This window comes from Protopterus annectens, chromosome 9.part0, assembly GCF_019279795.1.
Source record: "Protopterus annectens isolate FY-2018-M chromosome 9.part0, PAN1.0, whole genome shotgun sequence".
NCBI classification, from domain to species: Eukaryota; Metazoa; Chordata; order Ceratodontiformes; family Protopteridae; genus Protopterus; species Protopterus annectens.
Window position 1 is genome coordinate 655,255,613 of NC_056743.1, and position 72,089 is coordinate 655,327,701.

At 42.7% G+C, this 72,089-nt stretch overlaps 1 long non-coding RNA gene across 1 annotated transcript; it reads left to right on the top strand.

The window, feature by feature from the left end:
• Nucleotides 1-20,124: 20,124 nt before the first annotated feature.
• Nucleotides 20,125-38,493, top strand: LOC122811411. The gene is made up of 2 exons (XR_006366250.1): nucleotides 20,125-20,321; nucleotides 37,953-38,493. It is a non-coding gene; the product is annotated as an uncharacterized LOC122811411 (long non-coding RNA).
• The last annotated feature ends 33,596 nt before the right edge of the window (nucleotides 38,494-72,089 follow it).

Sequence of the window (72,089 nt, forward strand, 5' to 3'; positions counted from 1 at the left end):
ACTGTCAAGTTGTCTGTAATGCCCAAGTTATCATCTGCAATGTCTGTGTGAGTAACCCAAGCAGTTTGCATGACACACCTCTGAGCTGTGCACCAGGTTTGTTAGGCATGACATTTCTCAAAGGCATCTAGTGGAGGATGCAGGTTAGGCACAGGAACCCTGCCTCACAATACCCATGAGAAATTCACACAGCCCGACTGAGCAAGGATACAATGAGGTCCATGCTCAAACTAGGAATATCATAGAACATTTGTTTTGTTTGCTTAAATCAATTCTGCTGTCTATAAATATGAGGAGGTGCACTGCAGTACCTGGGCATCTGTGCCAAAATACTTTATCTGTGCCATGTTGCTAGGGGGGAGGGGGTGGCTTCAACAAGTTGAGCAAGGAGCAAGACCACAACTTCAAGAACCACAGGCAGGGCCAGCAGCAGGTACAGATGAATCTGAAGGAGAACCATCCTCTGCAGATAGTGCTGGCAGACGTAGGTGTGTGCAGTATGCCCTGGCTCTGGCTAAGAGGAAAGAATAGCACACGCAATCACTACCTAGGTCAAAGCCTAAACTCGCAACACACATACACGAGGAAATCTGATACCTGTCTGACTCCACAACCTTTACTTAATCATAACATGGCTGTGTTCTGATAGTACCAAACAGGGACTACCCCAAAGACACAATTGTTACCTGTAATAATGACAATGTAAGTGTGGAACCTGTAAAGAAAAAAACGTTGTATAACTGATTACTGATATGGAAATATTTATATGGTCTTAAGCAGAGCATTTTGTCTGAGGTGTACAGTAATGTCAGTAATATCTCCTCTGTAAGATGTTTGCAACTTACAGTTAATTTTTAGAACCAGCAGATTCCATCAAGCATTTCAATTGCACTATACCAAGAAACAAGACCAAAGTACATAATGCTTCCAATTCTGTAATGACCAGAATAACTGAAATATGTTGCAGTTCAATAATTATAGATGTAATCCATTCACAAATGAGTAGAACAATAAAAATCAACAACTTTAGCTGTGCAGTACATATTGATGAATCTTGTCTTGGGAATAAACAAGCATCAGCTGTCTGCAGACTTGTATGTAACCCTAAGTCACAAAGACGTGTGCAAAGGGCAGGTCACAATCACCATTTGCACATGGTTAGGGGAGGACAAGGCTGACACCAAAGAAGTGTGTGCAAGAAACATTTGCATCTCTGAAGAGTATAGTGTTCAGGGCTAGCAACAGATGTATAGTGGTCAACAGTTCTCTTTAGATTGCATGTGTATAAAGTGGTATGGGCAAGTGAATTATTTTTATCAGTGTGTGTTCACGCAAATGCATACAAGCACTGTGCTAGCACTATACTACTTCCTGACATCTCTGACAGAAGTGAGCCGTGCATGGTAGATACTGAGTTCAGTGTTGTTGCCCCAACCTTTGGAACCACCTCTCCCATGAGTTGCTACTTCCATGACTCTGGCTAGATGTCAGGGTGCTACCTGAATGTGAGCTATGTCTGCTGGACAAGCTGTCATCAAGACTGTGTCCAGAACCATGACTCCATGACATACCACATCTGGGTGTGGACACTGTAGGAGCAGAATTTTGCATGGCCACACCAAAAGATAAAGTGGTTTTGGGTCACATGGATCCTCAGCCTCCCTCAACCGAAACTGCTCAATCCAGTGTGTCATTCATTCTAAGGAGTTGCCCACACAGTTTGAGGAGTCACATCAGAATGCATGACCTTATGTAGTTGTACTATCTCTTTGGAGGCCTGCATGGAACATGCCTGTGCCTCCACTATGACCCTACACACGTCTGGTGGCACCTAATAACACACTAGCTTCAAGATGAGAATGGACAGAGTGCCACCTCTGAGCATCTCTACCAACCCTTCTGTGTGGCACAATGTCCTCACAATGGCTATTGGGAGAGGCAACTACAATAACCATACTAGCCAGATCAAATGTCAACCTCATACTGTCCTATATCTAGGGTCTGTGCCCTTGGTATGCATAGGCATACGGACTGTGTCAAAAACGTGGGCAGGGGATGTGGGAGTCACAACCTCTGTGTCAGACTGACCCCTTGCACTCTATATAAAATATATTCATTTGCAATAAGTGTGCAGGCATGACATACAAAAATAAAATAATTTTCTCGTAGAGAAGCTTTTAATGTTAAACTAAAAGAATTCATTAAGAAATGTCAGCTTGCCTTGACAATACAGCACTGTAGAAAATAAATCTCCCAAAGTCTTGCATTACTAACAGTATCGAGCTTTGTGTTTCAAAATAGTCTCCCAGTATGACACTAGAATATTGGCTACATGATTAACTAATATATAGTGTAGAGTCAGCCATGTAAGTATGCAAATGAGGTGTGAAATCATTAGCATCCCTGAATACTAAAATGTACAGTGTGTAGGGAATGCAAACATGGTAGAAGGACTACATATCACATGCACACTGCCCTAGCAGTGCAAGGATGAGCCTTCTCTGTTAATGGTTTTCAGGTGTTTTATTACCCTGACTGCAGGAAAAATCTGCTTTCTGTTTTGCTCCCTTTGATATGCACCTACTTATGGTGTCTCGGGGAGAAAACATAAAGTCTGAAAGTACATTTGACTGATTCAGGATCTTGTGAGTCCTGATGTTCAAAATACTGGTTTTCATAACCACAGCCCTTAGTAGGAAATTATGCTGATATTAAATACTTCTTAGAGATACCATATGGCAAGAAGACTTACTGTTGTGAAAGTATAATTATGAAAGGATGCACCAGACAGAAAGGGTTATACCTGCAGTGTTTGCCGTCTTTGTTTAATATCTTGAGTGTGCCTATGCTAACTGTTTCAGTATCTCAATCATCCAGACATTCACTGTCAAATGTGAGTGGACAGCTTTCATAATGTTTTCCTTTTACACTTTCAATGTGACTTGATACAATGTACAATTAAACTATTCATCACCTTTCTAATATGTCTTTGTGACAACTCTGGGAAATGGAGTGAAATGATTTTCAATACCCTTGTTTGAGGGGTCAAATCCATACATGTCCCTGTTGCAACATCATAAATTTGCTTAAACGTTTACTAAATACAATAATTAATTAGCTATTCTCTCTCCACTCTCCAAAATACTAGAGAGATGCATACACTCTTAGGTCTCACACTACCTCCTTACTAACAACCTCCTTTCCAGTACTCAGCATGGTTTCCGACCAAACCATAGCACCACCACTGCCTTACTCTCCTTTACTAACACTATCCTTCAGCATAAAAACAACGGCTGTCTCTCCTCTGCTACTTTCCTAGAAATATCTAAAGCATTTGACATGGTCCCACACAAACAACTTATCTCTGTCCTCAATAACCTATCCTTCTCACAATCAGTCGCCAACTGGTTTCAGAGTTACCTGTCTGACCGCCAACAATCTGTTGTATGGCAGAATGACATATCTCCCCAACTACCTGTCTCCATAGGGGTTCCCCAAGGATCCATCCTTGGACCCCTACTTTTCTCTGTTTAAACCAATAATCTAGCCTCTGCCACCAAACATGGCACACTCATCCAATACGCAGATGACTCAACCATCATCTGCTCAGACCAGTCCCTACCCAAACTGCAAAAAGTCACACAGGAAGCCTTTTCCTCTGTTGAAACATGGTTATCCGATGCCCAATTAATACTCAACCCAAACAAAACTAAACTACTCATCTTCCAACCCACCAAACATACTCAAAACAACTCTCACTTTAACATCACAGCAAAAGACAACACCACTATATACCCAACTGAACACACCAAATTGCTAGGAGTGGAAATAGACAATAAACTAAAATTTGACATTCACATATCCATGACCATAAAAGTCCACAAAAACTAGGAGCATTATACAGAAATAAACAATTTCTCACCAAAGCAGCAAAGATTTCAATAGCAAATTCCCACCTTATCTCCACCCTACTTTATGCCTCTCCAGTATATACCAACCTAAGGCAATGTGATCTAAACAAGCTAGAGACCTGCTACAACAAAATCACCAAATTAAGCCACAGGGCATCCTACCGTAGTCACCACTGTCTCTCACTTGCTGAACTGGGCTGGCTTGAACTCCCTCACCTCCTTCAGTGGTATCAACTCTCACTCGTCCACAAACTAGTAAACCATCCACTAAATGTCCCATCCCTCCAGAATCTACTCCAACCCTATCGCACCACCAGACCACTAAGATCCAGCAACAAAAATCACTTGCAGATCACTAAAGCCAATAACTCTGCTGGTGAAGCACTATTCTCTTGCGCCATAGCCAAATTATGGAACTCACTCCCACCCACAATTACCTCCGTACCATCATGCACCAACTTCAAAACTTTATTAAAAGCGCACCTAAAAACATGCTGGCTATGCCCTTGCAATTCCCACTCGAATATCATCCACCCCATCCAACTACTACCTTTCTTTCACCTCCACTAACTACCTTGATGATAGCAAGCTCAGATGCTCATAAGCCTAGTACTTATTATACAGCAGGAACTTCTCATTGTTACATTTGTTAATGCCTGTTATGTACTTCACAGATAAAGATTCTAGTTGTCTACTGATGTACTATGTTCTTCATCTGTAAATATGTTGTAAGTAATTTCTATGTTAAATTGTTAATCGCTATGTAATCCAATGTAACTACTGTCTGTTTATTTTACTGTGGAGCTTTTCTCCCCTGGCCTCCGCTGAAAATGGACCCACATCCAGTCGGACACTCCCGGTCAACAAACTTAAATAAATTAAATAAATAATAAATAAATAAATAAATTGTCCGTGCATCATTTGCAGTGTTAAAGGCACTTTCATGGCTTAAGGTAAACTTGAAAAAATTACTTTAGGCTATAGGTAGTGCAAACCAGCCAGGTAGCACCGAGCATCCAGCAGCACTCTGGATAATACTTAGATGAAAATACAGACTACATATAACTTTCTCTATGGCACAAGGTCTAAATGCAATGAGCTTCTAGATTAAAGGATTTCTAATGCATGGTTCATAGCACTGTTACTGTTACCAACAACATGTGATTATTAGCCTGTCCACTTTCACATTATTTAACAAATCTGATGGGGTTGGGCGTGTGGCCTAATGATTAAGGTGTTTGTCTTGCAAACATAAAGTGCAGGGTTTGAGTCTCACAAGGGACAATTGGCTAGGCTTAAAATGGCTCGCAAGGGCAGTTAGCTTAGTACTAATCTATGAACCTATAATGTGTTCTACAGAGTACATGCCTGATATTGCAAAGAGATGAGAGGAAATAATTTCTCATTTGACTGCACTTCTTGATCTGGTCATTGGTACATATACCCATGCATTGCATTTCTTTTTTTTTTTCTGTAACTTGTCCCTCTTCTAATGTCTCTTCCATTGCTTCTCCCCTTGAAAGCACTCAAACAGGGTTTACTAAGGAAGAAAGCGAAAATTTTAGTTTAGGCTGCCTTGGGTAGCTTAAACACACCTAGCAATGGTGTGCTTTTCTCAGCACTCTGGACACTACTCAGGAGAAATTCCACCCAACGATCTAAGGTACAAGGTGTAAGGAGAGTGACTTCAGATAAATAATACAACTTATTAAGGCTTCAAATCCTGCTACAAGTTACTCAAAACAATTTCTCAGTTCTTTATGAATAGGACTGTAACACTAAAGAAAATTAATCAGGTTTAATATTGCTTTCAAGAAGCTGGTCTGACCAGTTTCTTGCAAGCAATGTATCTGTAAGCCTTGCATAATGAAACATTGGTGTTTAGCATATATGATTAGGTCGCATTCCTCAGACATTGTAGGTCCAGTTTCCTAGACATGACAACAAATATATTTCATTTCAAATTAATTTGTTCATATATGATGGAAACAATACTTTTGTTATAATCATGACTTGTGACATATCCCGATTATGTGTTTAGGACATGTGTCTTGTGAAGTATGTATGTAACATAAACTGATCTGTATTCAGCACATCCATGTGAACTATATTTACTTACAGAATTCCTTTTTCATAAGAATTCACTTCAGAGAGACCTGTATGTGTGTTGTATTTCCATTCATTCAAAAATTACTATATATCAAATCTCCATGCTAGAAAGGTAGTTCTCCTGTGGCAATGTCAGTTAATACATTAAGCTGTAATTTTCTCAGCTGTTACAGTAGTAACACTGGGTAAGCCCTAGCATGACTGTGTCAGAACTTGACACCTTTCACCAAACAAAGTGAAACCCTAAGGGCCATGCCATTCAACAGTGCATCGTTGAACACTGGAACCTGTGATAATGGGTGGAGCATCACACATGGCACAGCTGAATGCTATGTTTCACGTCTTTACTGCTATGAGCTGTAAGTAGTGCCAGTGTCAGCCAGGGGGGGTCCATCTGCTTCCAATTGCACAAATGCAGGTGGCAATGCTGTGCATCCATTTATAGTATCAATAACATGCAAGATCTGAAATAAGCACCATTTCAGAGATATTTTGTTAGCTTGATTTTTGCAGACATGGCTGGAGAAAGGAGAGAATGGTGCTAAATTATTGCACAAAGGTGGGCTGTTGGTGTCCAGGATAGCAGTCCTTGGGAAGCATACAGCTGTATTCTGCTGTGTGTGTGTGTGTGTGTGTGTGGGGGGGGGGGGGGGGGGGTTTAAACCAGGTCTCAGTATAAGGCTGAGGCTTGGAATAACTTAGCCAAGACTGTCTCCACTGCAACTGGCATTCCAAGCATGGGGACTGTCACCACTATAGTAACCTTAAAAAGCACAACCAGGGCCTCCATAAGCCAATGACAGGCTGAAAATAGGACTAGGAGCACCCTCCAGTTAAGTATACTGATCCATAACTGGTCTGTGATATGGCAGTAATTATCTAGCCACCCGCTGCAGTTGCTCATTATGCTTTGTTGTATATTTCTTTTGTACTGTACAGCTGCAGAGGAGATGGCTGCAGACTGTTGAGTGCACCAGGGGAAAGCTAACTCACCTCAAAGAGACACACGGTAAGTATGCTTCATGTAAGACTTCAAGCCATAAATGTTTTAATTCCCTCAAGCACTAGCATCTCAACCAGGCATACCTCACCCTTTATCTTAGGCATGCATGCTTTCCCCGATAACTCATGATGTCTTGCATTAGGCAATTAGAATACCAGCTTTACCATGTGTGGGTTCAGTAAACAGAAGTGGCAATTCTTAATTGAGATCTTAACAGCAGTCTGTCAGGAAGAATCCAATTATGGTAATTGGAATTGTACATTCCAAATTAAAAATTAGTCAGTCTTGGTGAAACAAAGGCAGCTCTTGTATCAGAGCAGGGAATTTTTTTAATGACTCACATTTCCATCATGTGTGAATGTTGCAAAAGTGTGCAATAGTAAGTTACAGTAATTGGTTATGTATGGCAGGGTTAAAAAGGTCCTGCAGTGCATTGTGAAGACTGCCTCTTTCAGCACTGACCCAGGGAGCTGTTGCAGGAGACAGTGATGACAGCTCTGAGGGTGAGAACTAGATTCTCACTGCTCAAGCTGGTTGTGGGTGTGCCTCCGATGTACCCTACCTATCTGTAATCATGGTGTCCCCCAACCTTTTGTCTCTCACCATCTTGTTTATCTCATATGTTTGCAGATGCTTCCTATCCTACCTCACCCTCTCATTCCTAAGCACCCTTACCAACAAAAATTCTGCTTCGTACATAGCTTTCCACTTCAGCTGTGTGTCATCCTGACAATTGATTTGGCCCAACTAACCATACATTATTCTGTCACCCATCACGAGTGTGGTGACTGTGCAAAGTCATGAAATTGTGTACAATTGTACATTGATATTGTGAAGAAGGTAATAGCCACAATGCTGTCCAGGGATCCTCCTGCAAATTCCTGTTCCCCTGTGTGCTACCCTCTGCTTGTGAAGAAGGTAATAGCCACAATGCTGTCCAGGGATCCTCCTGCAAATTCCTGTTCCCCTGTGTGCTACCCTCTGCTTGTGAAGAAGGTAATAGCCACAATGCTGTCCAGGGATCCTCCTGCAAATTCCTGTTCCCCTGTGTGCTACCCTCTGCTTGTGAAGAAGGTAATAGCCACAATGCTGTCCAGGGATCCTCCTGCAAATTCCTGTTCCCCTGTGTGCTACCCTCTGCTTGTGAAGAAGGTAATAGCCACAATGCTGTCCAGGGATCCTCCTGCAAATTCCTGTTCCCCTGTGTGCTACCCTCTGCTTGTGAAGAAGGTAATAGCCACAATGCTGTCCAGGGATCCGCCTGCAAATTCCTGTTTCCCCTGTGTGCTACCCTCTGCTTGTGAAGAAGGTAATAGCCACAATGCTGTCCAGTGACCCGCCTGCAAATTCCTGTTCCCCTGTGTGCTACCCTCTGCTTGTGAAGAAGGTAATAGCCACAATGCTGTCCAGTGACCCGCCTGCAAATTCCTGTTTCCCCTGTGTGCTACCCTCTGCTTGTGAAGAAGGTAATAGCCACAATGCTGTCCAGGGATCCTCCTGCAAATTCCTGTTCCCCTGTGTGCTACCCTCTGCTTGTGAAGAAGGTAATAGCCACAATGCTGTCCAGGGATCCTCCTGCAAATTCCTGTTCCTGTGTGCTACCCTCTGCTTGTGAAGAAGGTAATAGACACAATGCTGTCCAGTGACCCGCCTGCAAATTCCTGTTTCCCCTGTGTGCTACCCTCTGCTTGTGAAGAAGGTAATAGCCACAATGCTGTCCAGTGACCCGCCTGCAAATTCCTGTTCCCCTGTGTGCTACCCCCTGCTTGTGAAGAAGGTAATAGCCACAATGCTGTCCAGTGACCCGCCTGCAAATTCCTGTTTCCCCTGTGTGCTACCCTCTGCTTGTGAAGAAGGTAATAGCCACAATGCTGTCCAGGGATCCTCCTGCAAATTGCTGTTCCCCTGTGTGCTACCCTCTGCTTGTGAAGAAGGTAATAGCCACAATGCTGTCCAGTGACCCGCCTGCAAATTCCTGTTCCCCTGTGTGCTACCCTCTGCTTGTGAAGAAGGTAATAGCCACAATGCTGTCCAGGATCCTCCTGCAAATTCCTGTTTCCCTGTGTGCTACCCTCTGCTTGTGAAGAAGGTAATAGCCACAATGCTGTCAGTGACCCGCCTGCAAATTCCTGTTTCCCCTGTGTGCTACCCTCTGCTTGTGAAGAAGGTAATAGCCACAATGCTGTCCAGTGACCCGCCTGCAAATTCCTGTTCCCCCTGTGTGCTACCCTCTGCTTGTGAAGAAGGTAATAGCCACAATGATGTCCAGTGACCCGCCTGCAAATTCCTGTTCCCCTGTGTGCTACCCTCTGCTTGTGAAGAAGGTAATAGCCACAATGCTGTCCAGTGACCCGCCTGCAAATTCCTGTTTCCCCTGTGTGCTACCCTCTGCTTGTGAAGAAGGTAATAGCCACAATGCTGTCCAGGGATCCTCCTGCAAATTCCTGTTCCCCTGTGTGCTACCCTCTGCTTGTGAAGAAGGTAATAGCCACAATGCTGTCCAGTGACCCGCCTGCAAATTCCTGTTCCCCCTGTGTGCTACCCTCTGCTTGTGAAGAAGGTAATAGCCACAATGATGTCCAGTGACCCGCCTGCAAATTCCTGTTCCCCCTGTGTGCTACCCTCTGCTTGTGAAGAAGGTAATAGCCACAATGATGTCCAGTGACCCGCCTGCAAATTCCTGTTCCCCTGTGTGCTACCCTCTGCTTGTGAAGAAGGTAATAGCCACAATGCTGTCCAGGGATCCTCCTGCAAATTCCTGTTCCCCTGTGTGCTACCCTCTGCTTGTGAAGAAGGTAATAGCCACAATGCTGTCCAGGGATCCGCCTGCAAATTCCTGTTTCCCCTGTGTGCTACCCTCTGCTTGTGAAGAAGGTAATAGCCACAATGCTGTCCAGGATCCTCCTGCAAATTCCTGTTCCTGTGTGCTACCCTCTGCTTGTGAAGAAGGTAATAGCCACAATGCTGTCCAGTGACCCGCCTGCAAATTCCTGTTCCCCTGTGTGCTACCCTCTGCTTGTGAAGAAGGTAATAGCCACAATGCTGTCCAGGGATCCTCCTGCAAATTGCTGTTGCCTGTGTGCTAGCCTCTGCTTGTGAAGAAGGTAATAGCCACAATGCTGTCCAGGGATCCGCCTGCAAATTCCTGTTCCCCCTGTGTGCTACCCTCTGCTTGTGAAGAAGGTAATAGCCACAATGCTGTCCATTGACCGCCTGCAAATTCCTGTTCCCCCTGTGTGCTACCCTCTGCTTGTGAAGAAGGTAATAGCCACAATGCTGTCCAGGGATCCTCCTGCAAATTCCTGTTTCCCCTGTGTGCTACCCTCTGCTTGTGAAGAAGGTAATAGCCACAATGATGTCCAGTGACCCGCCTGCAAATTCCTGTTCCCCTGTGTGCTACCCTCTGCTTGTGAAGAAGGTAATAGCCACAATGCTGTCCAGGGATCCGCCTGCAAATTCCTGTTCCCCCTGTGTGCTACCCTCTGCTTGTGAAGAAGGTAATAGCCACAATGCTGTCCAGGGATCCTCCTGCAAATTCCTGTTTCCCCTGTGTGCTACCCTCTGCTTGTGAAGAAGGTAATAGCCACAATGCTGTCCAGTGACCCGCCTGCAAATTCCTGTTCCCCTGTGTGCTACCCTCTGCTTGTGAAGAAGGTAATAGCCACAATGATGTCCAGTGACCCGCCTGCAAATTCCTGTTTCCCCTGTGTGCTACCCCCTGCTTGTGAAGAAGGTAATAGCCACAATGCTGTCCAGGGATCCTCCTGCAAATTCCTGTTCCCCTGTGTGCTACCCTCTGCTTGTGAAGAAGGTAATAGCCACAATGCTGTCCAGTGACCCGCCTGCAAATTCCTGTTCCCCTGTGTGCTACCCTCTGCTTGTGAAGAAGGTAATAGCCACAATGCTGTCCAGGGATCCTCCTGCAAATTCCTGTTCCCCTGTGTGCTACCCTCTGCTTGTGAAGAAGGTAATAGCCACAATGCTGTCCAGGGATCCGCCTGCAAATTCCTGTTTCCCCTGTGTGCTACCCTCTGCTTGTGAAGAAGGTAATAGCCACAATGCTGTCCAGGGATCCTCCTGCAAATTCCTGTTCCCCTGTGTGCTACCCTCTGCTTGTGAAGAAGGTAATAGCCACAATGCTGTCCAGTGACCCGCCTGCAAATTCCTGTTCCCCTGTGTGCTACCCTCTGCTTGTGAAGAAGGTAATAGCCACAATGCTGTCCAGGGATCCTCCTGCAAATTCCTGTTCCCCTGTGTGCTACCCTCTGCTTGTGAAGAAGGTAATAGCCACAATGCTGTCCAGGGATCCGCCTGCAAATTCCTGTTCCCCCTGTGTGCTACCCTCTGCTTGTGAAGAAGGTAATAGCCACAATGCTGTCCATTGACCCGCCTGCAAATTCCTGTTCCCCCTGTGTGCTACCCTCTGCTTGTGAAGAAGGTAATAGCCACAATGCTGTCCAGGGATCCTCCTGCAAATTCCTGTTTCCCCTGTGTGCTACCCTCTGCTTGTGAAGAAGGTAATAGCCACAATGATGTCCAGTGACCCGCCTGCAAATTCCTGTTCCCCTGTGTGCTACCCTCTGCTTGTGAAGAAGGTAATAGCCACAATGCTGTCCAGGGATCCTCCTGCAAATTCCTGTTCCCCTGTGTGCTACCCTCTGCTTGTGAAGAAGGTAATAGCCACAATGCTGTCCAGGGATCCGCCTGCAAATTCCTGTTTCCCCTGTGTGCTACCCTCTGCTTGTGAAGAAGGTAATAGCCACAATGCTGTCCAGTGACCCGCCTGCAAATTCCTGTTCCCCCTGTGTGCTACCCTCTGCTTGTGAAGAAGGTAATAGCCACAATGATGTCCAGTGACCCGCCTGCAAATTCCTGTTCCCCTGTGTGCTACCCTCTGCTTGTGAAGAAGGTAATAGCCACAATGCTGTCCAGGGATCCTCCTGCAAATTCCTGTTCCCCTGTGTGCTACCCTCTGCTTGTGAAGAAGGTAATAGCCACAATGCTGTCCAGGGATCCGCCTGCAAATTCCTGTTCCCCCTGTGTGCTACCCTCTGCTTGTGAAGAAGGTAATAGCCACAATGCTGTCCAGTGACCCGCCTGCAAATTCCTGTTTCCCCTGTGTGCTACCCCCTGCTTGTGAAGAAGGTAATAGCCACAATGCTGTCCAGGGATCCTCCTGCAAATTCCTGTTCCCCTGTGTGCTACCCTCTGCTTGTGAAGAAGGTAATAGCCACAATGCTGTCCAGGGATCCTCCTGCAAATTCCTGTTCCCCTGTGTGCTACCCTCTGCTTGTGAAGAAGGTAATAGCCACAATGCTGTCCAGTGACCCGCCTGCAAATTCCTGTTCCCCTGTGTGCTACCCTCTGCTTGCCAACCCCATTTTCATCATTGTCCTATCTACCCCCTTTTTTACACTTTTTTTTTAATCTGGTCAAAAAATTAACACACACAGCCAGAAATGGCCTATGGAAAGGCTTTTATTTTATGTCCTCAGCATTTTCATGGAGTCTGGCATAGCACAGTAATACTGAATGACAGTGAATGCTGTTTAACTTTGTAAAAGCTGAAGCTTCCCATTCCATCTTCAGTGGTCTGGTTACTGTAGTCCAAAGGTGCTTAAATCAGCTGTGCTATGGAAATGTAGTAAAGCCATTACACTGATACAGTTACAGTTATTGGGCTGCTGGATGTATTAAATTAGGAGTTTCTATGTGACATGTTTATAGAATTACCCTGTTTGTAGCCTGATGGTTTGGCATAGGGTTTGATTACAGCTGCATGTCAGTGTATTACTTCTATGTAAGACATGTACTTATCCCCAACAGGGAAACCTAGTAAGCCAGCCTTTTTCCTAGTTAGTTATTCATGTTTATTGCACACTCCAGCCCCTTGTTTGTACCTATAGCAATCTGTTTATTGCACAAAGCATGACAGATTAATGAAGATTTCATAAGCGATACTAAAAGCCATACAGATGTTCCTACATGTCCCATAAAACATTATTGCTATTTCTGTCTGCATCTGTCTCTAACTCTGTTCACCTCTCCTTTGCTAAGTTGTCTGTGTGCTTCAGTACTGTTGTGTATTAATATTGTGACCCCTACACAGCATTAATACAACACTAAAGTAGTGATTCCTTTGTGGAGCGATGAGCTAATGCTCAAATGTGTAAAACCCCCCTTGAATAATTTCAAGGGTTCTAATACAGCCATTAGCTGTGTTAGTGTTTTGTGGTGCACCCACCTTTTAGCTACATATTGCTGTCAGCTCCCATTATCCTTCTGTGATAATTTACTTTGTCCCTGCATCCATGTCACCCTGCTGATGTATGTTCCTTCTGTATAATTATTTTTCCTTACCACCGCATTTGCACAATGTCTGAAGTTGGGCAAAAAGGATAAATGAAAGTACACTGCTCATGGCAGTGTATTTGGATTTGATTGCCTTTGTCCGTATTAGTCTCATTTTGTGCTGTTGTGCCAAGCTGCATTTATTCAGTTTAATGTAATATGGAAGAGTTAGATGTACGGATTACAGTGGTCAGTAGGGTAATAAAGATGAATACGTACATTGATGTTTGCTGAAATCTGCCATCAGATATTAACTATTACAACTGACTTTCTACATGCTGTGTTTAAATACTCTGGTATACATGTTTTTCTGGACATGCTGGAAATGTTCGGCATCGTATGGATGACATGTTTCATGATTTATCTGACTACTATAGCTGTAAATGTTGGCTAAACCTGTACTTGATACATAATTATCCTGCTGCTACTCTAACCTACCTGTTAAGTACTGTAAAGCCTGTCTAGTAAAGATCTTTGTGCACAAGGTGGCACAGAGCAACACAGAGTATTGCTATTTACCAGTGTCAGTTCAACAACTGCAAGATATGATGACACATGTGCTAACACTTTGAACACAAAAAAACTAATGTGCACTGCTGATGGCAGAGTGCAAGGACAAAACAAAATCAATAATTATATTTTCTGTTGCACAAGTTTTGTCTGTATTACATTTGATAAAAAGATAATGACTGAATTCATAAGTAGTTGTCTGATGTACAGTGTTTACACTTGAACTATTACCAGCTTGGTTAACCCATTCTCACAGAATCCATACATCACTTTCATTCTGCAGCGCACTGTCCTGTGTACAACTTGCATGTTTGTCTTGCCAATGCACATAGTGCAAGTATAGCATGCAGTCATCACAGCAATGTTTGACTGTTGCTCACCAGTGGATTACCCATTCCCTTAGAGTAACGGTGTGAAGCAAGGACAGTGCCAACATTTCATTATAGAAATCTGTCCTTACATTTGACAATTGTAGTGGTGTTACATTTTCCGTTGCACAACCTGTGATGCACAGTAACATTTCTTCCAAGCACCATACAACCTGTGATGCATAACATCTGTTCCAAGCATTGCTTTTTACAAATATTCCAATGTTCAATTTCACATAGGTATTTTCTGTCTATTCCTATGGCACTTGTGACTAATACAGTGCTTTCTAGATTGTGTAACCTAGGAAATTTTTGAAGCTCAACATGGAAGATGTGTAACAGTGCACTTCTGCTGAAAATAATAATTAGCTCCATTATCCCAGTATGACTAATAGAGTGCTTTCTAGATTGTGTAACCTAGGAGATTTGATGCTCAACATGGAAGGTGTGTAACAGTGTACTTCTGCCGAAAATAATAATTTAGTTATTCTCACAGCTCCCTTATCCCAGTGTTTTATAGAAACATCATGTATGACACACACTGAAGTCATGCTGACAATCTCCTCTTTATAGACAGACCTCTGCTGTGGTGCGTGCAACTAGTACAGCCCTCTGTCTAGATTGTGTAACTAGGTAGGAGGGTCATTACTCACCATGGAAGACATGTGAGGATGTTTACAGTTTGAATATACACTCGAACTGTAGTCCTTAATGCTTTAAGATGATGGATGACTACCACCTCCTAAGCCCACCTTTTACATCCACAACTTTGCAATACAATGGTATAGCTATGCATACTTTGTACTGTAATGATTACAGTTTTTATATGTGTTACTTGAAGAAAACTTAGTCTTGCCTAAAAATGCAATGTCTACAAATTTGTAAACTAATGCCTCAGATAAGTGTTATGGGTTGAAAAAAAAATAGCTGTGTAATGTTTTTAGAAGGAAAATGGATTTAAGCATTTGTTTAGAGGGGTGGGGGAAGAACATTACCATTCTTCAAATGGCTAGTGTTTTGTGGCATCAGTAAGAGCACACAGTTACATTATATTGTCTGCCGCACCTCTGGCTCAACACACTGAGGTCTTACTTTTGCAAGTGAACTGAATCAGTTTGAATGTCTGACCTCTCTCGTGGTGCTTGCATGTCTTGCACAATTCTCTATAATTTGTAACTAGATGGGTAGGATGTTCAGATGCAACAGTGCTTAACTTCAAGAATGACTGCCAATGGAGTCCTGATTTGTTTTACACGTACTTGTAGCACCAACTTTTACAAGCCCTGATTGGCTGTAAAAATGATGAATCTCCTTGGCAATGCACTGCTGATGTCATCCCTTTGTAGATGCTGTATGTCTCAATTGCAGTCATGCTGGCTGCTGATAATGTGCTGTATAGATGGTAAGTGGATAGTTAGGTGGTTAGATTCCATCACTGCTTCAGTAGCGACAATTACTGTTGATACTGTTAGCCACCTTATGACCTAAGTGTGTGCTTCTAATTATGAGATTGAATTCCAGTGGCACTGTGACTCAAGTCCTAGCATTACCAGGGAAATTAACTTTTTTGTCCACACAAGGAATATATCCTGCTAACATACCTGTAGTATGTCACATTTGGAGTGTGCATTCTGTTGTGTTGCATGACATTGATAGTGTGCTTGATGCATAAGTAACTACATCTGTAGGATGATGAATTCTAGCTGTGAGGGTCTTTCACCCTACTGTGTGTACTTGTCTGCAAAGACATATGATGTGTAGCTGTACAGTTATTGTGCACTTTGGACACTTTTTAGCATAAACGTCCAGCTAATACAGTGATGATGTCATCAATTAACTCTGCACTGTCTCAGTTGTACCACAACATGGTTGTGTGGTGCTTGCTATTCAGGCAGGGATGTTTGGGTTGTGATCTTGGGTAGTTAGTCCGAGTGGTAATGGATGTATTTCAAATAAGTTATGTCAGTGTTATGACTGTACATGTCACTGACATAGTTGAACACATTTGCATTGTACACAGATGTGGATTCTCTTTTTAAAAGCTAGGACAATTTGTCACATAGCAATGCTTTTAGTCAGAGTAATGACATTTGATCATATGTACCTTACGTAACATGTAGGAAGTGTTTTCCTCAGGCACAAGGGAATGGGACAACATGCTGTCTGTACTACAGCAGTTACAGGTTCACGTTTCTATTGCAGAAATAACATGTGATGGCTTCACATAACCACATGTCACAGTTGTACTGACATTTGTACTTTGATGCACTCATCCTGTCAAGCTTCTGTTCAGCTTCGGCATCCACATTCAGTGCCTGTTAGCATTGTGCCTTGTACTGTAATCCATGAAAGACATTTACCACAGTTACATTTTGTGTTCAGTTGGTGAGTCCTCCCCAGTCCCTTTCATCTGTGATCATATATCTGATGTAATATGTTAAATAGGTGGAGCCTTACTAGTTGTAAGACTTCCACTGTGATGCTTGTAGTTCATCCAGATGTCACAGCTGCATCTCTTGCTGTTCTGCCAACTTTATATGAACGTACTCATAGTGGTGTTCTATGTAAAGCATCTAGTGATTCATATCCATTTTTGTGTTGACAGTATACCATCACTGGTTGTGATTGCACGGCAGTGAAATGTTTATTCAGGGCATGTCATGCTTTGAGTGCTCCTGTGGAACATAATAGTATTGGCTTTTATAGCATACCTACTGTGTGTTCACTCCTGGACTGTGTGCGTCCTACATGATGGAAACTGCTTCCTTGTCAAAGAAGGATGCATGTTATAATGCTCAGTGTTGTGTGGACAGGAAGTGTGGTTCCTTTCTGGTATTGTGAATAAATCAGATTGTTCATATTCTACTCCTTGCTAACATTGTTGCTCAGAGTCTGAGTTTGCCTGTAAAGGGTAGGGGAATGGAATTCAAAACTGAAGGCTCATGGGATTAAATGGAGTACAGATAAGAAAGCTGTAATGGCAGCAAATGGAGTTCAGAAGCTCCGCACTGAGATGGAAAGATAATGGAAGAGGTTAACAGCTTCAAGTATCTTGAGAGGGATGGTTGAGGAGAAGGGAAATCTGAATGAGGAGGTGAAAGCTAGAATCAGAGGGGATACAGTCACCTGGCTCAGTGTGTCAGATGTAATATGACAGAAGAATGCCAAAGAAGCTGAACCATAAGGTGTACAAAGCAGTGGTGTGACCAGTACTGCTGTATAGTACAGAAACCTGGGCAGTAAAGGCAGTGCAGTTGAGGAAGCAGGAAGTGATAAAGTACCTGAGATGAGTGGTAGGATGCACACTAGGACAGATGAAGAAATGAGAACATAAGAACAGAAATTAAAGTAGCTCTAACTGCACAAAAGGTCAAAGAACAGGTTACAATAGTTCAGGCACATGTGCAGAAAGTAGAGGACAATCTGGTGAAGAGGTAGGTCATACATACCTTGTATGGTATGATACTGCTGTACACCCTTTTAGGGTGTTCTTCCTTACATGACAGATAAGGGTTATCTGTTCAGGCATGTGTTCAAAAATGACATGATGCAAATCTGTCTTGGAACATTCCTTGCCCATATGCAGTAACTATTGCTCATATGCAGTAACTATTCATAAGACTTTGCCCATATGCAGTAACTATTCACAAGACCTTGCTCATATGCAGTAACTATTCACAAGATAATTGTGCCTGTAATGCATGTTTACTTCCAGACGTGTTTAATATAATTGTTTCAGTCACACTGTACAGCTTAATGGCAGATGTGTGATTCCATAAATGTTTCTTACTGTATGGCATGCTGTGAGGCCATCTGAAAACGTGGTTGGTCTTCTTCTATTACAACACTTTTTATTGTTACTGCAGCTGAATTGCTGTTTCCTGTAATTGCATGTGAGCATGCTATTCCCTTTAATGGCATGTCAGCATGCCCGATATTACTGTCAGACATGTTTACAAATCTGTTATGGTGAAACTGGACTCCTGACATGTCATCCTCTGTCTTATCTTTGGTCACTTGTATGTTTTAGCTTGTAGCATTTACATAACCATACAGCACTTGCTTGTCTAACATGCTCATAGGTGATTTCTTATTGGTGCTGCTTTTATTTCTTTGCATAAATTTGGTTTACCTGACATTACAGCTTGCTCTTGTATATACATGGTGAGATGGATAATACAGTTGTGCTCTCAGCTTGCATACATAAATTCCTTGTATATAAATCATTGTATGCGGTAACTGCATTCTATGCGTTTATTTCTTGAAGTATTTTCTGCCTTTGTTAACATGTATATCGCATTTTCACTCCCCTTTGTTCACAGTAGACTAGGCTAACGACTTAAAGGCTGTTACAAGCCTAGCCAATATAACCCAGTTTTACCCAATATATGGCCTCTAGGGGCTAGAGGATGTTGTGGATTTGTGCCTGTGCTTGGAGTATCTTACAGATTGTCCCTGAAGGGTGAGAGTGGATGTATGTAATGGGTAGGTAGGGAAGAAGGGGTGGTTGTGAAGGTGGGGGTGGGTGAGTGTATGTGAAGGGTGGGGGTGTCAATATATTATAGAGAGAGGTGCCCGCTTTGAAAACTGCATCAGAGCAGTAACTGGAAAAGCTACTTTTAGTGTATAACCCGGAAAGATTTCGTCATTGCCTAAAACTAGTTAAATCATGCTGGTTTCCCTCCTATTCCAAAACCAGAGTCTTGGAAAATGCGAATTTCCTTTAAGGGTAAAGTGTGGTGCTTCCTTACTTTGCTCATTTCCAGTTAAATACTATAGTCAAATTTTACAATGAAGTCTGACCTATAAAACTCTGGGGCCTATGTATCATTTTCTGTTAACTCTGCAAATGCGATTAGTAAACACCATACATAATATCTCGGCCTTCTGTATGCTACATAGAGAAATGTTGATGCGTGACCTCTAGCATTTATACCAAATAAAATGCTAAATATGTTGGAGTAAAATGGTCACTAAAAGCAGTTGTCCGACTTTTTTTTCATGTCGGATAAGTATCGATGTTAAGTAAGTAACGCAAAGCTCAGAGAACTGACAAAACAACTACAGTAAATTCATATATGTATAGAATCTATTCAAAATGAAATTACCATAATCTGACATCCAGTTTGCATATCAAAGTTATACGGGTTATTGGCACTTCATGTTCATATTTGCAACAGTATGTAACAAATGTGTTTTCCATCTTTTACAACAGTAATGGTGAGAATATACATGTAATACACTATGATTCACATTTTACAACCATTTTATTAGAATGGTAATGCAGCTGCTTTATATGCATTTTATGCACACCCAAGATTTCATTTTCTATTTGAATTTTGAGTATGAAAATGGTGACAAAGTTCAGGTACCTCTGCAATGTTCTCAACATTTCTAAACATCCGCAGACTTTATGTGATCACATGTTCTGTAATCCATGGCTTTTCTTCTAAATACATCTTCAGCATACTCAGCAATGGTGAATGTAGCTTAGACAACATGTTTAATTTGGTATTCAGCTGCACATTTGGAAATGAGAGAAGCGTGCAGTTTTCTACAGTAAACTCCGTTAACCGTTACCCATGGGGATTGGTAGATGCCGGATAACTGTTTCTGATTGCTTGAGAGTTACTGTTAAAAACAGGACTAATTCTGTGCCCTATACTATTTGTTTGGTTTGACTTGTTCTCAGGTTGGCTAGAGAGGGAATTTATTCCCATCTTCCTGTTATAAAACTCTAAAAACGTCAGGTATGTTTCTGCAGGGGGGAAACGGAAAAGTTTTTCTAACACACGAAAATTGTACTGTATTTCTTAGATTAATTTTTTTTTTTTTTTTTTTTTTTGCCGGTTGCTTGAGTTCGGTTAACTGAGGGTTTACTGAGTTTACTGTACAAGTTTTGAGTATTCAAAGATGGCGACTGTTTTGCCGCTTTGATTGTAAAGCTTTTCATTCTTCATGCAGGCAGTGATGGAGTGGAATGCTATAGCTGTGGAGCGACATCAGTTGGCCTGTGCTTTACAAAAACTACCTGTAACTTTCTGGAGGTGTGCTATACAGCAAACTCTGGTAAGTTCCTTGTTTATGCGTTTGACTTGACTGAAATAATTGAGCAAAGGAAATTAAGTACAATCCATACTTAATGCTACATTTTTATAAGGATATAAGCTTAACTAAAACTAAATGTTGCTTGCTCATTACATTTGAAAGTTATCTTTTCTTGTAGTTTGTAATTGCCATGTTAAACTGCCATACTTGCCTAGGTTACAAATAAAATGTGCATTCAAACAATAAATGGCATAATAGCTTAATACAGAGTAAAGTCCCTTTGAGAATGCAAGCACCAGATAAGCTTCAATGCAATGCTCTTCTGAACTAAAGGAGCCCTAAGGGTCTTGAGCATTGTATCAGTGGTGCATATGCTGCTCTGATGGGCTACAAGAGCATTGCAGGATGAAGCAGTGTCTGGCAGAAAATAGCACAGCACATTGGAGCACTTAAGGCTACATAATGGCACAACATAGCAGTGTGAGAGAACATAGAGCATAGTGTTGGGGAGCCAGAGTGCATTGTAGTCTCTGCAGCATCTTCAACAACCATCCAGCTCTGCTGTATTTAACAGCTCTATATTAAATCTCAGGCAAGTAGTTAAAGTAGCCTAGGCTGGTGCAGAAAGAATGGCCATGCTGCTTAAGCACACTAAATAAGAGGTCTGAAAAGCTGCTTGCTTTGGATGTGTTAGCTGAGCTGATGAGGTAGCTGTATGGGAGGGTGGGGGCAGATGGCATACACTTGGTAGTCAATTGGCAATAAATTGTTCTATAGGTGTCTGTCAGTTTCATATCTGGGCATTCATGAAAGTAGGCAACTACTGATGTGTAGTGGGTCTTGCAGGGAGAGTAGATCTAGAACTGACCTCAGAACATTAGTACTTGTACAGTAAAAGTCCAGCAAGCCAAAGAAGACACCAAATGTAAATTCAAAGCAGAGGGCCATAGTAAGACATCAGAATGCATATGTATAGCAATAAAAGTAAAGAAATGTGGTGGATATATCCATAGGGCATTGTGTGAACATGGGGGGGGATAGAGAGTATGTACAAAGTATTTTCACACATCCTGTCTAATGACTTTTCTACTTTCTGTATTTATAAAGTGAGACATGCCCTTGTAGTGTCATTCATATTGTATTGGGAAAGGAAGGAGGCCAGCTCTGCCCTTTATTTTCATCAAATGTCTAGTAATTTTCTTTCTGTTGTCTTCTGCAAAGTTTGCCCCTATAACTGCATTCACTGCAGCATCTAAAGTGTGCCATTTATGTCAGTAACCCTGTAAATGACAGGACCTGTTTCTTCTGCCTTTATATATAGGGTCTTTACATACAGGTTGGTTCCCTGTGACACAGTTTTCAAAGATAGAGAGATGTATTTCTATGCACACATTTTGTATTTGTACAGGCGCACACAATCTTTTCTTTTATTTTTAATCTTTGTAACTAAATAAATACACTGTAGCATTGGAGACCTTAACTATGGATCTGATGATGCCTCCTCATTCTTCCTTTACCTGTGGGTTTCAGATCCGACCTCTGATCCAACTTGTCAATTTTTCCAAAAGCTTAAGCACCAAAGCTTGAGTTCCTCCCCTACCCATAAGAAGCACAGTGAAGACAGGGAGCGCAGGAAATGTTCCCCCCGGAAGTGTGCTTCCTTCTCTTCTGATGAGCCTCCATCCAAGGCTCCCAAAGTATCTGATCCCAGAGCTTCAGATCAGAGTAAGTCCAGACATTCCTCTCCTCAGCCCCAAACTCCTTTGTCTGTGGAGCTCCCTACTTCGTCTGCTGGACCGCCTCATATAGAGAGGTCTCCAAGGATTAGGTCCAGGCCACTTTCCAAAGCATCATCTATCTGGCCTACCCACAGCCTTTTGGAGGTGGACAGGCAGTTCCTTCAGACACAGATCCAGATGGGGGGGGGGGGGTCTTACCAGCCCCATCCCCTACCAGGACTGTGGGCAGACAATCACCCTGTAGCCCCCTAGCTGCTTTTCTGATCTGACTTGCTGCTTCAGAGTCCTCTGATCAGAATGTCCTGAGAGACAAGGTGTTTTCTAGGGCAGATGTTCCTTTAAAAAAGAAACCGAAAACTAAACGTGTTTCTTTTGCTCCTAAAGATCCACAGAGTGGCAGGCCTTTTCTCAGGGTTTATTTAATGCTTTACTTTCATTAAGACCTCCTCAAGGGGGTTTGGTTCCTGCTTCTCCTTGGTCCTCTTCTCCACTTAAAAGGCCCAGGGAACTGAATTATTCTGAGGAAAAGTTGGATTCTGATGAATCACTTACTTATTCTACTTAGAGTCCTTCTCTTTCTGACTGTGGGTCAGAGGAGGAGGAGGAGGAGGAATCTAATAGTCCTGACACTCCTTCTGAGGAAATTTCCTTTGGGGACACAGTCTCTAGGACAATGGAATTTTTTTTTTAAGTGGGATTGTGCTCAGGTCTCTGATATCCATAAGGGATACTATGAGTTACTGCAGATGGAATCTGCTAAACCTGCTGCTATTCCTCCTGTTTTGGATGCTTTACTGGATGTTTTCCAGTGTCGCCTCTAAAACACTGATTCTGTGCCCTCTGTTCCCAAGAAGCCTTTAAGCCAAGAAGGTTTTATAGGGTGCCTGAGGCATGTTCCTTTTTGTTCAGATGCCCTGCCGCTGACCCCTCTGTGGTGTCTCTAGCCTCTGATAAGCTGTCTGAATTGCTTCTTTCGTTCAAGTTACTGCCTTCTGACAAGGACAGCAGAACCATAGACAGTCTGGGTAAGAAGGTTTATAGTTCAGCTACCCAGTTATCAGACCCATATATCTAGGTATGTGTTGGCTCTACTTTCTCAGGCTTGTCAGCTTTTTTTCTGCTCTTCCAGACTCTGAGAGTAAATCATTTTCTGCTCTTTCCTTGCTTGGGACTTCCCCTCAAGTAGTTCATCATTCGATCTGACTGGCTTTGGTATTATTTTATTCACTCAAATGTAGTTATGATGCAGCAGATGCGTCTTCTAGGGCTGCTGCTTTTGGCTCAGTAATGAGGAGGCATTCTAGACTTCAACCTTTACCTGATGATTTTTAAGGCTAATTAAATGGAGGCTCCTCTGGATAACAAAACTTTGTTTGGGGAAGCGTCTGCTGGTTTGTTTCTTCAGGCCTTACAGGAGCTTAAACGTGTGTGTTTGTGTGTGCACATGTGTTTGCGTGTGTGTGTGTTCTCATGTGCCTAAATTTCAGAGAAACTCCCCTTCTGAGCCAGCCTTTGTTCACAAGCAGTCTAGACTTCCTGCTAAAGGTAGAAAGGGTGATAAACTGACTTCTCCTGCTAAGGCCACTCAGACTGCAATGATTCAGAAGCCTTCCTTTCCTGACAGACCAGGTGCTGTCTATCTGCCTATTCCCAACCACATTCTTTCTGGCTTTCTGTTTCTCTTCCTATTTGCCTTTGAATCACCCAGGATTCTTGGGTTCTGTCAATCATTTTGTAAGGGATACTTCATGGTGTGGATATCCCATCCGCCTCTTATGGGGTTTCTTCAGCCTCCTCAGGAACAATTTCCTTTTTTTCCCAGAGGTTTTTTGAGATATCTTGTCTCAGGGTGCTATTCAAGAGGTGTCTGTATCCCAAAGGGTGAAGGGGTTTTACTCCATGTGTCTTGTGCCCAGAAAAGAGGGTACTTGGAGACTGATTCTAGACCTCTCTCATCTAAACACTTTTCTGAAGGTGCCTTCCTTTCTAGTGTTGTCCCTTCAGACTCTTTCCTCTCGCTCCCTCGGGCCTTTCTAGTGTCTCTGGATCTCAAGGATGCTTGTGTCCATATTCTGATCCATCCTCTTTTTCAGGAAGTTTTTGCATTTCTCAGTTGCTTTGCCCTTTGACCTTTTTACTGACCCAAGGCTGTTCACCAAATGCCTCATTCCTGTGATTGCTTTTTGCAGGTTTCAAGGGATCTGAATATTTCTTACGTGAATGACCTGCATCCTCTCTGGAAGTCCTTTTTCAAAATCATCTTTTTGCTGTTTCTCTTTAGAGCTTGGGGTTCATGATAAACTTCATGTCTTTCTGGGTTGCAGGATTCGGATGGTGTCAATGCTGGCATATTTGCCTCCTCCAAAGGCCTTAACTCCTGATTTCTTTTTTTCAAAACTCTTCTTCCCCTGGTTTTCATTACAGCCAAGGAGTTTCTGAGAGCTCTAGATTTCATGGCTTCCACCATTCTGATGCTCCCTATGGCCAAACTCCACATGAGAAGTTCCAGTGGTTTCTGAAGTTGGTGTGGCTTCACCATGTGCATCCTCTAGATTTACAATTCCTCTTCTCTCAAGAAGGAAGTTTTCTGGATTCAGCAGTTGTCTCTGAATCCAGGGCTCCCTTTTCATCCTCCCCTCTCTCTTTCAAGAACTGTTCACAGACGCTTCAGATGTGGGTTGAGGAGCAACTTTTGGCTCCCTGAAGGTATAGGGAGTGTGGTTGCCTTGCCAGCAGAAGGACCACATAATTTTCAAAGAGATTAGAACTGTTATGCTGGCTCTTCAGGCCTTTCATCCTCTTTTCTCTCTGGGGCCTCCTCACGGTATTCAGAGACAATACCACAGTTGTGTGGTATATCAGCAAACAGGGGGAACCAAGATCTTATCATCTTTGCTGGCTGTCTCTTTTGGTATGGGATCTGGCTGTCAAGTATCAAGTGATTGTTCAGACAGTTTATATTCCTTCAGATCACAATATTGTGGCAGACAGTCTGAGCAGGTCCTTCACTCCATCCCATAAATGGATGCTTCACAGGGATGTTTCTGGACATTGTTCACCAGTGGGGTACTCAAGTAGATCATTGTCTCCCCTCTGAACAATCAAATTCCTCTGTTTGTGCCAGGTCCTCTGATGTGGAAGGTGGATGCCCTCTCATCTTCTTGGAAGGGGTTGTTTTGTTATGCATTCCCTCCCCTTTATCTCATTTCTTAAAGTCCTGTTCAAAATTCAACAGGATGCTCCCAAAATCTTGACTCCCTTTTAGCTGTGACAGTACTGCTTCCCTTGATTTCTGCATCTAGACAAGGGCAATCATCACAAGTTACCCCACATTGTGGGTCTAGTCACACAACAGAGATCTCTCATCCATCCCCACCTGTCCACACTTCAACAGACACTGTAGGTGATAGAAAAAAGGTGTGTATTTGGAATCAAAACCCCAAGGATGTGCTGCAGGTCCTGCAGGAGGCTAGGAAATCCTAATTATCTAAATGAAAGAGGTTTTCTGTGTGGTGACTCTTGTAACCTGGACCCACATACTGTGGGTGTTCCTTTGGTTTTCTCATTTGTGTGAGTTGCTCCAATGCTCCTCTATGAAGGCCCACTTATCAGCACTTTATGCTTGTCTGCCTTTAACTCCTCCTTTAGTTTCTAGATTTCAGGCTAAGCAATTTCTTAAAGGCGTCCTTAATATTAGACCTCCCAAGAAGCCTGTTCCTCATCCCTGGGATCTTATTTTGTTCTGGAGAAATTGACTCTGGTTCCATTTGAGCCTGGTGTTTCAGCTTCCTTGCAACATTGTTCTTGGAAGACGTTTTTTTTTTGTTTGTTTGCTCTTACTTCTCCCATAGGGGTGTCTGAGTTGCAAGCCGTGTCCGGTGTCCCTGTATACTAATTTCTTTTGTGCCTTGGTTAATGAGTTGTCAATTTGCCTAATTTTTTCCCCTCTCCTTAATCTGACTGAGACAATGCTGCATACTTTGGATGTACCTAGATAGCTCAGATTTTATTTGGATAAGACCAAATCAGAAAATCTGAGCAGTTGTTTCCTTTCATCATAGGTCTTTTAGGATTGGCTGTTTCCAAGCAAACTATTTCTTCTTGGATTTCAAAGGTTTTCATGGTGAGAGCCTTCCTTCTTGTAAAGGCTACTAGAGCCGTGGCTTCTACTGCTGTTTTCACAGGCTTGGACACTAATTCTGTTTGTGAAGCAGCTACCTGGAATTCTGTGTGCATGTTTACCAAACACTACAAGTTGGATGGTATCTCCAGAGCTATAGCTGGTTTTGCTAATGCCATTCTTCATGGCTTCTTAGAGGGCTATACTGCTGCTTCCTTCTCCCAAGTTTCTTGAGCTTTGGCAGTCTCGCATACATAATGAATATGCAGTGGTGAATATAAAGGCATAGTACAGTTGTGTAAAATCTTACCGTAATGGTAGATGTCCTTGCCTTCACTGCTGCAGTATTCACTCCCTTCCTCCACCTCCTTAGTCTTTTTTTTTCCTTCCTCAATGTGCAGGTTCTTTGGTTTTCCTTGGACTGGTGTTCCTACTGAGACAATCTGTTCTGAGAATGGTATGCCTGAATGTCATCTTTATGCCCTATTCCAGGCGAGGAGCATTTGACTGATGTTCAGCATACCTTACAGCAATGGTAGGCTTTAGTAGACTGGCTGGACGTCTGGCTTCCATGGCAGGGAATCCCATATGCAATGAATACTGCAGTGGTGAAGAAAAGGACATCTAGTGTTATGGTAAGATTTTACAAAACTGTACTTTCCTTGTTCAGCTCCTGCTCTTTCTCTTGTCTGTGTTACTAGTTTTTCAAAAGTAATTGCACTTTGCCAACGATAAAGTATAAAGGCAAACATGGCAGCAGCAAACTCGATTTGAGGTAATTGGGGGGGGGTGGAGGGTGAGGCATTATGGGTAAGGGAGGAGCTGGAGCTTTGGAGCCTGAGCTTTTGGAAAGCAGCCAAGTCTGATCCAAAACCGCAAGTCAAAGAATGAGAAGGACAACACAGATGTAACTTTATATTAAGTACATAACTTTTTCAGTTATTGTGTTGTAGAAAGCTGCAGAATCATGCCAGTATTGGTTAGAACCTCGTGGAGATGTTGTTTGCATGTAACTTGCAAATACTTCAATAATATAGGTTTGTATTAGGCCAAAGCCCAAGACCAAGGAGACTATAAAACTTTCAACTGTAGTCTGTTCAGCATTGGAGGAAATTAATACTGTCCTCCATTAAGTAGATAGCCAAAAATTTGCAATAACTCCTCTAGACTGGCTTTAAAGTTTGCCAGAGAAAAAGTACTCTACTTGATTTGTAAAGAGAGCCTGTTCCAAAGGTGAGGGAGACATTGGGTTAGGTACCTCTCACACCAGCTTGTGGCAGTGTCTACATCTGTAGAGTGGGTGTTTGCATCATCACTGGCTTTGTTTATTGGAAGGAGCTTTGGTCATTCGTAACACAGAAGGCTAAACAGAAATTGCCCCCATCGGAACCTGTAACAAACTGTTAGCTTTTAGACTACCTGAATAACTTAAATCCTTGGTGACCATAAGTAAGGAAACACTGAAGTTTCTTGAATTGGTTTGGGTGTTTACTGGAGTATATGACAAAAGGGGCATTTTAGTCCATTATGGACCTAATAATGGATTAGTAATGTGGGTTTAACTGACTTGGATCATGAGGCGGTCCTGTGGATAGGATATGTAGGACCGAGGTGATGAGGTTGTAAAAGGAATTTGATGTAAATACTAACGTTTCCAAACAGTGTCCCGTTTTATTGGAGTGTCTCTAGTTTGGTGTGCGGTGGTAATGGCAGATCTACTAAAAGAAACTACATAACCTTAATTCCAGGCAAAGTCTATAATTAACAAAGCAAACACTTGTCTGGTACTCTAGTAATTCTCCAGCCTCAGTATCAGAATGGAATTTGAGAAACACCTCCAGTTTAGTTTTTGCCACCATCCCTTTATGCCTACTTTGACATCTACTTTGCTGTAAAAGAGAATTGGGCCCAGGACAGAGCCTCGAGATCCACTGACTCCCTTCTGTGAGTAAATGCCACAAACCTTTACATCATGGGTTCTATCAGGCAGTCTGTTTTGATATTTAATCAGCTATGTATAGGTTAATGTTGAATTAGGGTTGATAGCTCTCAACTATGTATAGGTTAATGTTGAATTAGGGTTGATAACTCTCAACATGAAAGATAGTGGTTGAAGGTCATGATGGTATAGTCTGACTCTTAACAAAGCTGTGTATCCATGGGTACAAGGTAATCTGTGTAATTCAGCTATAATGTATACCATAGCTTTGCAAATGATCCTAGTGAGACTAATAGGCTTGCAATTTCTAGAGTCAGTAGGTGGGGGCCACCATTATGAAAGGGCACCACAGCAGCTGTTTTCCACATCTCTGGGACATGACCATTCGGAGACTCTGAAGTGGTGCAGGGGTTTTGCTTGGTGGAACTTGATGCTTCAGAGATGCATACAGAGATTTTGTCTGGAATTATATTTTTAGTCTTTGGATATGCTGAAAAAGACCTTTCTCAGAGTAATGTGTGGGAAAGGATGTGTTAAAGGAAATGGAGTCCAACAGAAAAGAGTGGGTAGGGTGAAGTTGAATTTATCCACAAGAATGCTGGCACTGTCAATGGGGTCAGAGAAAAAATATTTAAAAAAAATTTAGTATGGATTTGTTAAAATTTAGGGTCTTTATCTCTTCTAAGATGAAGTGAAGATCTTTTGTAGATAGTTATGAGCCTTTTCTCATTGTTATGGGAGTTCTACCATATGGGCTTAGGTTTTGGCCAGCCATATGCATCAGTAAGACTGATTTTTGGTAATCCCAGAATGGAGTGGAGTTTCTGTGGACCAGAAAGAAGTTCTTTCAGGGAGAAGGTTATGGCAAGATGGACAGATTTGACTAGAGGGGGGATAAGTTAGGAACAGCAACTGACATGTTTGTGAGGAAAAGGTTTAAAATCCTAGCAGCTGTAGTGAGTAGGGGAGCAAAGGTGTATTGAAATTCATGAATTAAAAAAAAAAAAATCACTGTATGTTTGACAGTTTTCTTAAACGTACATTACGCGGGGAGCTTGGTGATGAAGATATGCTAACCCCTCTCTGAGGAGGTTGTCAATGGATGTTAGTTAGGTGTTACTAGTTGCTGAAACCTGGAAGAGAGGGAGTGCTACCATTACCCTGGACCCAGGTTTCTGCAGTTAACACAGCTGGTACCTTAAAGGGTAAGGAAGGCATCAATTTCAGACCTAGTTTTAGGCTTCTGGCATTCAGCATTTCTTCCTTGTCATATTATACTTTATGTTGGGTTGTCTGTCCGGTGACAAAGGCACTAAGAGGATAGCAAAATGTTATCCAGTATGCACAAACCAAGGGCTGAGAGGCACAGACAGTGTCTGGCAAAGCTGGAAGACTGATCGTTTCACATTCACACTCATTCAGTGTCCCCTTAGAATGATGCAATATACCCGCTAGTTGGTTGAAGCCATGTACTTTATCCTTTAACTCGGCTGTCACTCTTGGGCAAAGTGACACATCAATGACATGAGTGTAGATCTTAATGGTGATTCTCCCTCTCCCTCTGGGAGAAAAGCCTAAGTATTTACCCCACACAAGCAAATACAAGGTTGTAATCATCTGGTAGTGATGGACCTAAGAGCTATAGTAACATCTTAATCCTAAGATCAGAGAGAAAGCGGTCACCCTGTCCTCTGCCAGTGTAGTAAGTGCTACATTTATTTATTTTTTTTTACTTACAATGGAGTCACAATGACTGATGCAGATTTGGGATGTGCACCAGGTGTGTGGACTTTGGTAGCATAGGCTTGATTGCCAAACTGTCCTCCCCCTCTGCCCTTCATTTGTTACTTTTACACCAGTATATGCTATGGTATCTGAAATTTTAGAGGCCAGTGTTCTTGCATAGTGCAAAATAAAAACAAACCAAACCATTACAATGAACACGGACAGGCAAAAAAATAGTAAATCATGAGTAAAGTGTAGGTATACGTCAGTACTAGACAACACATACCAATTTCTAGAACACTCACATAGTTGCAAGCATTCATACGTGGTTATACACACTGAGCAGAGTGGATAAGAGGTGTTGACCACAACTGTTAGCTGAGATATATAAGTATCCTGTCTTTTTATTTATACACATTATTGTTTCTAGCAATTTATATATAGCACTTTTATTTTATTTGTTTGCAGTTAAAAGCATTCTGTATCTTTACAAATCTTTATCTGTTTAAAAACTTTCATTTTTGTGGCTTTCTCTAGTGATTACTGTCTGTAGGCTACTTTTTTATAGCTGAAGCCTTTCTTTACCGTGGTTAGATTGTGTGAATTGTCTGCTGGCTAGTGGGGGCTGGTTCTTTTGTGTTTTTGTAAAAAAAAAAAAAAGTTGTTGTTCTGGTATTTAAGGCCTAACTTTGATAGGGTTTCTGTCTATACACACTGAGCAGAGTGGATAAGAGGTGTTGACTACAACTGTTAGCTGAGATATATAAGTATCCTGTTTTCTTTTTTATTTGTACAGATTGTTTCTAGCAATTTATATATAGCACTTTTATTTTATTTGTTTGCAGTTAAAAGCATTCTGTATCTTTACAAATCTTTATCTGTCTAAAAACTTTCATTTTGAGGCTTTCTCTAGTGCTTACTGTCTGTAGGCTATTGTTTTGTCCCCACCCTCTCTCTCCCACTTGGTGTCTTGCTGTTATACTTGGTGGCTTTGCAGTGGCCCACCCCTACTGTAAATCTGATCTGGGACACTCCTCCCAGTCTAGTGTCATTAGCTCATTCTACCTAATACAGAGAGAGCATTTGATAAGGCCTTCTGTTTCTCCTTTTTCCCTTTCAAAAAAAAAAAAGAAAAAAAAAATGTTTTCTCCTGAATCTCCTTGTGTCCTGACTGTGCTTCTCAAACATTTTGGAAATATAGCGTATATTTCAGAGCATTTATTATAACTGTAACTGCCTTAATATTGCTACAACTCAAGTGCTCTAGGTTGCACTGCATCTGAAGTGTTTATGTTTTAGCTACTTTTCTGTATATATAGACTTCTCTGTAGATGTAGACTAGCTACTTATTCTACTGTGTTACTTCCTCTTAAATAGTTTTTCAGTTGTGCACTTGCCTTGCTTCATTTAAAAAAGTTTTAATTGCTAATTTTGTAGAGTTTTAATTGCATTTACTGTCTAGGACTACACACTCAAGTGTGTTAGCCTTTTCTGTGTTTATTTACTGTATTATTGCATTGTTTAGCCTGTTTCAACAACAAAAAAAATACTATCTTGTTTGTTCGTTTCCCACCTTTTCTAGCCAGTAACATATCCAAAGCTTTGCTTGTCTCAGGACTTTATCTTCTGCGCTCAAGAGCTATCCAGACCTTGCATTGGTAGAGGGAAGTCTTACTGCCTACTAGTGGGACTGGTGAACATTGTACTGCCTATTTAATGCTAGAGGAGTGGTTTCCAGCTCTGAAATTGTAATTTTATTAGCCTTTTGGGCTGATTTCTATCCCTTTCAACTTTCTGGCTTAAAAACGCATGTGTTTGCATATTTTTCACCTCGTGCAGCACTGTGAGGCTACAGTTAAAGTATTCCAGGTGCCAGAAAGTCTGCTCTTTAAATTTTCCCTTAAAACTAGCTGGTTTCTCAGTAGTAGCACTAAAATCTGAACCCCTGTGACTAGCACTTGCTCTAGAACCTGCTGGAAAGCACTAGGAAGCCTGAAACGGATACAAGCACTCAGATCTCCTTGTCAATAAGGAGAAATTAATCATAGGCACTAAACAGCCTATAATTGCAAAATACCTTGCAAAGGTAGGGGAAAACAGCTCTTAAACTTTACATAAAAGCACCTAAACAGGCATGTCCAATGGTCAGCTTCCAGTGATTTCTCCTGTCCACCTGGTGAATCTGGGCATACTGGAGCAATGTGGCAACTGCCTCATGTACACAGACAATCCTCTCCTCCTACCACCCAACACTACAACCTGCGAGAGATGCACTTACATAGCCAAACTGGAAACAAAGCTCTCTCCAGCCAATATTGTGCTAGACAGTCAAGAAGAGAAGGTTAACACCTGAATCACACCTCAAGCAACTCATAGCCCTTCAAAACCCACACCATCAACACCCACACATAGCAACACTAAACCCACATATGCAGAGGCCCTTAACATTAACCTGCCCAAACAACAAGGACCTCCAAAGCCGAAACTCAAACAAACACCAGTCACAACCAAAGTGACACATAGCTCACAACACCAGTGTGCCACCCAGCAACAGCCCCTAAGGCAAGACAATGTACCCAACACTTTAGTCATAGGTGACTCTATAGTCAGGCACACTCAGCTGCCTGTCGGGTGCCAGGATCCGCCACATAACGCATGCACTCAAGTCACTCCACAACAAGTACAAATACAACTCTGTCATTGTCCATGCTGGAGTAAATGACTTGAGACGTACCTCCCTGGACTACATGAAAAGAGATATGGAAGAGCTCTTGGATCATGTGACCCAGGCAGGTATGACCCTAGCCCTGAGTAGCATCCTGCCATCACCAAGAATGATACCACATTATAAGGACAAAATGATTGACTTCAACAATTGGCTAAGCTTTTGGTGTCATTCAAAGGGGATCCAGTATTTGTCTGCCTGGGAAGACATGATCGACAAACCACAATGCTTTGCCAGAGATGGTCTGCACCTGTCACCCCTGGGATTCAGGTTACTGGCTAAAGCTCTTGCCACCCCTATAGTGCCTTTTTTAGGCAAGGCTCAAAGGATAAAACCACCACTGTAACAGAAACGGGCAAAATCTGAAGGTAATGCTACTCAATGCTAGAAGTTTAAACCTCAAAATGCACTCTCTCGAGGCACTCCTAAAAATGGAGAACATCGATATCTGTGTAGTAACTGAGTCCTGGTTCAAGGCTCCAGAGAGCACCCCTGCAATACCAGGCTACAATTCTTACCACACTTTTCGGCCACAAAACCAGGACCGAAACACTAAAGGTGGAGGAGTGTCCATATTCACACCTCCAGGCTAGTTGTCCAACACAATGCATCTGAAATTCTCCAGGTGCAACTAACACTAGGTAAGACTGCAATCCAAATTGTAGCTTGCTACAGATCCCCAACCATGCCCCAAGATTCTCACTACACCTTTCTAAACATACTGGAAAACATTAAGATACAACCAAACACCCTAATACTGGGTGATTTCGACTACGCTGTCATTAATTGGGAAAACTACTCAGGTACCTTGGAATTCATAAATTCCAATGCCCTGGATCAACTAATCCATTGTCCCACCAGGGGCTCCAGTATCCTAGACCTGGTCATTACCAACATGGGAGATAGATGCTCCACACCAGTGGTCACCCCCTCATTGGTCAGGTCTGACCATAAGCAAATCACCCTTGACATCCACATGCCACCCCCCCAGTAAGGAAACCTCCTTAAAAAAACCTCTCCAAAGCCAACTTCAAGCTACTGAAGTCAGAAGTGACAAACTTCACAACACCCACGCAGACGGGATCTGGTAGTTCGATTGCAGAATCCTACACTAAAGCACTGTACGAGCACATCCACACGTGCATGAATCATGCCATCCCAAATAGAACCAAGATGCTCTTCTCCAAAAAAAGGAAGCCAATCTGGTGGTCCCCTGCTATAAACAAACTATACAACAGAAGGAAGAAACTGTTGCAAAAAAGAGGAAAATCCCAGGATGCAAAAAACTCCCTCACCGGCCTCAGTAAGAAGCTGAGATCCCTCATAAAATCCTCAAAAGCTAGTTACGAAAATAAAATTGCCAAAGATTCCAAAGACAACCACAAGGCATTCTATAGTTATGTCAAGAATCTAAACGGCAATGCTCAGATCTGCTCTGTTACAACAGAATGGCATTAAATATACTGATCCCAAGGATATTGCCAATATCCTGGCAGGTCGATTTAGTGCCAACTTCACCCCACTCTCACCCCCTAAAGGGCCCATCTCAATACCAAAAGATTGCCAAATTCCAATAATCACGGCCACACAGGTAGAAACCGCACTCTCCAAAGCTAAGAATACAGCATCCATGGGACCAGATGACATCCCAGGCTGTGTACTACATGAACTACAAAATGAACTGGCACCTCACCTAAGTGTCATGTTTAATCATAGCCTCACCTCAGGCTTCGTGTCCACTGAGTGGTGCACAGCTACAGTTATCCCACTCCACAAGGGAGGATCCACCTTGGATCCCGGAACTACCGTCCCATCAGTCTGACAAGCCTGATTTGCAAGGGCATGGAACACATTATCATGGAACTTATAAACAAAGACATTGGCAACCTTCAAACACTGGACGCCACCCAGTTTGGGTTTGTGTAGGGCCGATCTTGTCTCCTGAATCTGATTGACTAATTTGAATCAGTCTCCAGAGCTGTGGACGAGGGTAAGGCAGTCCACACAGCCTATCTGGACCTTGCCAAGGCCTTATGTGTATATTCTACAAAAGAGCCTTACAGAAACAGATGCCTGATGCCAGAGCCATGGGCTCAAGCTTAATGCTAAGAAATGTATAGTTATCCCCTTTGGGAAAAAAACATGTACCCATGAATTACCACATAGGTGGCAGGACACTAAACATCGAAAGTGTAATGAGAGACTTAGGGACACAGGTGGACAGTGGTCTCACTTTCGATAACCACATTGCCACAACAGTCAGGAAATCCTTCTATGTGGCACACCTCATCACTAAGGGCTTTTCATCCAGAAAAAAGGAGGTCATTGTCCCACTGTACTCATCCCTCATTAGACCCATTATAGAGTATAATGCCCCATTTGGTATGTACCTCACAAGACATCTGCAACAGCTCGAAAGGCCACAAATACCTCACTAAAAGAATCACAGGCCTAAAGCAGATGCCATATACTGACCGTCTAAAAAACTCTAACTGTACCCTGTGGCATATCGTCTACTCAGAGGCAATCTCTGCTTAACATGCAAGGCCATGTCAAACCCTGAGCTGTTGGACATGCTCCACTTAAAGAAATCCCAATCCCTCAGAGCCACACGCTCCAGGGATCTAAACCTTGTCATCACAATGAACAAAACATGCTGGAGGGATAGGTTCCTGACCCAGAGACTCCCCATACTCTGGAATAGACTGCCCATACATATCAAGCAGAGTGCCTCATTGACCCTCTTCAAAAGGAACCTTGATGATTGGATGGGAGATAGGAAATTCACCCCGGGGACCATGTCAGTCGCCCTGCTAGACAGACAGGGGCCTGGAGAAGTAAATATTGTGGGAAGAAATATCCAGGGAATTGTTATGGCTAGGCTTGCATAGGCCTTAGGGCCGATAGCCTAGTACCAACCTATGAACATGTTTACTGCGCCCTCATTTTCTAATTCTGGAAACACTGAAGCTAGAAATGTTCCTTTATGTGAGGTGTCAGTGTATCTTGATTTAGCACAGAAACCTTCCTTACAATTAACTAAGCAGCATAAAGGTAATATTTTGCAGGTAGCTGACCACAAAAATTGTGCATTAATTGTTTCTGCATGTCAGTAATGGAAATGTATGTCTCTGGGTGAACACCATTTTGTTGAATCGTAGTTCACTGACACCCCTCCCCCCCCCAAACAAACTTCATCCTTTACCATTACTTAAATATACTAGCTCCTTAGTCTAACTGCTGGTGCAAAATGCTTTTCCCTCAAAGTACTTCCGGTCATTGTGCTGATACAAAACAGACTACTCCTGCTCCTATATTTAATCCTGCTCTTGGTAGTCTCCATGTAGCATACGTTACTACTTGCAATGTCTTGTGCTTTCTTTGGTGTGTCGGAACTGGGAAGCACTCTTACCTGTCAGTTCAAATTGCCATACATCAGTCATCAATCCACTTCACCCTTCTGCTTTTACTGACTTATTGATCCTTGGTGAATTACCAGAAAATCAGATGAGGAGGGGGGACTTGGCGAAATGTTACAAAACTGGGGATATGGAAAATCTAAGGCAATTGGAAGGGACTGGGGGGGTGCAATGCCTTGCACTGTGTCTCATTAATTTTTATCACGATAAGACCCATCTGAAGTATACAGTCAACGTGGCAGTAATTGTTGGGCACATTCTGTGAGTCTATCTACACCTTTGCTTGGTGTGGGCGTATGCATCTGAGTTTTTGTATGTCTAAGACTCCCTACTTTTGCATCAGTTAGTCAATTACATGTACACACAGTCTTTAGCATAAGAACTTTAGAACCCAGGAGTACTGGCCAAATGCACCAGCTTTAGAACCCAGGAGTACTGGCTTAATGCACCAGCTTTAGAACCCAGGAGTACTGGCCTAATGCACTAGCAAAACCACTCCGAGATGAGCCAGTATTTCCAAGTGGTAGTGGTAATAGGTTTGATAACTTGTGAACATCTGAAAGAAGGGCAGACATACAGATGTGAAGGCGGTAACATCTACTTATGTTAAAGTGCCATTTAAACACTGAACTTCGACATAATGGTGTGTGATGTCCTAATTATTTTGCATAAGGCCAGTGGTTCGGCTGAAGCTTCTGTGCAGTGTTCAACACTGAAAATGGTTATTGTACATTTCAGCATTTTCTGGGGAAATTATGTCCATTTCAAAGCTATTCTGTCTGAGTATTGTAATACATTAAAATAAAGGCATCAAGACTGTGTGCATGTTTGCAGTCTTGGTAAATCCCAGCATATTCAACTCTTGGAAACATTCAACATTTGGACACTCATGGTAAACTGTCACTCTTTATTGACAGTACTGGCTTGGTAAACCTCAGGAATTTGTTATGCAATCATGGTAGTTGAGTAGAGGCTGAGGCAGGTTATGAGGATCTTGACTACGCTTGCCTTCACATGACTACATTCCTTTAAGACTTGAATTTGCACTAATCCTTCATCTCCACAGGCAACCTTTTGTTTCTGAGACCAGTTATCTGCTTAAACTCCTATTCGACACTAGTCTGCCATGTGTAGTCTCTACATTACCACCTCCGTACAAATTCCACTTGCTTCCCAAGATCTATGTACAATAGATATATTTAGTGTCCTCATTTATGTATAAGCCAATTGTTGACATCCAGCTTCTGTTAGCCATTACCATAACACACTGCTTGTGTGCTCAGCATACCTCTCAACCTCTTGGAGCAAGAATCTGGACAAAGCCATAACTAAAAGTGGGACAAAGACCCAAAAATAGGGACAATTTTTAAATATTGCTCTTACAAACTTTGATAGAATAGCAGGTTTTGCATTAGCATTAATTTTCTGAAGGATATGAAATGCCTCTCATTATTTTTGAACTTCAGTCTTTAATTTGCCAGAAAAACACAATTTTATGAAAAACAGACCAAAAATTTGAGGCCAAATCTGGACATTCTGCAAAAAGCCTGTACAGTTGAGCGGTATGGGTCTTTGAGCACTGAGTCAGGTTTGTTTGTTTAGCTTCTCAAGCAGCACTGAGTCATGTCTGACTGTACATGTGTGCAGTTTAGCTTCCCAAGCAACATAATGTTTTGCTTCCTGCTACCCCTGCACACTTCAACTTTATGGTGTTGACCACTGTCTTCTGAGTAAAGGTCTTCAATGTGTATGTATAAAATAATAAAGTAACTGCACAGGGCATCTGCACCAATCTCATATATAATCATTTATTATTCACTTTGTTAATCAGGTAAGTGAACTGGTATGAGCACCCTTTCTGGCCACAGCTCAGGCCAAATGTGTAATGGCTTGTTTTTTTTTACCTGCACCATTTGTTTTTTGAGTTTTTCAGTGCTACTCCTGAAGTATTCTGTTTTTGTTAATATCACCTTTTCTGTTTTAAGGGTCTATAATAACCAGCAAAGGATGCTTGGCACTCACTAGTTGTGAGCAGTCTGCACAGGAAACGCTTCTGGGAATCCCATATACAGTTGTAAAGCACTGCTGCCCTGGAAGTCTCTGCAATGGTGGAATTACCATCCAGATGTCCCTTTTGACTGGCTTCGCAATGCTGCTTGCATGGATACTCCACATATGAAATAATAACATCCTTTGCAAGAATAATCAATAAATCTATAAAGAAAACTAATGATTTTAATTTGTATATAACCAGAACTTTATCATGCTGCTTGGTCTTAAGAGCTTGATCTAGCTTTGTTAAAGGTTTCCATTTGTTAACTTCATACGATATTGGTGTTATCTGCAACTTTTTCTTTTTTTTTTGTCTCAAAGGGTCTTGCACTAAATACTGCATGGCAACTAACCAGAGCTTGTTGCATCTAGCTTTTCTAAAACAAAAACTATGTACTGAGTTGGGTCTGTTTGCATCCCATGTTGACTCATTTCTGACAAAACTAATTGAAAATAAAGATATGTCAATATGTACCACTAATTTTTTTTTTCTGATAGCAGGGTGTACATGAACCTTACTTGTTGACCTCTAGTTAAGCAACACTCACCTGGAAAATGGAACCGTTAGACTTTGAGAAGGAAGGTGTGTTGGTGTATAATGTTGGGATGCTGAGGCTTATTTCTGCTGGAAGTGTTGCTGATTTGAAGGTTTTAGATTAGTGAGGCTCTAATATGTCACAATGGACAGCAGTTATCCATTGTTCTATCACCTCAACAGTGACACTGTTGGGATGGCATCTGGTGATGAACAAGTTTAATGTCTCATTTTGAAGGATGGCACATTAATAGGCGCTCTTTCTCTTCATTTATAAAACCAGTAATGGTTACTTGTTATTGCAGATTGCTAGTCCATCATTAGAATCCTAACTCGTCTTGCTGCTACAGAAGGAATATTTTTTAACCTGGATCTTTAACAATATTTATGACAAATGTTGCTCTGAGTTTAAGTTAAACTTGATGCAGCAAGACCTATGTGCAGTAAAGGGACGCCTTATTCTAACCTATTGTAGTAACTTTACCCAAGATAAAAGCACAGGCAAATTGGCTATGACTAGATCATCCACAGCACAGTTACACTAGGCTGTATCACACAGCCTTTACCAAATTTCTGTAATACAGAACTCACTGGCTTTCATTGAACTTGAGGGGTGGCAAAGTACTGGCTACATTTAAAATAAATGAGTAGGAATCGTGTATTTAATGCCCTGAACAGCATATATTCCATTTCAGATGATGCCTTTCCCTTACACTTATCTTTTTTTTTTTGTATGCGGAGTCCTTTGGCAACTTTATGACTTGGAGGGGTAAAGCCCTGACTGTGACTAGTAGACCTGGCCACTGGAGCTAGGAGGATGGGACTGAGTGTCTTAATGCCAGCTTGTCAACCTTGGAAGGATGATGCAGCACTGTGCCTGGTTATTGCCCCCTGGTGAAGACCATTGTATTGGTCCAAGCAGATGTTTTATAGGGAGGTGCTGAAAGACTGTATGCAGCAGAGATAGGTGTGGTATACACCTTTGTGAAATGTGTTTAATTCCACTGTATGTTGAGACGATTGGGGGGGTAAAATTACAAATCTCCATAACGATGGTCATTCTCACCTCAGCCCCCAATAGTACTGCTATGGCCAGCTGAAAAATGGAAAGCATTCCATTATAAGGGCAATGGAAAGAGGTTTTCTCGTTGGCTGGAGAAGGCGAATGGACAAGGGTAATCCTCTGAAAAGGAGAAATTATGGACTAGGATAAGGTAAAATTAAAGAGCAATGCTAAAGAAAGCTGACAAAGGTGTTGAAAAACATTGGTTTCTTTAAGTTAGTCATTGGCTTTCTCTTCAGTTACAGCTGTGAATAAAGGAAAAACTACCGTTTGCTTAATTCAGGTGCCTGGTGGAAGTAGTGTGTATTGGTAGGGTATGTAACATGTGAATGGTGGAGACTTGCAAAGATCTTGAGTTACTGTGCTAAACCATTACCGCTTGCAGTGTTCTCTTTGAAATCTCTTAGAAAAATCCTGTTTATGACCAACCGCATGATGGTGCTTCTGTTTGGCATATAAACCCCCAACACACACACACACACACACACACACACACACACACACACACACACACACACACACACACACACACACACACATCCTTGCTCCTGGTCACATTTTATATTTCTGACTGTGGTGTCCTGTTTGGCAAGATGGCCAGCTTGTCTCTAACCAGTTATTTCCTGTAATTGGTAAACTGTCTCTCCCTGCAACACACTAAGAGTTCAAGTCACTCATGGACAACAGGAAGAATGCAGATTGTCTTGGTTTTCAATGTTTTACAAGGATTTAATGATGGTAACATTTGTTAGATTGTAAGAAACCATTTAGCTTGCTAGTAAATGAATGCTGTCAAACCCAAGAAAAAGGCTCTTCATTCAGTTTTGTAAGTTTATTTTTCAAAATATTGATATGTATTTTTATTGCACAATAATGTGGAGGGTAATAGTGTGTTAACACCCTCCCTACACACATTTTATATCTCGGCTGCTCACGCTATTTCATGACCTTTCCTCATGGGAGGGACTCTAGTTTTAATGTCTAAGTTTTTTTTTTTTTTTTTTTTTATGCCAGAACTAGTTTGCATTCAAGAAACTAAATTTGCCAGAGGGATCCATAAAGGGTAATCTGCCCAGTATACCAGTCTGATTTTTGTCTTGGGGCAAAAGTACTCAAGTCCTTTGTAGAACTGAAGTCTTAATAGAAATCTATTTACTCTGTTAAAAGCCAGCACTCAAGACTTGTAACAATCCCATTATAAGGTTTGATGTGGGACTGTGATCACTGACACCAGGTAACACTCAGCATTTATACATGCTGAGTTTACTCAAACTAAATCTGTTTGCAATCACAGTATTGCATATGCACGCAAAGATGCACCTTGTATATAATATACCTGCTATTTACTTATAGCAAAAGCATTTGTGTAGCTGCATAGGAAAGGAATACTTGAATACTATAAATGATGGTGATTGCAGTACCACTGTGAATTAAATATCAAACAAATAATCACAGCAAGGTTCACATTACAAGGGAAATGATGCTTTGGCCAGGGTTGTTTGTGAGGTCTGATGCTCCAGGCAGAGGGCCTCCCCACCCTCGGAAGGGCAAATTATTTCCCTGAAACACCCACCCTGAAGCACACTGTGATTAGAAAGTGTGCTGACTGTTCAATAACGCCTGCATAAATTCCTAACTTTGTGAAACCTGTTGTCACCACCACCATTCCTAAGGTCCTGCACTGCTAACTGCACTCCATCAGTGCAGTCATGGATAGTCTTGGCCCTAGGCAAAAGTCTCTGCTGCCATCCATCACCCCCAGTTTTGTCCACAATGTGATCTCCCCATAGTGCCAGATTTGCATTTATACTGTCTTACTGTTCATCTTTTTCTTTCATAAATACATTTGCAATTCATACCCAGTTACTACCAAATTGTGGATTTTCCCACAAGGGGAGCAAATACTCTGGACATGGCTTACAGTAACAAAAGGGGCATACATAGCTTTACAGCAACCAAACCTGGGTGGCTCTAATCACATCTCCATAAAACTAATACCAGCTTACAAACCTGTCTTGATCAGAGATAAGCCCACTGTGAAACAAATTAGGTTCTTTCAAGAAGGAGCTATGGAAAGTCTCGGGGACTGCTTTGGAACCACAAACTGGGATGTCTTCAGGGAGACAGCCATGGTGACCAAGCTGGTAAATATAGATGAATATACTGAGACAACTATGGCTTATATATCCAAATGGGTGGAAAATTTAAGAGCCAACTAAAAAACATGTTCAAACAGCAAGGTGTACAAGTTGCTGAAGGCAAGAAACACTGATTTCAGGGCAAAGGATAAGAACAGTCTGTGTGTGGCAAGGACTAATCTAAAAAAAGGTATCCAATAGGCCAAGATGGATTATGGAAAGAGGATACAAGGATGCTTCGAGGATGCAAAAGACTCAAGAAGCCTGTGGCATGGTATTCAACAGCTGGACTGAAATACTAAGTCAGTTCAGTGTGATTATAGCACTGAATTTCTGGACAATCTAAACACATTTTATGGCAGGTTTGAAGAGAAAAAACACCTGAAGGCTATAAAGCTTCTCAATGACCAAAAGGAGGTAGCACTCAATTTCAGTGCTGTGGATGTAAGGAACCAACTGAAAAAAGTGAACCCCAGGAAGGCTGCCGGTCCTGATAACATTCTAGGGAAAGTATATTGAAAGGTTGTGCAGGCCAACTCGGCATAGTCCTGACAGACATCATTATCTCTCTTATCCAGGAAAAAGTACCAGCATGCTTCAAAGTTACCAACATAATCCCCATGCCCAAAAAAGGAAACCCCACCTGCCTAAATGATTACAGGCCGGTGGCCCTTACATTAAATGTAATGAAATGCTTTGAAAGACTGGTTAAAAGGCATCTGATTACAGTACTACCCCAATCCTTTAACTCGCTGCAGTTTGCCTACCAGGCAAACAGATCAACTGCTGATACCATTTTGGTGGCACTTCACTTCATTTTGGAGCATCTTGGAGAGAACAGCTAATATGACAGGTAATTGTTCATAGATTTCAGCTCTGCATTCAACACAGTGATTCCAGTGCAACTTATAGAAAAGCTAATCAACCTTGGCATAAATTAAGAACTGTGCAACTGGATCCTCTATTTCCTGACTGGAAGACCACAAAGGAACTGTGCTGGTAACAACACTTCAGGGAGTGTTACAATCGATACCAGAGTACCCCAGGGTTGTGTGCTGAGTCCTCTACTGTTCACAATCTATACCCATGACTGCTCTGTGAAAGCTAGCAACAACCACATCATCAAATTCACAGATGACACCACAGTGATGGGACTCATAAGTTCATAGGTAGGTACTAGGCTATCTGCCCGAATGCATTTATAAGCCTAGTCAGAATGTGTGTCGGCTTTCGCCTCCCCCTTATATTAGTTCTCTATGCCTCTTTTCAGCAGAGCCACTGAAGTGATTCCTGGGGTAAACTTTTTGTTTCCCATCCACTCGTCAAGGTTTCTCTAGAAGAGTGCTAGAGAGGAGCTCTGCCTAATGTAGATTGGAATCTTGTTCCAAAGCATAGGAAGTCTCTGGGACAGGAATCTATCCCTCCAGCATGGCCTATTTATTGTTGTGGTGAGGTTTAGATCCCTAGAACATGTGGCTCAAGGGGACAAGGTTTTCTTTAGGTGGAGCATGTCCATCAATTCTGGGTTGGGCATGGCCTTGTATGTCAGGCAGAGATCACCTCTGAGCAGGTGGTATGCAACTGAGTACAGCTGGAGTTTCTTCAGTCGAGCTGCATAGGGCATCTGTTTGAGGCCAGTGATCCTCTTGGTAAGGTACTTCTGTGGTCTTTCCAGGTGTTGCAGGTGTCTTGTAAGTTACATCCCAAATGGGGCATTGTACTCTATGATGGGTTTGATGAGTAGAGGAGCACAATGACCTCTTTTAATCTGGATGCAAACCCTTTTTTGATTAGGTGGGCCACATAGAAGGATTTTCTTACCACTTTGGCAATGCGATTATCAAAGGAGAGATTACTACCTACTTGAGATTACTATCTACTTGGGTCCCCAGATCCCTTATTACTTTTTCCATATTTAGGGGACTACCACCTATGTGGTAGTTTGTGGGTACTTTGTTATTTCCAAAGGGAATAACAATGCACTTTTTGGCATTTAGCTTGAGGCCATGATTTTGACACCGGGTATCTGTCTCAGTGAGACCCTTTTGGAGGATGTCTGTGTCAGCCAGTGAGTCAGTTATAGCCCCTAGTTTGCAGTCGTCTGCAAACTTGGTCAGCCATAGTCCTCCTGTGCTTGTCTGTACCTTTGAGAAGTATATGCCGAACAGGAGGGGTCCTAGGACTGAACCCTGAGGAATGCCACCTGTAATCGATTTACAGTCAGACCTAGCTCCCGCAGCTCTCACCATGTGGGTTCTGTCCGTGAGCCAGCAACCCATCTTGTGACATAGGGGTTTATGTTCAGGCTGGTGAGCTTGTCTATAATACCAGAATGGGTAATGGTGTTGAAGGCCTTTGCAAGGTCTAGGTAAGCTGTGTGTACCACCTTTCCCTCGTCTATAGTCTTGGTAACTGTCTCAAAGTCCACCAGGTTTAGGAGGCATGATCTGCCCTTAACAAAGCTGCACTGGGTAGCGTCCAGTGTTTTGAGGTTCCCAATGTCTCTGTTAATGAGTTCCATGATGATGCGCTCCATAGCCTTGCAGACCAAGCTAATCAGTCTTCTAGGGTGATAGTTCCCGGGGTCTGTTCTGTCTCTACCTTTGTGGAGCAGAATAACCGTTGCTGTGCACCACTCTATGGGTACGTAGCCTGTGGAGAGGCTGAGTTTGAACAGTGTGTTTAGGTGAGGGGTTAGTTTGTCTTTCAGCTCATGTAGGATTCAGCCTGGGACACCGTCCGGTCCCATTGATGCTGTGTTTTTAGCTTTGGAGAGGGCTATTTTAACCTGAGTGTTTGTGATTTCAGGGGCTGTACATTCTTCTGGTATGGTTATGGGCCCTTTTGGGAGTGAAGTTTGCACTGAATCTGTCTGCCAGGATGTTGGCAATATCTGTTGGTTCAGTGTATTTTGTGCCATTCTCCATTAACTCCAAGCAGATCTGAGCATTGCCACTTAGATTCTTGACATAGCTAAAGAATGCCTTGTGGTTATCTTTGTAGTCCTTGGCAAGTTTTCTTTCAAAGCTCGCCTTGGACGATTTTATGAGGGATCGTAGTTTCTTGCTGATATTGATCAGGGATGTCTTCCCTTCTTGGGATTTTACTCTTTTCTGTACTAGTTTCCTCCTCCTATTATATAGCTTGTTTATGGCAGGGGTCCACCAGACTGGTTTCCTTTTCTTGGAGGAGTGAGTCTTGGTTTTGCTTGTGATAGCACGATCCATCCATTCTTGCAGGTGCCAGTAGAATGCATTAGTAAAGGATTTTGCAGCTTGGACAGTGTTATCCTTTAGCACGGGGGCTTTGAAACTTTCCACCTCTGTCTTAAGTAACGTGGTTTGCTTTTGAAAAGTTTTTCACGGTGGTTTCCTTGTCCAGGGGTGGGGGCAGAATGTGGATATCCTAAGTGATTTGTTTATGGTCAGATCTAACCAGTGAGGGGTTGACCTCTGGTGTGGAACACCTGTTGCCCATGTTGGTGATGACCAGGTCCAATATGCTGTCACCTCTGGTGGGAGTGTTGACCAGTTGTTCCAGGGCGTTTGAGTTTATAAATTCTAGAAAATGTCGGGCAAGGGAGTTAGTACTTGAGTAGTTCTCCCAGTTAATGTTTGGGTAGTTGAAATCACCCAATATTAGGGTGTTTGGTAGGACCTTTGTTACCCAGTATTTCCAGAAATGCAGAATCGGGGTCCTGGGACATGGTGGGTGATCTGTAGCAAACTACAATTTGAATTGCAGTTTTGCCCATTGTTAGTTGCACGTGGATAATCTCTGAAGCATCATGCTGTGCCACTAATCTGAAGGTGTGGGTATTCTTGAATATGGATACTCCCCACCTTTTGTATTTATGTCTGGGTTTTGTGGCTGAAATTTATGGTATGAGTTGTAGCCTGGTAGTGCTGGGGTGCTCTCTGGAGCCTTAAACCACATTTCTGTTACTGCACATTTATTGATTTTTCTCCATACTGAGGAGTGCCTCGAGTGCGTGCATTTTGAGGTTTAGACTTCTGGCATTGAGTAGTATTACCCTCAGATTTGTGTTACTTGTGCTATTTACGGTGGTGGGATTGTCTTTTGAGCCTTGCCTAAAAAAGGCACTATGGGGGTGGCAAGAGCCTTGGCCAGTATTCGAAAGCCTAAGGGTGACAGGTGCAAGCCGTCTCTAGCGAAGCAGCATGGCTTATAGAGCATATCATCCCAGGCAGACAGACACTGGATCCCCTTTGAATGACACCAGAAACATAGCCAATTGTTGAAATTGATAAGTGGTGATGATGAGAGTGGGTATAGGAATGAGGTCCACTCCCTGATTGAATGGTGCAGTAACAACAATTTGGACCTCAACATCAATAAAACAAAAGAAATTATTAACTTGAGAAAGAGCTCTGCATGCACCTGCCCCTCAAGATCAATAGTGAAGAAGTGGAGATAGTCCAAACTACAAAGTTCCTGGAGGTACATACCAGAGGATCTTTCTTGGAATAGAAACACAGGCCAACTAATTAAAAAAGCCCACCAGTGACCACATTTCCTAAGAAGACTGAGAAAAGCTAAGCTCTCTATGAATGCTCTAAATACCTTCTGCAGAGGCACCATCAAGAGCATTATCACCAGCAACTGCATTGTATGGTTCGGGAACAGCACAATGGCCGAAAGGAAGAAGATGAAAAGAATAATAACAGCAGAAAAGATCGTGGGCACTAGTCTTCCTACTTTACAGGAGCTGTTTGAAATGAAATGTAAAAAAAAGTCCCACAAAATACTGAGTGACACTTCTCATGCAATGTACGGTTGGTTCACTAAACTTGCTTCTGGTAGAAGGTTGCAGAGTATCCACTGCAGGACCTCCAGATTCATGAAAAGTTTTTATCCAACTGCAATAAGACTCATTAATGCAGACATAAATCTGGATGTATCAAAACTATAATAGTTATTCTCTCCTTTTTCTATTTTTCCATAAGTAATTCTGTTTACTGCATACTAAAATTGGAATTGCACTTGAATGAGAATATATCAATCACTTCCTTATGTGCAATCTCATCCAATCTGACCTCTGTGTATAGTGTACTTTTCTTTTCATGTGTTAATCATCTAGTAGTCAGTGTTATCCAGTTTATATAAGTAGTGTACAAGCGTGCATCGGCTACCTTGATATTTAGTTTTGTACTGTAGTTATTGTTTATTCTTTAATACCTTTCATGTCTGTCTTTTTTGTTTGCTTTTTCCTGTAAAAGAGCTGACACTCGAAATTTTGTTATGTAGCACTTGTGTTTCCTAAATGACAAAGTTTCTTTGAATCGACACACCCTAACTCTAAATTTTGAATATTTTTCCCATAGTTGTTAAACTGGGGAACTATGGGCTGCTAAGAGGATCTAGATGGTCTGAAATTAATTTAATCCAAAGTTTGGATCTAATGATGGCCTGAACAAGGATCAGGAGTAAGAAAATTCAGTCCATTTTTCAAGGATGAAATAAGCTGTGTTCAAAGCATTAACGGTCAAAGCTGACAGAATAGTAGTGCCCAGTAAAGAGATACTTGTGAGGGCTCTGCAGTCCTATCCAGGAATGCTGCTGGACTTATCTCCTCCCCAAAAATATCCCCTCCCCAAAAAAATGCACTCCTGTATATCCCTCTGGCATTAGTGGGATAAAGGCACTCATTCCCATTAGTAACAGTATGGCACACTACAAAAGGTCAAGTAACGCTTCATCTTCACTGTTTCCTCCAGAAATGCTACTCCCCCTTTTCTGTATGTTCCATGTCCAGCAGTCTCCGTATTTCTATGTTAAAGAAAATAATGCCGTCACTGTAGTTTTCCTCTTCAAAATCTTTGTAGAAAAAATAGCTTCAGTATGATGGTCCCTATCAAAGAAGAATACCTTACCAGTAGAGGTACTACAGATTGGAGAATATCCCTTCAGAAGGAAGCTTAACCACCTAAAAGAATTGCACGGACTACTGTACTAGTGACAATGGCTAGTGTAAATACTGCCAACTTGCCTTGCAGTGCAACTATAACCCAAACAATGTACAATATGATGAACAAATGTGCTAAAGTTTGGGCTAGTTCCACATGTAAGGACAGCACTCTCATCTCTTTGCTGTTTTCTTCTCCACTTTGCCTTTTTTTTTTGTTGTTATTCCTTTTGCATATTCTGCCATAGGTGTGTACTAGGCTAATGGCCCTGGAGCCTTTACAAGCCTAGCCCATAAGATTACCCTGGCATCATGCTGCCCGACGTTGATTCCCAGTCCCTCTATCGAGTAGAGCCACTGAAGTGATCCATGGGGTGAATTTTCTATTACCCATCCACTCAAGATTTCTCTTGAAGAGGGCCATTGAGGTGCTCTGCTTGACATGTATGGGGTGTCAATTCCAGAGCATGGATAGTCTCTGGGTTGAGAACCTGTTCCCTCCAGCATGTTCTGTTGATTGTGGTAATGAGGGTGAGGTCCCTGCAGTGTGTGATGTAGAGGGATTGGGATTTCTTAAGATGTAGCATATCTAATAGTGCTGGGTCAGACATGGCTTTGTAAAGTCAAGCAGAGATCTCCGCTAAGTAGGCTATATGAGACAGAGAATAGCTGGAGTTTTTTGAGTCTGTCTTTATAAGACATGTGTTTAAGGCCTAGAATCCTCTTTATGAGGTACTTTTATGGCCTGTCTTCAGTTGTTGCAGGTGTGTAGTGTGGTACATGCCAAATGGGGCATTGTACACGATAATTGCTCTAATGAGGGAGGAGTAGAGAGAGACTATGACCTCTTTCTTCCTTGATGCAAAACCCTTAGAAATGAGATGTGCCACACAGGACTTTCTGACTACAGTGGCAATGTGGTGGTCAAAGGAGAGGTTGCTGTCAACCTGTGTTCCCAGATCTCTTATAACTCCTTCAGTTTTCAGTGGACTACCATTGATGTGGTAGTTAACGGGAACAGAGTTTTTTCCAAAGGGGATGATGATGCATTTTTTGGCATTGAGCTTAAGGCCATGGCTTTGACACCAGCCATTGGTCTCAGTGAGACCTTTCTTGTAGGATGTCTACATCACTTGGGAAGTTAATAATGGCTCCCAGCTTGCAATCGTCTGTGACTCTGGTCAGCCAGAGTCCCTTCATGTGGCATCTACTTCTCTGAAGTCCAGACCAAAACAAGAGAGGACCCAGGACTGATCCCTATGGGACTCCACTCATGACTGGTCAGCAGTGTGACTTGGAGTCCACCACTTTAACACTGTAGGTTCTTTCTGTGAGCCTTTTTGCAACCCACCTAGTGATATAGGGGTTGATGCCTAGTTTAGTGAGTCTATCTATAATTCCTGAGTGGGGAATGGTATCAAAGGCCTTGGCCAGATCAAGGTAGGTTGTATGGATTGCCTTGCCCTCATCCACAGCTCTGTTGACTAATTCAAAGAAGTCGACGAGATTGAGCAGGCAGGATCTACCCTTCACAAAGCCAAATTGCATGGGATCCAGAGTCTGGAGTCTCCCTATATCCTTATTTATTAGGCCCATGATGATGGGCTCCATAGTCTATAAATTACTCGGGCTGATGGGGCGATAGTTCCCAGGATCTGTACACACCCCCCCCCCCATGGAGAGGGATGACTGTAGCAGTGTGCCATTCAGTGGGGACAAAGCCTGAGGTGAGGCTGTGATTGATCAGGGCACGCAGGTATGGTGCCAGTTTACTTTGTAGAACACAGCCAGGGATATTTTCAGGTCCCATGGAGGCTGTATTCTTGGCCTTGGACAGTGCAGTTGTAATACTGGGTCCCTGGCATTCATTTGGTATTAATTGTATAGCCAGATTCCTCAGTACATCAATTATGGTTAATAAGGTATTCCTTGTGTAAAGCTTCACTAAATACAATAGTTGTTACTCTGTACTTGTGCTTATTTGGCACCTGTGTCTTAACTGAAAATGGTCCAAGGACATCTCCACTAATGTAGCTAAATAATTAGGTGAAGGAATAAATAGCCACAGTCACTTCGGTTAGCTGCTATGTGTATACACAGCATGCCCCCTCACCCTTAATTCCAAAAGACATCTGCTTCTCCTGGTCTTCTGGCTAGGTCCCACTGTCTGACCTTCCAGGGGACGCATACCATGTCTGTCTCTGTTCTGGTATTCCATGACCATACATAAAATATGCTGACTACATAAAATGGCAGCCCTGCATTTAAGCAAATCTCTATGGAATAGCAACAGCAGCTATTTAAAATTAAACCACATCATCTTTCAAATGAGAGAACATATCCTGCTCTAGTCTGGCAAATGACACTCTTTCTTTCCTGTTTATGCACCACATGGTACATCAGGCAATGAGCACCTTTTAGCGCTCATTGTTTCTGTAGTAGTTACGGGTTTTACAGGCTCAGGATGCTAACCCAAGACCCAGCCCTCAGAGGGTGCACCACACACCCTCGAATGCACACACACACACCAAGGGCCAGTTTAGTGTCCAGTCCATCTACTGCATATGTTTGGAATGTGGGAGGAAACTGGAGCACGCACAAGAAACCCATGCGAAGGCAGGGAGGATATCCAGTTTCTGCACAAAAGGCACCCCAGCTGAGAATCAAATAATAAACCCTCTTGCTGTGAGGCAAGACCTCACTGCTGTACCACTGTGCAACCCAGCAAATGGCACTAGTTATGGGAAAATTTCAGAACAGCCATCTCTTCCTTAATGCAAATTCATTTCACAATGATCCACTTCACCCAGAAGTTAAGGGAATTCTGCTTCCTTAATTCAACACTGGAACAAGGAAATTGGTCACCAGTGTAGTTCTGGGTCCATTTGCTGCTAAATCAGAATGCATGTGTCCTCAGCAAGTACTCCAGCACTGTTGCTGTATGATGTGTCCTAAACACTGGCAGAGCAGGTGAGACATCCATGACAAGTACAAAGAGACTTTGCTTTTGTCTGTTCTGAAAAACAGTTGGCAGCTTTTTTCTCAGCTGCATCCAAAAACACACAAATTGCATCTTGCTTTCTATGCTATGAGCCTCAGTCCTAAGATTGGAGTAGCAGAGATCCATCTGGGAACCATCCCACCCACCTCCTAGAATAGGTGAGCTGCTGTTGCTCAATTCCCATCCTCCCCATCTGTTTTTCCAGTGCCTAAACTATTCAGACTGGGGTTGTTTGGGATGCAGTCACAGCTTGATTCCTTGCACCACAAGGCAATCTTGCTGTACCTTTTAATAATAAATAATGATGTATGCTTACCCACTACAGCAGTCTGATAAGATTTGATGCAACAGAAGGTCAGCATTCAGGTAATTTTATTTAACTTTTTTTTTACTAAGTCCAACTGGGACACAGCCCATTTTCAGTGGACACCCAGAGAGAAATGCTCCAGAATCATGTCTTTGGAATGTGGGAGGAAACTGGAGCACCCAGAGGAAACCCATGCAAATGCAGGGAGGACATGCAGACTCCACACAGAAGGCACCTCAGCTGAGAATTGAAACGGAGACCCCCTTGGTGTGAGATGACAATATATGCCACTGCACGCTACATTTTTTTACATGGACTCATTCACAGAAATTTATCATGAGCTGTGTTCTCATTGCTGTAAATGTGTTAGCTGTTCTTTACTCATTTAGAGCTTAATATAGACTGGAAATTGCTGTAGTTAGCCTATTTATCTATGTTCACTCAGAAATGCACAGCAGGCAGGATGCTGTAATGCCATTGATTAGGTAGTGCTCCTGCCTATTTAGTTAACTTAGAGGTGACAAATATGTAGCAGTACATTATTTGATGGAAATCTTATTTTTAAGTTGCTTAAACTTCTTGCTTTCCTGTAAACTGAATTAATCTGTTTTCTGACCATTTGTGAACAGATTTTCTAGCAGAGAAACACTACCACAACCTCTGAAGTATGTCAGCATAATGTGGAATCATTCCCCCCTCCATAAGAAGCAACTTAGTGTTAACATGTTTATGCTATGGACCTATGTAAATAACCCATGTTGATATATTGGTGTGACAAAACAGATCATCTGCCTCTATCTGTTGCCAGATATTGATCCAAGGACCTTTTATACTTACTAAATATCTACATTTTATATGCATCTGTTTGTCACCAACACTGTTAGCATGCAGTGTTATGGTGTCTGTTCCCCCTATAGCTGCTCATTGTCAAAGAGCTGTCATCTAGCTTGTGTAAGGCTGCCAGCCCAGCTAGCTGGAATTTTGTAAATAATTCTATGTCATTTGTGAATATTAATATGATCCATACACTTGTCTTACAAATGTAAGAAAACTATATGTTATGTGTATATTAAATTACTGGTGCAGAAGTGTGTGTTGAACTGTACGTTCTGTACTGAGCTTCAAGAATGTAACCACAGTGTACCCTGTGGGAAAAGAGCAGAAATGTGTATAAACTATATGCCTATGCAAGTGTATGTTTTGATGGTAAAGGCTGAACCATACAGAGTTTACTTCTAAACCCTCAACAAAAGCAAAGAGTTTTATGACTGTGTTTATCTCAGCTAGGAGACAGAATGCCTACAGCTAAGAGTTCTTTCTATTGTCTGGAAACAGAAATAATTACAGGTTTCAAATGTAAAAGTGTTTAACTGTTTTATGACTTCCAGTTTTTGGCAAACTTCTGCGAAAGAAAAAAATGAGCACCTCTGTGTCAAAAATAAAGTTTCCGTTAGCCTGGGAACTGAAGGCAGAGATGACAAAGAATTATGTAATCTGAGATAACCCAGCAGTAATGTTTGAATTACTATCTCAGAGAGTGAGTCTGGGCATTTTGTGTTTGTTTTGGACCTGGGAAGACCATCCACGTATCTGCATTTGCCTTGCTAATAGTAAGTAACCAGGGTACAGTGATTTCTCTTAGACATAGATAGAAATATAGTAAGACTAGTTTAGATGTTTTATGTACTTATTTGAGACTGTCCTGAAATGTTGTTTTGAAATATTTCCTGTGATTCTGAACTCTGTTGTCACTGTATTGAGTTATTGAATATTGGCTAGTTCTTTTATTATTAAATATATTTAAACTTGTTAATTGTGGCTGCTTTGTTTAGAGATATTTAAGCTCTTAGCGTACTTGCATATGTATTTGGTGACACTATAGGCCACTCCATTAGCCTTAGAAGTCTTGGTCACACTTACCATTTGGATAACAGTAACATTACACAGTAGAATTGGTCACCCTTTGGGAACTGTCTTATAGTAGCTGATAAGTAGTGGGTGGTGGCAGCTGGCAGTACTTTATAGTCTGGGCAGAAGGGGGCATAGCTAGTGAACCTGTGCCAGTCTTCCCCAGGAGTGTCTGTGTGTTTGTATATAAATCAAATCTCAAAGTGTGTTGTGTGTCAGCTACTTGGGCAGGGATACAAAGCATTGGTTGGACAGAGAGGGTGCTGGAGGTTTTGGCTTGACCATTCAGCTGAGATCTTAACCCTATAGCTGTGCCAGTGGGGAGTCTTATTGGGGATCTGGAGAAAGAGGGAGGAACCAGCCCCAGACTGACTGTGATCTCTGTGTGCTCTTAAGGGAAATTGTAGTTTGCTGTGTGTGTACTTGTTATCCTCCCAAATGTGCATGTCCCTTGCTGGTGCTAGTGGTGAGGATTGAGGCTCCTTGATTACTGGGGCAGTGCAGGGGTGTCCTATATTAATTGGCTTGTAGTAGTGTGGAGATTGAATTCCTGTAGCTTGTGTACAGTGATCACTAAACGTGCTTGTACTCTTAATCACCCATGCAGTGAACATTCAGAGTTCATATCACAATTGTTTTATTTTATTTTTTTTTTAGCTTAGTCAGGGAGAGCAGGCAAGCATGTCAGCAGAAGAGTATGGCAAGCTGACAATGAGCCAGTTAGCTGAGATGTGCCAGGCTAAAGGGCTGGTGCATGCCAACTTGACTAAGTCAGACATGATTGCAGCTTTAATCACAGCTGCATCAGAGAATAGCAACCAGGAGTATTATTAGACTGGCTGTGAAGATGTACAACTCTCAGAAAATGGAAAGCTCAACCTTTCCACAGAGGACTTAAAAATCCATCTGGAGTTAGAGACTTGAGCTAGAGGCCAAGTGTTTGGAAATAGAGACAGCAGAGAGACTGAGGAAAATGAGAAACTGCTACACCTGGAAGCTGAAAAGAAAGAGAGGCAGAGGCAACATGGAAAGGAGATGCTGACTCTTCGCCAGAGTCATGGAGTTAATGGGGAAGGAAGTAACCAAACCCCAGAAGCAACAAAGGTCAGTACATTTCTTCCAATTTACAGAGGGGGATAATTTTGATAGTTTCATTCATATGTTTGAGAGGGTATGTAAACAGTATAATGTTGACCAAGGGATCTGGGTACGGATCATGACCCCCTTACTCCATGGTAAAGCTGTAACTGTTCTTTCCAAACTGTCTGATAATGACTGCTTAAATTATAATGTTGTGAAGAACTGTTTGCAAGAATTTTTTAAGTTAACACCTGAAGCTTATAGGAAAAAGTTTCGTGAGCATAGACGCCAGGCAGATGAAAGTGTGTGTGAATATGTTGCTGAAGTGAGCACTTACTTTCATAGGTGGGTGAGTGGATGTCAGGTCACCACTTTTGAAGGGCTGGCAGACCTTTTGGTGAGGGAACAAGCCCTTGGCACTTTGCCTGAGGACACAATAATCTGGTTAGCTGATAAATAAATAAAATAACATTGTCTATTATTTATTTCCAGTTTGATTACTGGGGAAGTCCACTGGGCCCAGAGAGCCCGTTTTCAGTGGAGGCCCAGGGAGAAAAGCTCCATGAAACAGATTACAGTAAAGATAGTCCAATAAAAGTAAAAGTACAAGTACAAATGCATATGAAATAATACAAAGTGTGAGCAATATTGCCCATAGTGGAAAAATATTGTGCAGATACATTTTAACAAATTCACACAGTTAAAGTAAAAAGCTATTTACAATATTTACAGAGTGTGAGAGATCGTATGGGAATTAGCTATAGAAGGTTATAGCCAGCTATAAGGTGCTTAGGAACTCAGGAGGATACCCTCCCAGGGGCTTTTGTTAAAGAGTTATAGATAGGGAGAATGCAGTTACATTTCCATTTGGAGGAGAGGTAGGCGTAAAGCTGAGTTTTGAAGTTGTTTGTGTTTGACATTGTCCTTAGTGTGGAAGGGAGAGAGTTCCATTTCTTACGTAAGGAGAAGTTGTCCAGCAGAATGTTCTACTGCAGATGAGTTGTGGAAGAAGGGAGACCTTCACCTAGCAAGCAGGGCATCACTGCACAGGAAAGGAACAGTGGGAATGACAAAATTCCACCAGTAGGTTGTCTCGAGGCAACAAGGGTATCAAACTACCACAAGAGGTTATATTCTATCTTAGTGAATGGGAAAGAGGCCATGGCTAAGAGAGACACAGCCTCTGACCTAACCATTGGGAAGCTTGTAATGGTTACAGAGATGCACTACTTGCTTGGGCAGTCTACTCCCGTCAGAGCTTTAGGAGGGACCCCCATTCCAAATACCTTTGGCTAGGGTTCATCTTGATTGGGAGGGTGGAAAAAGAAGCCAGCAAGTAGGTGTGTTTGAGGATATCCCTGCAGATGTCCTGAGAGTGAATGATTTTGATAATGCAGTACCGTGTGTGCATGCAGTAACATGCAGTTAGGCTTGGAGACAAGCATATGGGTCTGGTAGCCTAGGGGAGACCCAGAAGACTGCACATTTGCAACCATGACTGGTGAGGTGGTTACTTCAAGGAGGGACCTGCCCTGTAGCATTGAGACTGAAGGTTAGCCACAGTTGCTTGTGGGTACTGATGTTCCCTTGGATAGAGTGACTGCAAGGGCAGAGGTGAGTAGTAGTACCCAGGCTAACAGTGAGGCACCACTGTCAGAGGATACCAGACTTCCTATGGAAGGGGAGCTGGGATGGGTTACAAAGAGAGAGTTGAGACAGGCTCAACTCTCGAACCCTACATTACAAGGCCTGAGAGAGGTAGCTAGTGAGGCACCTTATTCTCAAGGGAAGGGGGAATCTGTATATTGGGACAAAGAGTTACTGTACAGAGAGTGGACCCCTGAGAGAGGACTAGAGGGCAAGAGAATACAGCATTTGGTAGTGCCCAGTGTCTACCATCTGTCACTTCTAGCCATAGGTCATGATATTCCCTTTGCAGGTCATATGGGCATAAAACATACAAAGAGATGTATTATGCATAGCTGTTATTGGCCTGGAATTTCCAGAGATGTAACAGGGTACTGCGGGACCTGTGAGCAGTGTCAAAAGGAAGGCAAGGCAGGAGACAAGGTGAAACCTCCCTTGATGCCCTTGCTTGTGATTGAGGAGCCATTTCAGAGGGTAGCTATGGATATTGTGGGGGCTCTGAGTATCCCAAGTTCCACAGGGAAAGAGTAAATCCTAGTGGTAGTAGATTATGCTACCAGATACCTTGAGGCAATGGCTCTGTTCTCCACTGAGGCAGAAAAGGTGGCAAATGCTTTGTTAGAGATGTTCAGCAGGGGTGCCAATTTCATGTTAGACCTATTGACTTGTCTGTGAAAGTACTGTGGGTCGAAGCACCTAAAGACCGCCCTTTACCATCCCTAGACTAATGATCTTGTTGAGATGCTAAACTCTATACTCAAGACAATGCTACAAGCATTTACACAGCAGTGGGGTTAGCAATGCCATCGCAGATGGGGTCTCAAGAGAGGAAATGGGGTAAGGTATTCTCAGATAGGCTCAACCCTCTCAAGCAATGTTTCTCAAGAGTCACTTGAAAAACTAGCTTAAGTTTTCAGGAAAGGGAGAATTGTGAGGCTGCCAGCCCAGCTAGCTGGAATTTTTAAATAATTCTATGTCATTTGTGAATATTAATATGATCCATAGGCTTGTCTTACAAATGTAAGAAAACTATATATGTGTATATTAAACTACTGGTGCAGAAGAGTGTGTGTTGAACTGTATGTTCTGTACTGAGATTCAAGAATGTAACCACAGTGTACCCCTGCTAGAAAATAGCAGAAATGTGTATAAACTATATGCCTATGCAAGTGTATGTTTTGATGGTAAAGGCTGGAACATAGAGTTAACTTGCAAACCCTCAAGAAAAGCAAAGAGTTTTACGACTGTGTATATCTCAGCTAGGAGACAGAATTCCTACAGCTAGGAGTTCTTTCTATTACAATTTTCAAATGTAAAAGTGTTTAACTGTTTTATGACTTCCAGTTCTAGGCAAACTTCTGAGAGATAAGTATTTTTTACACAGAGGTGCTAAATGTTTAAGTTTCTGTTCATAGGTAGGTACTAAGATATCAGCCCAAGGGCCTACATAAGCCTAGCAAACAAGGTTCCCTGGCTAACGCCACCCAAGAAAGTTATTTTCCTGTGCCACTGTTGAGCAGAGACACAGAAGTGATCCCCGGGGTGTATTTCCTATTTCCCATCCACTCATCAAGATTTTTCTTGAAGAGTGCTAATGAAGAACTTTGCTTGACATAGATGGGTAGCCTGTTCCGGAGTATGGGAAGTCTCTGGGACAGGAATCTATCCCTCCAGCATGTCTTGTTTACTGTGGTGACAAGGATTAGGTCCCTAGAGTGTGTAGCTCGGAGGGATTGGGATTTCGTTAGGTTTAGCATGTCCAACAGCTCTGGGTTTGACATAGCTTTATATGTTAGGCAGAGATCACCTCGGAGTAGGCGATATGCTATGCAGTAAAGCTGGAATTTTTTGAGGCAGTCAGTGTAGGGCATTTGTTTGAGGCCAGTAATCCTCTTTGTGAGGTACTTCTGTGGCCTTTCCAGCTGCTGCAGATGTCTTGTGAGGTACATTCCAAAAGGAGCGTTGTACTCTATAATGGGTCTAATGAGTGTCAAGTGGAAGGGAACAATGACCTCTTTTTTCCTGGATGAGAACCCTTTTATGATGAGGTGTTCCACATAGATGGACTTCCTGACTACTGTGGTGATGTGACTATCAAAGGAGAGACTACTGTCCACCTGGGACCCAAGGTCTCTTATCACACATTCGATGTTAAGTAGATTGCTGCCTATGTGGTAGTTCATGGGTACATAGTTTTTACCAAAGGGGATGTCACTGCACTTTTTGGCATTGAGCTTGAGGCCATGGGTCTGACACCAGGCATCTGTCTCAGCAAGGCCCTTCTGTAGGATGTCCACATCATTTGGAGACTCGACTATGGCTCCTAGTTTGCAGTCATCTGTGAACTTCGTTAGCCAGAGGCCTTCTGTGTTAGCCTGTACTTCAGAGAAGTAGATACCAAACAGGAGATGTCCCAGGATGGAACCCTGTGGTACTCCACTTGTCACTGCTTTGAGGTCAGATTTGGAGTCTGCAACTTTTACAGTGTGGGTTTTGTCAGTGAGCCAGTTGGCAACCCATCTTGTGATGTAGGGATTTATACCTAGTTTAGTGAGTTTAGCTATAATTCCAGAATGGTGGATGGTGTTGAAAGCCTTGGCTAGGTCAAGATAGGCTGTGTGAACCACCTTACCCTCATCTATGTCTTTGATGACTGCCTCAAAGAAGTCGATCAGGTTCAGGAGGCATGATCTGCCTTTCACAAACCCGAACTGGGTGGGAGCCAGAGTTTGGAGATTACCAATGTCTTTGTTTATGATTTCCATAATGATACATTCCATGGCCTTGCAGACCAGGCTCGTCAGGCTAATAGGTCAATAGTTCCCGGGATCAGTGGTGGCTTCTCCTTTGTGGAGTGGGATAACTGTTGTTGTGTGCCATTCAGTGGGCACAAAGCCTGATGCGAGGCTATTATTGAACATGGTGCTTAAGGTGACAAAGAATGATGTAATCTGAGAAAACTCAGCAGTAATGTTTGATAGTAATTTAAGAACTATCACAGAGAGCGAGTCTGAGCATTTGTGTTTGGTTTTGTAAGCTACTCAAACTGATGAAGACTTGATAGTGAAATCATTAAAGCTCAGTTCAGTGTATTGTAATGCACTTCAGATTTTGGAAAACATGTGGGTTGATACATACGTACACAAATAAACATGATAAGGCTGTGTTATACATGATCAATTAAAGCATGTGCAGTGCAGTGCCTGACCATAAGTGCATGTGTTGCATGTGTGCGTGTGTGTGTATCATACCTCTCAACTGTCCAGACTTTTGCAGAATGTCCACATTTGTGCCTCATATTTTTGGTGTGTTCCTCAAAATCTCCATGGTTTTCTGGCAAATCACTGGGATTATCTGAGGACTGAAGTCACCAAATAATGACATACATTTGAGTTTCAGACTTCAAATCCTTTAGAAAATGTATGTTAACACAAACCCTGTTAATCTAGCAACTTTCTAAGTTTATAAGAGCAATATTTAAAATCTGTCCCTGTTTTTGAGCCTTTGTCCCTCCATTTTGTCAGGCTTTGTCCATATTTCTTGCACTCAGATGTTGAGAGGTATGTGTGTGTATATACATATATATACACACACACACACACACACACACACATATATGGGTTCACTTCAGTTGATTGAGTTTCCGAAATCTCGAAACTCATATGGTGGAGACCATATGATCGAGTTTCAGAAACTCGAACAACTGAAGGGGGGGTTTAATAGAGTGTGTAACTGTTTTGGGTGAGGGATTTTGTAGGGGGGGAATCCCCTGCACTCCTGCAACTTAAATATACTAACTCTGAGATTGCGCTACATGGGGGAACAGGAAAATCTCTCATTCCGCAGTGTCTGCTGAAGCGTTGAACAGGAGATTTCCCTTTTCCCCACTGTAGCGCAATCTCGGAATTAGTATATTTAAGTAGGAGGTGTGGGTGCAGGCTGCAAAAACCTGTTTAAATGTGTTTTTTAATATATTTTTTAATTTCTGATGTTCAATATTCTAAAATCTCGAGCATATGGTCTTGATCATATGTGTTCCGAGATTTCGGAAATTCGATCATCAGAAGTGGATCCATATATATATATATATATATATATATATATATATATATATATATGTATATTTAAAGAGAGAGAGAGAGATGTGTATATATATATATATATATATATATATATATATATATATATATATTTATATATAGAGAGAGAGGTAAATAATATAACTATACGTGTGTGTATATCTATATATATATATATATATATATATATATATATATATATATATATATATATATATATATATATATATATATATCTATATATATATATGTGTGTGTGTGCCTGTGTATATGAATGTTTTTCCTATTCATCTACATAACCTCAAAAGTCTATCCTACATTTAATTAATCTACAAGAGTCGTATTGCGGCAGCTGATATTTGTCGTAGCTGAAATATTACACTAAACTAAACATCTTGGGAAGTGTCACATGTTTCATACTCTAGTGGCTTCCCATAATGCCAGCTGATAGGGTAGAGAACTTCAACAATTTTTGATCAAACACCACTATCCCCCCCCCCAGACAAAATATAAATTACAGAAAACCTTTTATGGCATGCTGTCATGGTAGGCATTTCCATTTAATATTACAAACTATAAAGCTTGCCAAATTAGTATTGACTGATGTGGAAAATGTGTTTAGGAGAAGGCCTGTACTGACAACAGATAAGGGAAGCATGTGAGAGAAGCTAATGCTACAGTCATGAGCCCCCTTCTCCTCATCTTCATGTCCCCTTCTACGTCAAGCATTTAAAATGGAACAGAGGACCTTCTAAACAATGTTCAAACTAATCCCCTTCCTGGCTTGGACAACCTAGTCCCATAGTTTCTTTATCACTGTAGCGATACCTTGCCCACTCTCTCACCCATACCTCTAACTTTTGTCTGACTAAAAACATCATGAAACGTATCTGGAAAATGGTCACAATTAAACCACTTCCAAAACAATCTATCCCCAACCACTGCTCCCACTTTCACCCCATCTCCATTTTTTCCAGCTCTATGCAAGGTCTTAGAAAAAGTTGTCTACACTCAACTATCCCACTACATTCATCAGTACTCCCTCCACTCCCAGAAACAACAGGGCTTTTGGCCAGGCCTAAGCACCATGACACCCACTTGGACTGTTACAGATGATATCTTACAAAATACTGACAAAGGTAGTATTCTAGGTGCCCTTTTGATCTGATTGACCACCATCTCCTCTTAAATACCGTTACATAAGTCAGGATCAGCACTCCCATTATTGCTTCACCTTGCAAACAAAACTCCACTACACTCTAAAACATTTCTAACTTAATTTGTCGTTTCATCACTAACTCTTCCTCAAGAACGCTACTGTCTCAAACCTAAAAAAAAATCAGAATGGCTCCCCATGAAACAAACTAACTTTCTACTTGAAACTCAACTCTTTAAGTTACTATGCCTAAAAACGTTAGCCCCATTTTCTGCCAAAGTTCACAAAAAAAAAAAAATAGTGTATAGCACTAATCACAAACTGGGCTCTCCCTCACTCAAGTTTCTGCTCCATTATCCTCTCTTCAGTCACCAGGCAGGCCTTCAGTGTAGTTCCTCTGTCTCTCTCTCGCTGTCTGGCAGCCCTCCTCTTCACTCCTCAGAGAAAACTCCAAGGTCAGAAAAGATTTTAAAATCCATATTCATCTGCAAGCCAAGTACTGTCGTCTCCCAAAATGGTACATCACCTAAATCTCTTAATAATTTCATGTCTTAACCCTCCATCTTCTCCACTTATCTCCTCTGTGTGTGTGTTTTTTTTTTTGCTTACATACTTACTGGTTTTGTTATCTTGGTGGTTTTATAGATTGTTAACTTTTGATTCTTGCATGTTTTCTGCTGCATTAGATTTGATACATGATTTTATATTTGTTACTTGTATTTTTATATATTCTACTATAGTGTATACTGTCTGCTTTCTATTTGTATTTACCATTATTTTTCAAATGGGTTGTGCATTTGAATAGTCATGTTTGATCAGTGTACAACCCCAATAATCAAATAAAAATAAAATCAAAATAAAAGAACCACAAACAGCATGTATGCAATGATGAACTGTTGTTATACTATCACTGCATTATTATCATTATGGCAGCAAAATCTAGTTCATGTCGCTATTGTATAGTAGCTGGGTTATTATAACTTTCTGTCTTGTTTAATGGCCAGCTGCAGATTTTCATAGGCTGGTTACCAACTTTCTTTGGTAGAAAAATCAGTTCTAACATACTTTTCATGGGACTCCACCACACTACCAGAGTTGCTTACATTTATTTCTTCTTTGTTTTTATCAAATCATCTGGTACACTGATGAAGAATTAAGACAAAACAGTCCTTAATTTTTACCCTAAAGGTATTGTATATAACAGGACTTGGGTATGATTTGACCCAAATGATACAAAGTGTATTTTATTTATTTTCATTGTTTGTGCAATTAGTTTATCATTTATTCACTGTTAGTCTTAAGCAAATAGTTGATCCAGAAAGTTTAGCTCAATGCATGATACATAACACAGTACAATACAAACAAAACTCTGCCTTAGTATTTGGTATAATAGATTCTTACAGTGGTATTATCAAATGTGAATTTATATTACAGTGTTTTCTATGCAGAAGTGAACATCTAGACATAAATCTCACTACACTCTCCCCGGGATTCATGAAGTTTGCGCCAGGCGCACGCATAGCGTAGGCGTTATAATGCCAAATATGGCCACCGAGCGATTCAAGTACGATCCAATTCCACGTGCACTACCAGCGTACGCCAGATCTGCGCAGCCCCCGGTGTAGGTATGCAAATCACCCCATGTGCAGTGTTGCACCATGCAAATGAAGGCGTATAGCGATTCATGAAGTGGTGCAGGCGTAGCGTAAGCCCACAGAAATGTAAACCAAAAAACACAGTTTGCATTTTCCCAAACATAACATCGGAGCTATGGAAGAGGGCCAGACCCAGGTATCACAACGTGAACATATGCCAATGGTGAAATACACAGCCAATGGCATAAGAAAAAATGCATAACACGTAAATAACAACATTTAATGTCATGTCCACAGTAACGCACAGCAGAACCGCAGGGCATGTGTGCGGAAGCTGTAACATAAAGAAATAATATAAAAATGTCATAAAATCGCAACGTAATAGAAAGCAGGTTTACAGCATAACACACAATGGTAGGCATGGGACACCACAACCAAGGTGCAAGTGTTGCTAAGGGCTTGTGATAGTGGTTGCCATGGTAACTATGAATTAGTAGTCAATGCCATGCAAATGAGGCAGATAATACTGAATCGCAAATGTCCCACCGGAGGAAGGTTGTACCATATGGCGCAGTGGTATAACACCGAGGAGTGGCTCAGAGGAGATACATGACATCAGCAGAGGGGTGTGCCACTGTAGCACTAAGCACATTGGAGCATTGCAAATCTGGCCTGTCCATTGCTAAGCAAAGCTGCAGGATAGGGGTGGGGAGGAATCGTTTAGCTGAGAGCACACATGGTGGCCAAAAGCGCATGTGTACGAAGATGAAAAGGTGCCCGAAACCCAGTAATCGGAAGCACATGCCGCAAACAATAGCAGAAACAGGAAGGTCAGGGGAAGAAAAGGAAATGCGGAAGTAGGGTAATTGGAGTACTAATGAGCAATCAACACCAATCAACCCACAAAGGCCAATCGACGGCAGCTGACAAGTCCGCTTGCAGAAACCTGCAAAACAAGATAGGGGAGGCATGTGAATGCAAAGAAAGGAGGGGAGGTATTGGATTGCAAAGATAGGAGACCTGACACAGCAGAGCAAAGCAAACTGACAGCAGACCGGCAGTAGCACACATAACGCAAGATATGCCAGGTCCAGGAAAGCACAAATGAAATTAGGCTGCAGGATGCACGCCAGAAAATGGTAGGTGCAACGCGCAGAAATGTAAAGGGAAGGTCAAGAGGTAATCCACGGGAGGCAAATGTAAGTCAACACCAAAGGCACCACAATAGTAGTTCCGCAGTAAAACACATAACTTAACCTGTAGCTACGATTACATACACACCCTATGACATCATCGGTGTTCACAGCACAATAGTATAAAGTGTGTAAGCACCCAACACACACCTGTGTATTCCCAAACACCGCACCATAGGTGTAAACACACGGGGAACTTTTAAAATGTACATGTTGGGAGCTGCCATAGCTGTGCTTCATCAGCATGTGTTAGAGACTGACGGTGTTGTGGAGGATGATGCCGACAACCACTGCAGGCCTCAGAGGAGAAGGAGAGTGTTCAGACCAAGGGTAACTTACCAGGGGCTACATGACCTGGAGATAGTAGAGCTTTACAGGGTGGACAGGGACATCTTACAGCAAATAGTGGAGCTGTGCCGGCCACGCCTGAGAACCAGAAACAACAGAGGAGAACCCATACCAGTGGACACGAAGGTATGTGTAAGCCTGTGAATACTGGCCACAGGTACCTTTCAAAGACCAACTGGAGATATAATGGGTATCTCACAGGCATCAGCATCCAGGGTACTACACCAGTTCCTGGATGCCATGTTACCACATGCCAATGAGCAGATATACTTCCCCAGAACTCAGGAGGAGTTGGCCAGCAATATGCGTCACTTCCACCGCGTGGAACAATACCCGGAGGTACTGGGTGCGATAGACTGCACGCACATACAAATCAAGTCACCACCCGGTGAGCAGGGTATGCGCTACATAAACCACAATGGATTCCATCAACTGCCAGGTCGTGTGCAATGCCCAGGGCATTATCATGGATGTGTGTGCTGGCTGCCCTGGAAGCTACCATGACTCCCATATCTGGCATGCCTCACAGCTGTATCAGGTATTTGTCAGGGGGGACATCCCACATGGCCATCTCGTGGGGGATGCTGGCTATGCACTGGAGCCGTGGATGATGACTCCCATCAGAAATGCACACACACCCATGCAAGAACGCCATAATGAGGCACACGCACAAACCAGAATCATCATAGAGTGTGTGTTCGGGATGCTGAAATCACGGTTCCGGTGCTTGGATACATCTGGTGGAGCCTTGCAGTACACTCCAGGCACGTGTGCCCACATTGTCATAGTATGTGCCATGCTACATAATATGATCCTGCGGAAGCAGCTGCAGCAGGGACAAAATGGTGAAGGCCCTCATAGCCCACCACAATTACCAAGGCCAGTACAGGCACAGAGGCATTCAGACCATGAACACACTGTGCCAGCCCCAGTAGGCAGACGGAGGCATGCTCAATATGCCTACGCCTTGGCAAAGAGGGAACGTATAGCACATACTCTGACCGTGTAGGCCCCTATGGACTGACACCTCTCCACCTGCACACACAGTAAAATGGATGGCACACAAACATGACCACCTGTAAATTGTAATGTATAGGTGGCCCAATGTGTGAGTCCTACATAGGCAGCCCTCAAACATTGTAAACACAACCGCCAGTGCAACACAGAATGCCAACACCTGAAAAGTACATGAGTCTTACAGCATATGGTGGTGCTGTGTGCCTGTCACGTTCCCCACCAGATATAGATATATATATATATATATATATATATATATATATATATATATATATATATATATATATATATATATAAAGAATATGTACACATATGCATATATATAATACAGATAGAAAGGGCAATAGAGGGATATATGGTGATATAGATGGATTCAGCGATATCTGCAAATATGATAGATAGTCCAACGACATTCATAACATCATGGAGGTACAAATAAATAGGATACCGCCAACCATGGAATGTGTAACATACCAACATGCGTAACTACGAGGCTGAAAGACCGATAGAACACAGTACCGGAACAGTACATCCGCGAGTAACAGTATGATGATATGAAGGGACGGTTAGTCACCGCTGACGGTGTCGCGGTCCACGTAGGTACTGTGTTCAACTGTGTCTGTGAGTGCCGTAGTCTGTGTAAGTGTGCGTCGAGGGTGCCGTGTGTATTTCTGTGTGACTGTAATGTGTGTGTGTGTGTCCGCAACATGTGTATGTTGGTGCCAAGTCAGAGGCAGACCAGTATGGTAGGTGTGGGTATAGCTAGCCATAGGCATACGGTTACTACCTGTACCACAGTAGGAGGGACATCCCCACCCTGGGCAGGTGTGTCCTGACATAAAACAGTACAAAGGGCAAATGTCCGAGATGGTAGGACATAAATATGTCCCATATATAATGTAACAGTGTTATGTAATAGTTATGCCTGTATGTAAGAAACTTAAATGTTACATGCAATATGATAAGTATCCAAAGTCACACAACAATAGGTATGTAGTAAGGATAAAAGTATGTGCTACCTGTGTACTGACCGTGGCTACGTGTTGGCCTGTAAACACCGCTTTGTGTCCCGCAAGTGTCCAACAATGACCATATGATAAGATGGCAACCCATGGCAAACAGGCTCTTTTAACAACACAACCACAATGACTGCAAATATCTGAGACAGAAATACAAGGGATAGCTGTCACCTACACATATCCCCTGATATATCGCTGCAATTACGGAGGTATACAAGTAGCAAGCTCACCTGCAGATGATATAGAAACCAATTAACAACGGCCCAACGTACAATCCCGTAACATAAGTCTACTAACTGTTAGCTCTCTAATCAGGGACGGAGCCCACACACATATATACGGATTATGTAGAAATGCAAGGCCCACAAACCATATATGTTACGTACAACCACCGACATCCCCACACTAGAAACTAAAGCAATACAAACTGTAATAGCAGCACAAACATCCAGTCAGTCAATTACATCTGCAGAACCCTCAACATACCATGTGAGAGACACAATTAAAGGCGACATGCAAAATTGCAGGCGTTGTATAATGGAACAAACAGCCATGTTACAGGTATTGATTGCAATACTCCGTTATCAGATGTCGGGATGACAGGTACACCCACATGTTGAACCAAATACTCTACCTGTCACACACAATCCACGGGGGACATGAATCAAAACTATACTTGTCTCCATGCATAGCAGTTGCAGTTACTCATAACAAAACACAATACAGACCGTCTCCCCGAAGGTAGGGCAAATAGGCAACGCCCAAGTGTAGAATCCAATTATACCCCACTGTTGCCGTGTAATTGGCAAATGGAGTAGCTGCACAGCTGATATGCAAGTAATTAGTCACTCAGGAACACCAATTGACAGGAAGAATCCACATGTTTCAGGTATCGACGTATATATAAGGATGACTTGCCAGACATTCAAACCATATGCTCATATGAAAAACAGTTGAAACACTGTGAGAGAGATAGAAACGAAATGCCGTAACGACGACAAGGTATGTAGAATGCCCGATATGTAAGGTTATGTATAGCATGATCTGTATTAATTAGTTTTACTGTATGTATAGCCTGGTTTGCATTAATTAAACGTGTCCGCAATGCATAAAGTGGGGAAAGGTATTTATGTAGTGATGTCTTGCTGAGCATACTAACGCTTGTAGAATCTGTGCGTCCAGCAGTGGGACACAAGGTACATAGCACAGACACCAGAAGGGATGCTACATGAGGCCATTAAACAGAACAATGCCATACAACCCGCCATCAGTGGTAGGGTATGTCCAACAAGGACGTGCCATAGCAGGGGATAGTATATGTTGATATACTGTCACAGCACACATGTGTATGGGCAAATAATGTTAATGACATATGTAAGGTGGTCCCGCTGAGCAAGTATGCTTTGCATTATGGGATACTATGTGAAATATGTGTAATGTATAGTATTATAGGTAGATAATACTACCTATAATGGCATATCATGCATACCACAGGTATCGTCTACTGGTATGTACAATAACAGGATACATATGGCCTGTAGGTATGGGACATAGTAATAGCATGATAGCTAATGTAAATGGAAGGGCTACCAAGTAACCATGCACAAGGGACAAGTAATAGCTGCACAGGTGCATAGTGGGGTACTATGCAGTCTGTCAAGTCTATGTGTAAGCACAACTACAGTGCTCACACTAGTGGCACCTCTCCAGGATAGTGCCCTGTGAAGAGCAGAGCCAGGTGTCACCTGCACCACTGCACAGTACAGCCACTGCAGTGATCCCAGGCCTACATGTGTCTCCCAACCACCAAGGGAGGTATCACATGAACAGTGCTACTGAGTGTCCCTGTGTGATGTACAGAGGACTTATGTTCCACAGCATGGTGCGTGTCCAGTTTGGGAATGTAACCCAGAAGCACATCCTACTCATTGTGGCGTGTGTGCACATATCCATGAGCATGTTGCTCACAGTGGCCTCTGCATATGTTGCGTATGAGGAGTATATCCATCAATAATGTCATGGACATGGGCCCTGTCTGATCAGCAGAGGTCACCCTTGAGTATGTAGTATGCAAATGTGTACAGATGTGGTGTCCGTAGTGCAGCCGCATATTGAAACTGTCAGAGCTCAGTAAACGTCATGGCATGTTAATGTTGTGGCATGTAAAGCTGTAGCTGTTGTGTAAGGTACACCCTAAATGGGGTGGTGTACCCTTGAATGTGTGTAGATGTCTTGAGTTCAGAGGTACAATGGGTGCCTATGTACCAGTTACACACCCAGTACAGATAGGTGTGGCCACGTAGGAGGATATCCACGCCACAGTGGCAATACGGTAACCACAGGAGTGGGTGCGACATGTGTGTACTGCAAACATGTACAATGTGATATGTATGTAGGGGACCACCCTCCATGTGATAGTCAGTGGGTGAATGGTGTAATGCAAAGGTGATGCGCATGCACCTTGTGTCATGCAGCTTGATGCATGATAGTCATATTATGTATGTGTCACAGTGACATCCGTATGGTTGGAGTCAGTATCAGTTGGTGGAGCAATCATGGTGCTTGGTATGTAGGGGTTCTAAAGCTAGGCAGGGAAAGTCCCCTGTGCCAGCCTGTTCCACAGGGAAGCATATACTTAACATGAGGGGCCCTATGACTGAGGACCGTGGTATGCCAAAGTACCTGACATGTAGTAGGTACTATGGTATGCTGGCCTCACTGTGTGTCCTGTCCATGAGCCACATAGCATAACACCCTGAGACACAAGGTATGATGTGTAGGTGGATGTGTATGTTGCCAATACCAGAATGGGGAATGGTGCTGAAAGGCAATGAGAGGACAATGTAGGATGTGTGGACTCCCGTACCATCAGCAACTGCCCTGGTAACTGTATGAAAGGAGTCCACCATGTGTAGGGGCCATGCTCTGGCCTTAACAAGCCCAACCCGGGTGGCAGCAGAGGACGGGAGACCAACAATGTCTCTGAGAATGACGTCCTTGATGATGTGCCCCATAGCCACGTAGAACAGTCCAGTCAGGTGTGTAGGACTATAGTCCCACTCGTGCAATGCGGTGCCACCTGTGTGTAGTGTGATAAATGCTGCTGTGTGCCATTCAGGGTCTACAATGTCTGAAACAAGGCTATTACTGAATATGGTGGCCTAGTGGTGAGACATGTAATTGGAGGTTGGTGGACATCACAGCCTGGGACGTTGGAAGGTGACATGGGGCCAGTGTCCCAGGACACACAGAGTGTAGGTCAGTACTGTGTAGGTGTGACCACAGGGACACCACAATGTTCATGTATGGATTGCGGCCCTGTAGTGAGTGAGAGGGTGTACTGTCAGCATTAAATCCATCCTCCAGCATGTTGCCAACAATACCTGGGTCTGCAATGTTCCTGAGTGACTGTTGTATGTGACAGCAGATGTGGGTGTTGCCATCGAATACTGACATACCACCATAATGCCTGGTGGTACACCCCAGAATGTGTGGCAGTCATGTTTACATAGCTAGTCTTGGAGTATGTGATGAGGGACCCTGTGGCCCCACCATGGCTGACCAGTGAGCCACCCCACACATGGGAATATACACCACTGTGCAACAGCCTACACCTGTTGTTGTACATCATATGTCCGTGGAACATGACCACCAGAGTGGCATCTGTTATCTGGTGTGTACCATCATGGTTCTGTGTGGAATAGCATGATCTATGCAGTCATGTACATGCTAATTAAGTGCACTGGGGTATGTGTCAGCATTTGTATGTGCATTGTCCATCTGCATGGGTGTCATGATGTTAACAACCGCTGTCAGCAGACGTCTGTAGTAGGTGTAGTAGTACACATGTACTGCGTATGCTGTGATGGGTGTGTTTCGGGATGTGGCTAACATGGTAGATTAGCATATGTTCGGAATCCACCAATGAGGGGATAACCCCAGGTGTGTAACACCAGTCACATGGTGGTAGTGTTCATGCCAAGGGTAATGTAGGTCTTGGAGGTGGTGTGTATGTGTTGATCCAGCAGAGTGGAGGGTATGACTCATGGATGTGTCGGTACATGAGTGGCTATCCCAGTGAAGTGTGGGGTAGTGTCAGTCACACATCAGTAGTAGCTGAGGCCCACTGTCCACTATACCACCATAGAAGGTATGTTACCCGTGGGGTATGATGTTGACTCTGTCGCTTGTTACAATGTGTATAGCGGTCCCGGACACAGTTAGTTGCACATGGAGCACCTCTGATGCATTGTGCTAAGCAACTTGCCAGGATGTGTGCAAAACATAGTGGGATATGGGAACCCCTCAGCTGTGGGTGTGCCGGTCCAGGTATGTGCCTGGAAGGTATGGTCCGTCTATAACCTGTCATTGCAGGTGTGCTTTGCAGAGCCTACAGGCAGGTCCCAGTCACTGCAGAGATGTTGGAGTGGTGCATTATAAGGTGTGCCTTGCCTGCGTGCATCACAGGGGAAGATGCAAGCAATGTGTCACATGACCCCATGTCGCGCATGCCAGTTACCGCCCTGCCGGTGACAGTTATTGGAAACTGTACAGGACAGGCAGTATAGAAGCAGCAAGAGCCTAGCATGTGAGCTGTACTCCCAGGGTTGACAGGTGCAAGTCATCTGTGCCACAGCATTGTGTTTGACCAGGACAGTCATAGCGGACAGATACCACATGCCTGTGGAATGACAATAGGAGCATAGGCAACTGTAGCAGTGACACAGTCGGTCACTGTACAGTGGTATTGTGTCCGGACGAATGCAAAATGCTCCCCAAGGTTAGGCCCACACCCTCAGGGCTATAAGACTGGTGAGCTATTGCATGTCCCTGCACACGTAGTCTGTGAAGTGGCATCACAGGGCAGTCACACTAACATGGCGAATGACAGACATATCATACCTGGTGAGGTGTGGCATGGGTGCATAGGTTATGTTGCAGAAGCAGTTACCCGACAGCAAGATGTGTTTACTAACACCTTGTGTAGCCTGCTGTGTGGAACTGCAGTGTGACACCCTACAGAGTCAGCTATGACTGGTGTGTTGTGAATGTTATAACACACTATTGGCTGTATGTGGTGGGCACACATGAGTCTGTGGGCTATAAGCTGGTGATGTTGTCTTCCATGATGGGGGCTACCTCTGGTGCCTACAGTGAGTATGGGGACGTACTGCACAGGTTGTCCTCGTAGGTGTGGCCAGTGGTGTAGATTATGTGAGACTATGTGATGGGTGGGTGTGTTGCGAATGTTACACATCCCCAAATTACTGTCAGGTGCAGTCAGGGTTGGCGACAGCATTACCCCCAGCCATAGCTGTCAGCCTCCTGTCCCCAAAATGAGGAACATTAGCCCTCATACAGTGTGACAAATGGGTGAAACGTGGAACACTTACAACTGGCTTACTAACAGCGTCAACTAGGAAGGGCATATGATGGCTAAAATAGGCTGGTCTTACGTATAAAACAGATATTCCAATGAATTAATATGATTCTCATCTATCTAGCCATGGCTAGCAGGTAAACTATGTACAACAATGAATGTGTGACAGACCCTTCCAATGTGGAACCTTGAGGAACATGCACCTTTTAGAACCCCAAATGAGGTACGTTCCCCTTAATGAGGTACACCTGAGAGCTATGGGCCCAGCACGGCTGCAGACGTGCATCCCCCACAGGCTGTAGTGCCGTATGTTGAGAAGTGAGCATTGAATGTGTACATGAGACAATTGCTCTACTGCCACATGTACGACATATCCCTCATATAGACAGGCAGTAGCACTGGTACGTGACAGTTGGACATGCCTGCATATACAACCATGTCCCACAGGATATGTGCGTTACGTGTGTACAACAGCTGTCATACGTTAAGCAAGCTGTGAAGTGTAGAACAGCCAGTGTACCTGTGGGAAATGGTGTGGAATGGGCGCTATAGTAATCAGTAGCTCATGACATGCTCACATGTTCTGAACAAGTGCCTAGCATGACCATACAATACAGATAGGGTGTTGGATAATATCAACCCACAAGTGGTGATGACAGTCATTTAGGGTGGCACCGC